The sequence below is a fragment of the Mercenaria mercenaria genome, unplaced genomic scaffold (assembly GCF_021730395.1).
Source record: "Mercenaria mercenaria strain notata unplaced genomic scaffold, MADL_Memer_1 contig_4327, whole genome shotgun sequence".
Classification (NCBI taxonomy): Eukaryota; Metazoa; Mollusca; class Bivalvia; order Venerida; family Veneridae; genus Mercenaria; species Mercenaria mercenaria.
The window spans coordinates 1-70,144 of NW_026462548.1; the positions used below are offsets into that span (position 1 = coordinate 1).

The 70,144-nt window shown below is 33.4% G+C and overlaps 2 protein-coding genes across 2 annotated transcripts; one reads left to right on the forward strand and one right to left on the reverse strand.

Moving 5' to 3' along the window:
• The first annotated feature begins 3,656 nt into the window (after positions 1–3,656).
• On the forward strand, positions 3,657–36,057 carry LOC128553790 (tyrosine-protein kinase Src64B-like). Its single transcript, XM_053534972.1, has 10 exons — positions 3,657–3,675; positions 5,101–5,212; positions 6,283–6,387; positions 6,911–7,002; positions 7,527–7,685; positions 8,921–9,085; positions 9,504–9,760; positions 12,409–12,562; positions 12,730–13,016; positions 36,040–36,057. Exons 1-10 carry the CDS (start codon positions 3,657–3,659, stop codon positions 36,055–36,057), a joined length of 1,368 nt encoding a protein of 455 aa, XP_053390947.1.
• A 25,011-nt stretch (positions 36,058–61,068) lies between these two features.
• On the reverse strand, positions 61,069–62,297 carry LOC128553791 (heat shock 70 kDa protein 12B-like). The gene is made up of 2 exons (XM_053534973.1): positions 62,207–62,297; positions 61,069–61,793 (listed from the first exon to the last, which is right to left on the reverse strand). The coding sequence occupies exons 1-2, from the start codon at positions 62,295–62,297 to the stop codon at positions 61,069–61,071; spliced, it is 816 nt and encodes a 271-aa protein (XP_053390948.1).
• Positions 62,298–70,144: the final 7,847 nt, after the last annotated feature.

Here is a 70,144-nt window from a genome sequence, read left to right on the forward strand (position 1 = left end):
GATCCTAGGCCCAAGCGTTCTCAAGTTATCATCCGGAAACCGTTTAACTGTTCCGAGTCACTGTGACCTTGACCTTTGGCCTACAGAACTCAAAGTTGAAGCTGACCTGCATTTCATGATGCTACACCTGTGTACCAAAATTTATGATCCTAGGCCCAAGCGTTCTCAAGTTATCATCCGTAAACCGTTTAACTGTTCAGGGTCACTGTGACCTTGACCTTTGACTTACTGACCCCAAATTCGAACTTGATCTGTACTTTCTGATGTTAGAACATCTGTGTACCAAAAATTATTTAAAACGATCAAGCCTTTCATAAGTTATCATCCGGAAACCATGCAAAACCTACGGACCAACCGACCGACCGACCAACCGCCAAGCTCACTCCTATATACCACCCCCCCCCCACCCCCACCACCACCAAACTTCGTTTTGTGGGGGTATAAATATAGTAAATGACTTGCTTTTTTTACACTGATGTCTGATCTTATAAATAATGTTAGCCTTTTATATTTTCTGGTCCTTTGGGATTATGGAGTCCATTGAACATATGTGTAATAGAGTTCCGCTTAAGCCGGCGCTAGGGGGCGTGAGAGGTGTTGCATATTTCATTACCTTTCATGAACATACTCAATAATTTCGACTGACATTTACGCCATTTTCTATACCAATGTCATCTTCAAAAATGAAGATTTTGATTTATAAAAAGACACTATAGCTAATATTAAAAATTTGCATCCAAAACAACTACAACAATTCATTGTTCCTTTAGATATTTTAAAAAAACAAACGGTTAGGATAGGTTTCTTGGTGGCACAACATGAGTTTTAAGCCTTATTTTAAAAATAATGGAAAGGTGATACAAAGAAAAGAAACCATCAACGAAACTATGTACAGATATTTATAAAGGAATGAACAGCGAATAACCATCAGTGACACATATAATGTTATTTATTTTATACCTTACTACAGATAGTAACCAAAAAGGCCGTAAAAACGGTCATTACGGCTGCCTCACGCGCCATAATAATAACGGTCCCAGGTAACCGGACCGTCAGCGTGTTCTGACGTTGACGTCATATAGCAACGTCATTATGGCAGTTGAAAGGGGGCTAACGATTTTCAGATCGACTGTCAAATAATGATGGCACTGTTGATGAAAAAACAATACAAATGATGCTTAGTCCCTAAGATTGTTGGAAAAAATATGTGAACTGAAAATACCAAGATAAATATGAAGCGAATGTGTATAATTAAAAGGTCAATGGCTTCTAGCGATAATGGAACACCTAGTTTCAAAATGGCCATCGGGTTAAAGCCCTCGGGCAATTATGACACTAGGTGTGCCATTATAGCAAGAAGGCACAGACAAGTCATATATTAATATTTCAGCTAGAACTCTTACATGAAATAAATCTTTATTTCACAACAAAAAGTGAAAATAGTTCCAGAAAACCTGAGAAATTCCGGAAGGTTTTCTGCGGTAAAAAATATATGTATGCATCCATAAAACAACCTCATTGAACACGTATTTATATTTAATCATGATTTCTTTTGACAGAATATATTGAAAGTATTGATGGCTCTGTTTTGAGTGACTTGCACGAATCTCTTTCTGATAAACACCTTGAAAGCGGCACTGAGGAATGCACACTTACAGATACAATGGGTAACTACTCGTTCGTTTTAACCCTTACCCTGCTAAATTTCTATAATGAACTTGTCCATCTTTCAATTTGGACAGTACCGTTAACTGTTAAAAGGGATGCTTACCAAAAAGTTACTGACTGAATGGCGAATAGTGCAGACCATGATCAGACTGCACGGAAATCAGCTGTTCTTTAAAGAAATATTTCAAAATTTTAAAACTTACATAGATCTTATTTAATATTATACCCTATAAAACATATACACTTTATGAAAGGGTTAAATAATAAAGAAAATTATGATGCATTTTATGGTAAACTGTTATTCGCTGTTTAAATGGTTTGCTTTAATGTGGTGAAACAGAACACGGAATCAATGAGGTAAAATTCAATAACATTTTGACCTATTGCAATTGACAAATGTACCAGTGAAAAAGCATCCGCTATATATACAATAAGATATTAAAGATATTAAATGCAGTTGTTTGTGCGTTACTGTTCAGTCCTTATATTTACATTTATACAGTAACCTAAGTTGCTACAAAAGTTAGTGGATTGTTTCCAAAATTTTAATGGAATCAAAATGAATGTCAGGATATTGATGCTTCAGTTTTTAATGAGAAAAGTCAAAAAGACCCGCCCACGTGAAATTATAATTCGCCTGTCGATAAAAATACAGCTCCTGAAATTTATATAAAATAATCTTAATCCAGAAATAAATCATATTAGACGTGTGAATTCACTTTAGACCTTTAGCGTCAGATGATTTAGTTTATGCTGAAAGTTCGTTTTCTTTTTGAAATTTCCGTGTTCAGTTTTCAAAGATTTATCCAAACGACGCTATGTTTTGTTTATGTTTCGTTTTGCCGATAGTCCTGTGTTATTTCACGAATGTTGTTTATACGTTAGCGGGTAAGCGAATGTGAATAGTCAACATTTTCCATTCAAGTTTTACACTTTTAGTACACCTGAAGAAATGTAACATACTTATTTTGAATCTGACAACAGAATTTTTATGCTTTCAGATATGTTAATTTTCGTTAATCAAAAAGAATGATAAAGCATTTAGTACCTTGTTCTGCAACATGTGAGCCGTGCCATGGGAAAACCAACATAGTGGCTTTGCGACCAGCATGGATCCAGACCAGCCTGCGCATCCGCGCAGTCTGGTCAGGATCCATGTTGTTCGCTAACAGTTTCTCTAATTGCAGTAGGCTTTAAAAGTGAACAGCATGGATCCTGACCAGACTGCGCGGATGCGCAGGCTGGTCTGGATCCATGCTGGTCGCAAAGCCACTATGTTGGTTTTCTTATGGCAGGGCTCATGTACGGATCATTTTGATTTTAAAAAAGATGTGTTCATTTCATAGTTTCAGTAAATGATAACGCTGAAAGCACCTTGGGTAGTGTAATTGACACACATCATACTGCTAGTGATGAAGGTCTTGAAGAAGGTATTAAATTGAGTTCCGGTATTTTGAAATACTGCTCCGTTTTTAGTTAGAAGCTGTAATTTAACATGAATTGTTTTATCTAGGGAAACCTATTTAATACATACATTTATAATGCAAAGCTCGAGGGAATAATTAGATTTGTTTAAATCAATATCAACGAAAAAACTGTTTTAAAGTCACAGGAATAGCCAAGGATTATCCAGCACGATAAATGGTATTATGCTCATTGTGGTTTTCATTGTTATAACACGTCATAATAATGCGCAAGAATCGTCCCCTGTTAATCCATAACTTGGTTTTTGGTCACAAAGTGCATAAACGCACATTACTGTTTTTATCATGTAACATGAAAAATATACATTTTTGACAGGCATTATCAGCAAATAAATATTAACTCTTTCATATGAAAATATGATGCATATATTTAAATCTTATGATTGTTGTGTCAGTATTCTGGTTCTAGGGTTAAAATATCTAGCGTGAAACTTATTACGCAAATGCACTCATTTAGAAGACAGTTTATAACCTGTCAATATCTAAGGCATTGATGCATTCAAGATGGTTGACATACTTTGTGGTGTGTCTGGACATCTTCTTTTCATCTGTTTTCTTTACTGTTACTTGAAAGAAAGAAATAGAAAGAAAATACTTCAAAGTATTACTTTTCAAACACAAAAATGTAATTGTAATAATAAGGAAGTTCGTATTATTTTATTTCTCTTAGATTGAAAATATAAAACAAATCATAGAAAGAAAGAATTGTTTTTCATGAAAATTAAACAGCATATAAAACATTTATACTTTTCTACAAAACCATTGTCAATTTATTCATATATTTATTGAAATCCGGAAACGGATTACATGAAGGGACCACACTTCTGGACAGTTCAACGCCTTTAAAAAACTCACCATTTTTAAAAAGCTGTTACATGTCTCCGTTTTGATGCATTTGCAATAATGCCCCAGTGCTTAAACTTTACATAACAGCTTAAACATCGTTTGACAATTGTTTACTTTTATTTCTTTACAAATGACATTCTTTTTAATGGGGGTACAACTCTTTTAGATTTTAGAATATTTTAAGTATCCAATTCTACAGGACAGAACGTTTAAAATGTATTGGACAGATATTATTTTTAAAGATGTTGTTTGTTTTCTGAAAAAAAAAATGTGGTTTTGTGATATACTGCTAAACCTTAATTGTCTTATTGCTCTTTAAAAATGTTACTATAGATAATTCGGACACAGACCACCTGCTTGAAATGGGACAGGAAGAATATGTACCGAAAGAAGATTTGTTATATTTCAATTTTGTTTGGATTTTATTGTGAAATCTTTTCATTCTCGTTGGCTGGAATTTTGTTGATTATATAATTTGAAGCATGGAACTGGCAATTTACTTCTTTATTAAGATGTAATTTGCAAATTCTTACCCGAAACAAATGTCTCTCCACTAATATTAATGATTCTACTTTAATATGTTTGAAATTTCATACATTTGTATTGCCTCTGTTCTGCTCCTTTTTTTTTTAATTCAGATACATTTCAAGAGTTTCTAATGCATCAGTAACTGACACTTTATAAATTCATGTTCGTTTTATACCTCAACGGAGTAGACTTTTTAAGATTCCTTTACCTCAGTTTCTTTCTTTTTTTCTTATTTGTTTTGTATGTTGGTGATGTTACAGGCACTTTGATATATTTGCTTTATTTCAATATACTAGTACAAATGTATGTATGATTTGATGGCTCCGTACGCCGTCCTTCACGTTGTCATTTTTACGTGTTGTCACGTTTGCGATTGGTGGCTATAGTTGCGCTTAGTGTACTCAATAACTCCGCTGTATCTCCTTTATATGTTACATTTTATAGATGTCCGTCCCGATCACAGTTTCTTTAAAACTCATTTTTATGTGTTCACTGTAATGTAAAACTATTGAAACTGTATGATGTATGTTTTATCTAAATTTAACGCGTGAGAAGTAAATTTATTTAATTACAGGTGTATTTGAATTTGTGACAGTGAAAGCTTTGTTTGAGTTTGACGCCGTTTTTGAGAACGAATTAAGCTTTAAACAAGGTGACAAGTTAGATATTGACAAGGACTTGTTCGGGTACGTAGCTTCCTTCATATGTATATTACCCTTGCTTCTATCCATTGAATGGGGTTTCTGCCATTTCTTGGGGAAACTGAAACTTTGTAACTATTGAAACTATCAGAAGAGTAGAAAGTTAATACTTGAAAGTATACCTGAATGTATCCTACCTTCAAAGTAAAGGGCAGTATCAAGGTGTACAATAAATTTTCCTTTATCAGGTCAGTGACGAAATTACATTTTGTTGAACTTCTATGCTTACCTTTTTCAAAACGACGCTATCTCGATTTTGAAAATCAACTACAAAAGACATAATTATTTATGCAATATTTTTCATAAATTAGTTTTTAATCAGGTATATCAGACCGTTAGATATGTGTTTGCAATTACTACAAATATTCTTTTTATCGGAAGTGCTCACTGAAGCGGGCATTGCATCATCCAAAGAGTTTCTGCAGAAGTTTTGCATTCTGCATTTGACTCAAGGAATATATCGACTAGAACATTCAAATAGTCGAGGTAACGGTTGTCTGTTCTCTGAATCAAATGCCGGTATGGTCTGTATAAATTTGACCAAGACATAAAGTTTTCTTGTTCGGATGAAAAGTCATATGGCAGTACGTTATGTTTAACAGTACGTAGAAGTCACGTACAAAACAAAAGGTTAGGCTTAGTTTGTCTTTTATTTTATAATATTTAGGGATTGTAAGAGCTGTTAAAATTACCTTATATTTGTAAGGGTATAAGTTGAAAAGTTGATATAGATTAGCTACGTATAACTTTTTAAGCTTGTTTAAGATGGGTACATGCCTAGGTTATGGGTAAATTAAATTTAAAAACGTATGATAAATAAAACTCTAGGTTATTGACATTATAAATTTAGATTAATTAGGCAGGTCTACGAAAAATAAAAGGTCTCAACTGAGGCCTTGACATTTACATTTTCCGAGTCGTACAGTAGCCTAATATTTTAAGTAGAAGTAGAAGTTTCTTAAACTAAATCAATATCAATTAAAACATCATTAATTATACTTTTGATATTTGACAGTCTTATTTTATTACTGAAGGCACATATATTACTTTTATAGTCAAGCTTCGTTTTGGTGGTATGCTTCTCATCAAGATTGTAGAAAGAAAGGCTACATTCCAAGTAGTTTTGTTTTGAAAGACAAGAATTCGTTGGAAGCCCAAGAGTGAGTGCGTTTGATTTGCTTCTTTTCACGTATTCATAACTAAAATCCTTTGCAAAGCTCAGAGTTAAACATAAATATTACTTTAAAAAAGAAACATTTTTTAACAAATCATACTTCACATTGATATGAGCGAGCCAATTTTGTTAGATATTACAGCCTATGCTGTAAGCTCACTGATGTCCAGATCTATATATTTTTTATTTAAACTTTGATTCTAAATATAGATCGACTTTTGACTCTACAGAATATTTGTCCAGGTATAATAATTTTCTTCAGGATCGATCCTTTTTCAACCTTAAAGAGTCTTGAAACATATATCCTGTATATTTGCTTACGCATTGAATGATCGAATCATTTATGTACAATCATTTACAAAATGCTATTCCATTCAGTGTAACATGATAAACCCCTTTAGTTTCGGTAGCCTGTTTCGATATGTGCTTAAAGTAATTAACCTAACAGGGTGTTTCAGATCGTAGTGTAAGCTTTGAATCAAATATTGACTTTTACGCTATATTTATAGTTGGTGGTTCAATGGAAATGAAACTGATGCTGAAACCCTATTGCGCCATTCTAGCTTCCAGTCAGGGACATTTCTTGTCAGGCAAGCTATAGGTAAATTTTAAAGATTTAAATGCCCATCTATCATTTAAATGCATATTGATAAAACTCTAAAGAAATGTACTCCACTTGGCTAAATATATAAAGTAACTGTCATTTGATAATACACCGTTTAATAGAAATACTTCTAGGTTTTTAGCTGCAGTACATATTCGTAATATTTGCATATATATATATACATTTATTGTGAGTTATGTAGTTCTTTGAACAGTATTGTTTATACAGACATGTTACTTTTATTCTTGCATATTTGTACCTACGTGGGTACCAATATGCACTTAAAACTGACCAGTAATTTAGTATATATATTTATTAGAATTAACGGTCGGTGTTTTGCAGGCTGATATAACTTCCGGATCTGCTATGTAGTCATAACAACAGAAAAAATAACTGTAGGGTATTTTTATTATTTTCTTCGCAAACAAAGGTTTTATTGAGCTTTATATAAAGATATTTGTTTGATTTTGCAAGCAGCAATATAAAAGGCATAATGTTTTTTTTTTCTTTTAACTTTTAAGGGGAAGATTCCTATATGTTATCTGTAAAAGATATTGACAGGGAAACAGATACACCCTTTATAAGCCATTATAAAATAAGACATTGGAAAGACAGAGGCTATTACATTTGCGAAAACCGATGTTTTGACAACATTCCTAATCTCATCTCGCAGTACAGTTGTAAGTGCATGTTATTGTGTAATTTCATAATATATGTTTGTCAATCATTTTGTTTTTAAAGGTGCAGAGCCCCAGGGAGAAATGTAAAAAGATTCAGTTTACAAACAAACCATAACATTTTAAAATATTTTCTTTTTTTCGTGTATTGATAAATACACGACTCAAAATAGATCAACAAGAGACATTTTATAACAAACCATACTTGTCATCATATAACTCAAAGTGACGCAAAATAACATACATAAAGCAACACACACATCGCCCTATAACGAAAGGGCCAGTAGCTAGGAAATGATGTAATGGGTGAAAACAGTTAATGGCATGCCAGCCTCAAACTTACACATACCTTGTACATGGGCGTGATTGTCAAGACAGTATGAAGAAAACGTCTCCCAACTTCTTTCACATCTTGCATTAATAACATAATATCCGATTGCAGAAACCACAGAAGTTAGGTCAGCCTAATGTGTAAGCGTACCAATGAAAACATTTCGACGGTCCGATTCAGATATGTCGCACATTTCATTACTTCTTTTAACCCTTAGCCTGCTGCAGGCGAATTTAACAGCCTTTGCAAACAGCTTGGAACCAGATCAGACGCCGATTAAATCGGCGTCTGATCAGGTTCCAAGCTGTTTGCTACTCTGACAATATTTCTTCCAATTTTGGAGCAAATTGAATGAACTTTACAATTTTAGCAGACGACATTTCCAGCAGACGACAATTTATCTAGCATGCTAAAGGTTAAACAGAGCGAATAAAAACCGGGTTACTAGTCCAATGTTATCCTCTTGCAGATTTTAATATCACTGTAGCACACCTTAAATGCCATGTAGCGGCCGTAAATGTTTGTCTGTATTTCAGGTTTGTTAAATATTCAGTCTTTATGACTTTAAGACTGAGTCTTAAGAGATCGTGGGTCCATTCAATTCATAGATTTCCGCTTAATCGATCCTAGAGGGTATGTGAGATGTTGCACAACGCGTTACGTCTCACAAACAGGTTCAATCAAACCCAGTCTGCTTTAAATATGCTCGATTCGTGATTTACACTTTCAACGGAACTTCTTTACTTTTTTATGAAACATTTGTTTTAACAGATACCGATCATGTATCTTATCCAACGGAAAGTTTATTGAAATTTCTACATCAGTTTCAAAAGTGGTTCCTTAGGTTAAGAAGAATCTTTTTGTACTCAACCATGCTATCGCTACTTTCCTCTTTCTTTACATGTAGGTGAGACTAATGGTATATGTTGTAAGCTGGAAAAGCCATGTCCGAAAGACCCACCAAAATTGCCAATTAGATTATATGAGTGGCTTAAGTGGCTTGAAGTAACGAGAAGTTCGGTGAAAATTGGCGATAAAGTTCCAGTATATTCCTTTGGAGACAAATGTTATGGTATTTTTGTCCGTATCATCTCTAATATAAGTGTACAAACTTCAGTATTTTCTCTTGTAATAAAGTGTTATGTGTAAAGCTGCATTGTCATACTAATCACAAACAATGTAACTTGTTGATTTAGAAAGGTGTTAATCAGTACCATTTCAATTTTCAAAAGATGTTTTTCAGAACCTTTTAAATATAATTGGAATTTGAATTATTTTCAAGCGAAAATGTTGTTCTATTTGTTAAATCACAATATTGTTTCCAGATTAAAAAAGACATGATGTTTTGTTTCAATAAGTTTTAGAAATGTTCTCTAAAATAATCCGCAATCCCAGTTAGCGTTTTCAAGATTATTCTTTAGTACTGAGTCATTGATATACTACCATCTACTACTTGTAAAGTATCTTTAAAAATGTTTTCCATTTTACAGGTACATTTCTAAATGATCGTATCGCTATTAAGACATTGGGAGATAAAACGAAACCAGTGGACGATTTGCTTGGCGAAGCCTGTCTTTTGAAAGACTTAAGACATAAAAGGCTTGTTCAGTTATTGGCACTTTGTACAGACAAATTGCCATTCTGGATGATAACTGAGGATGTGACAAACTGTGATTTACTTGCCTGTTTGCGTGAAGATATGGGAAGAAGTCTTCAACTGAATGTTCTTGTTCATATCGCTAGTCAGGTACTAATTTTGTCAGTTGATTTATGTTAATTCCGTTCTTAGAATTCCATAGGCTTTTTAGCCGTTAAGTACCGTTTTGTATTTAGACAGTGCTAGGTAACATGCATGTTTACATATGTGTACATTGCAGCATGCTTGAAAATGGTGTACATTTGAATAATTAGACGAGGCGTTTCTGAAATCCTTCAGCATACACAAATGGATACTGAAAGGGAAAAGAATTCAAACTACTTAATGTTTCAAAGCAATTTAATATTGGTGCAATATAGTTTGTTACGTTTCATTATTCTACACCTGTCTTTCTCTTCAAGTTAGCAATCTGTGTTTGTACCATAATACTGTTTACTGTTCTTCGCGATTCGATTTAATATATTACGTATAGGAAAGCGCCACCATTCGGATAGTCCATACTGTTTCTTACGGTATTGTTGTTTGTTTTTTTTTTATCTGTAAAACATATTTGCAACAATGTCCGCGGCATTAAATTGACAAATATATAAGTTTTCTTTCATTCAATCATTTTTTGCTTGAGACAACCGTATGCATTTTTAGCAGTTTGTCATTTGTAAATACATTTACAATATATGTTGCAATGTAATTAAAATAATGACTTTTATGACATCAACATAATTAAAAGAGTGAAAGTTAGTCATATTAAACACAGGAGATCATCTATCGTAAAATGAGCTGTAAATGAGCAACATCTTTACCAATAATTTAACTGTCAAGTACGGTCTCGAATTATTTCGTACTGCTGGAATTTAAAATATTCTCCAAAAAGTGCCCCCATATGAAAAGAAAATAAAAATTTGAAAAATTCAGAATCGCTGAATTGCACCGGAACATTAATACAAATGCACCCAAACAAATGGTTTCCGTCCTTCCGTCCTTACGTCTGTCCGTAACATTTTTGTGTCTGCTCCATATCTCCTAAACCCCTTGAAGGATTTTCATGAAACTTAGGTCAAATGATCACCTCATCAAGACGATGTGCAGAAATTATGAGTCAGCCTTGTCGACTCAAGGTCAAGGTCACAACTCAAGGTCAAATGTTTTAGCCTCCCATTTCGTGTCCGCTCTATATCTCCTAAACCCCTTGAAGGAATTTTATAAAACTTGGGTCAAATGATCACCTTATCAAGACAATGTGCAGAACTCATGAGTTAGCCATGTTGGTTTAAGGTCAAGGTCACAACTCGGGGTCAAAGGTTTGAGCCTTCCATTTTGTGTCCGCTCTGTATCTCCTAATCCCATTGAAGGATTCATATGAAACCTGGGTCAAATGATCACCTATCCAAGACAATGTATAGAACTCATGAGTCAGCCAAGCCGGCTCAAGGTCAAGGTCACAACTCAAGGTCAAAGGTTTTAGCCTCCCAAACAAATGGTTTCCGTCCTTCCGTCCTTACGTCTGTCCGTGACATTTTTGTGTCTGCTCCATATCTCCTAAACCCCTTGAAGGATTTTCATGAAACTTAGGTCAAATGATCACCTCATCAAGACGATGTGCAAAAATTATGAGTCAGCCTTGTCGACTCAAGGTCAAGGTCACAACTCAAGGTCAAATGTTTTAGCCTCCCATTTCGTGTCCGCTCTATATTTCCTAAACCCCTTAAAGAAATTTTATAAAACTCAAATGATCACCTCATCAAGACAATGTACAGAACTTATGAGTCAGCCATGCCAGCTCAAGGTCAAGGTCACAACTTAGGGTCAAAGGTTTGAGCCTTCCATTTTGAGTCCACTCTGTATCTCCTAAACCCCTTGAAGGATTTTTATCAAACATGGGTCAAATGATCACCTCATCAAGAACTTATGAGTTAGCCATGTCAACTCAAGGTCAAGGTTACAACTCAAGGTCAAAGGTTTGAGCTCTGTATAATCCTAAACCCTTTAGAGGGTTTTCATGAAACTTGGGTCAATGATAACCATATCAAGACAATGTGCAGAATTCACGAGTCAGCCATGTCAGTTCAAGGTCAAGGTCACAGCTCAAGGTCAAAGGTTCACCCTTTCACTATCCATAACAGTGGCGGGGGATTTAGCTGTCTTGAAAATATGTTTTGCCAGTGGTGGGTTTGCAACCGAAGATCCAAGGCGGTATCCTGCTGTATTCCCTCTTCATCTTTACGTTTATGTCTTTCTCTTACTTGTATTCCTTTACTATAATAGCATTCAATTGTGTTCATATATGCATCCGGTGTATACGTGTACAGATTAACACTCGAATTTCCATACGGAGTGTTGCATCGGCAGTTGTGTTCTTCGAATATAACTTGTACCGTTTGGACTTTTGTCCTTGTCTTTTTGCACGTGCATGTTTGGACAAAAAATATCTCACTCATACATTATTTCGTAGTTTAGTATTTAATTATCTGATTCATTTATGTGCGCTATATTAAAAGACAGTCTAGCTCTTTTCAAGAAAATAATTTCAGGAACGATGTCACTATTGTTTTTATATGAGTGTCAATAACAAACGGCGACGTGTGGAGTTCCTACTCTTTCTGCTTCATTCTGACATCTTTGTTGTAAGATGTTATTCAAATGAATAATTTGGGAAAGTATTGTGAGCATGTTTGTAGAAAGTACACCACTTAAAGTTTTGTTCTATGAAAATTAAGTTAATATGTACAATATAATTGCAGATATCAGATGCTATGGACTACTTAACAAAACAGAAAGTTGTACACAGGAATTTGAGAGCATGTAATATTCTCACTGGAGCTGGTAACAAAATCAAAGTTTCTGGATTAGAACTAGCTAAGAGGATGTATGGCGATAACTGTATATATGCTTCCGGTGAGTGAAACTTACTTTTGCTTTTCAATACTGCATTATAAAATGATTCTAAAACGAAAAGTTTTGATAGTGACGACATATATTTGCAAGATTACATGTTTGCGTTTAAACAATTAAAGTATATTGATACCGCGCTTTACATGTGATTTCTTAAATTTTCTTTGCAGACGGACAGATTCCGGTGAAATGGACACCCCCAGAAGCTGTTATATATAACAAATTTAGCGCGAAGTCTGACGTTTGGTCATACGGAATACTGTTATATGAAATCATAACATTTGGAATGTCTCCATATTCAGGTACGTATTACCAGATTATTATAAAGTATAGGTCCAGATATAAATTCACTAGAGTGCGGGAGGTTGTGGGTTCGACCCCTGGCCGCGTCAGACGCAAAAATGGTAGTAATAACTTCCTCGCTTGGCTCTCAGCATTGACGATAGTGCTAGGACTGGTCAGTCCAGTGTCAGTATAATGTGACTGGGTTCGGGCGCCTAGTCATGAGTTTACGGCGTAATATTCCAATGTGTCAGCACTATAAAGTTAGACATTGTTCTCACTGCTATAAGTTGACACCGTCGTTTATATGAGAGAAAAATAGTTGAATAAGACGCTAAACCCGAGCGCGCGCGCACACATGCACGCACACATGGATTCGCTAATAACTGTTCGACGAAACATTCAGTTTTGCATGCCAGAAAATGTGGACGGGGTGTATCTTTCGTATATGCTATTTGCAACAAGTCAGGTCGAGTTCAAATAAATCGATTACATTCACTGTCATTTGACTATCAATTGATATGCAGTTTAGCTTCCTATATTTTTGTGCCAGACATGCAGCGGTTGAATAAAATAGTGTCATTGTAGGAGGCCTGAAGTTTCATCATGATATGCCTTCATATTTAGATGCTGCAAGATTCACGTGCGTTCTTCAGTGAAGTTGAAGGAATCAGCATGTTTCCGGACCTACTCATATCCGTGGTTACAAAAAAGATATTACTAGTGATAAATGTGGCAGTGTATAAGGCGTTGGTGTAATTTTTATCTTTGTTACCATCACCTTGCCGTTTTGCAGTGCTCTGAGCTTATATAGATCTCTTATAACTGTCTGTTTCAAACCAATTTACTCAACAACACTTTAAAAACTGAATCTGATATTTTGATGTTACAATTATAAATATAAATCTGTATAGCTTTTTGTTTTCTTTCTATATTGTTAGATGAGTAGTATAGGGGCTGGTTTGTGTGTAAACAAACGGGCGCCATCTTGGATGACCTAGTTACTATTTATAGTAACTCATTTACATATAAGAAATGAACTCAGTACGCATGCGCAGCGGCTATTTTGAATTCTATTTTAAGAATGACTTCACAATGTTATTAATAGAAACGTTATAAATCTATTTTAAGACTTCATACTGAAGAGGACTTTATGTTTTATATATAGAAAATGTCTCCCGGAAGTATACAGAGCTGACTTATATACCTATCTAGGGCGTGATCGCGCACATTGAGGGTCAGGTGCTCAGCCCTAGACGGGGAGATAACATTAAAACAAAAACTATACATTAATAATGTAAAAAAAAACAATCAAAAAAATTTATTATGACTAAAGAAAAATACTTGTAGGAAACAAAAAACTTAAATAAAAATTTAAAAGAAAAATATGTATCACAATTTAAATTTAAAAACATTAACTTTTTTTAAGATAGCTATTTGTTTTTTAAATTTAAAACCGAAAATAAATATTAATTTTTGTCAGAGTTTCCCCCTTGGGCGCCACTGATAAAATGACCCCCAAATCTAAGCGAAAGTAGTATTAATTATTTGGAGCTTTAAATTGGCCCCCCCACCCTTTGCCCTTTTTTAAAAAATTCAACCCGCCAATTTAAATTTTAAAAAAAAACCCAAAAACCAGCCAAGGGGGGCCAAATAATCTCGCACAAATAATTATAAATAGCCAGCCTTTAAAAAACAGAGTTTCCATCTTAGAAACTAACTGGGGGTATTTGTCCCCATGAAAAAACTTAAAAATTTATATAAAAAAAATTTTCATTTTAAAACATAAGAAACAATTTTCAAAAAGGCCCTTATGAAAAAAACAAACGATTAGATTTTTAAATTTTATTCATTCATAAAGCAAAAATTTTGGTCCAGCAAAAAGAGTTTACCGCAACAAAGTGCAATCGAAGCTAATTTTTCTTTACAAATGCCCGGACAAAAAACAAATAAGCGTATTTTGGATATACAAGGAAATAAGGGGAATTAAACTAGGGAAAAAAAACCGGAAAAAAAATTTTCAACACTGAAAAACATTCTTCCGCTTTCTTCATTATTACCAATCTTTAAATTTTGAGAACTTTTGGTGGACCTTTCCAGTTCAAATGAGGGAATTTCACCAGAAGTTTACTTCAATGAAGACAAAGTGTTAAACATTGAAAATTTGGACAAGCAAATATCCCTGGGAAATTCTTTTAGACGAAAAATTTACTAATGAGAAATGTTCCCGTTACAGGGGGTTATCGTTCTCCCAGTGAGAATTTAAACGCTCTTGTTTTTAGTTACTAAAAAGCTAACCCTGTAGGTTTTGCCCTTTGGCCCAAGGCTTACGCTGGCAATAATGAATTGATTCTCTCAGTGAGAAATGATTAACACAGTATTAAATGTCACCCCGCTTAAAAAACTCTCCTTTGTAACATGACAAAGCTATCAACCACACAGATTGTCTTCACGGACAACTTCACAATTTCAAAAGATTTTTTTATCTTTAATATTCCAAAGTTTTTGTTTAATTTAACCAAAAACGCTTCGCAAAGGGGAAACCCTTTATTTAAATATCGATTTTACACACTTTTATAACAAGCGTTCATAGCCAATCGGTTGAGGAACAAAAATTTTTTTATTACCGCCGCGGCCAGGTTTTCGCCCGGGACCAGGATTTTTTTTCTTTTGTTTTTTTGGAAAAGGGGGGGTTTTTTTTAAAAAATTTTAAATACATTAATAAAAAGAATCAAAAACAAAAATTGTTTAAAAAAAAGGGAAAATTTTTATGATAGATAAATCCTCAATATTTTTAAAACAAAAAATGGAGATTATTTAAGAGCTCAATGTGCATCCCCCTCAAAAAAAAAAAATAAAAAAAAAAAAAAAAACATAATTTTTTTTAAACGTTTGGGGGTGCAATTGTTTTTCAAAAGAAATATACCTTTTTTAAACCCCAAGAAGGTCTACTTTTGCCAGGGGGGCTTCCGCTATGGGGGCCCGGAAACGCTTTAGAAAATGGAAAAACCCAAAAAATAACAGATCAGCATGTAAAACCCATAATCTGTTATAGTTCAGAAGTAAGTAAAAAAAAAGCGATAAGCAAATTTTTTCCGACAAAAAAACATAAATCAAAAACTTTGGGGAAAAGATTGCAAAACTTTTAATTTGTAAAACCCCAAAAATAAAACAAAAAACAAATGGCTGGGACAAAAACAAAAGTCAAAAAAAGGGAAAAAGGGGGAAAAACCTGCCCCCGAAAAAAAATTGGAGTGATGAATTAGCAAAAGAATTACACAAACCAAATTTAAAAAAAAATTTCCTAAACAAGAGTGATTTTCATGAAAATTATGAAAGGGTCTCCCCGATTTAGTTGTATGAGTTTTTCAAAAAAAAAAAAAGAGAAAAATACTTGTTAACCTATTGAAATTCAAAAATATGTTTGGGGTTTCCATTAAAGAAAAAACCGGGAGAATTTTTACTGAAGCATTGAAAAAAAAATTTTAAAAGGGTAAAATTTCGGGGACAAAATCCCCGAAGACTGCAAGGATTCCAAAAATTTTATGGGGTTTGAAGGAAAAGAATTTTTTAAAATAAAAATTTTGAATCATTTTTGAATAAAAAAAATTTAAAACATGTACCAACATTTAAAAAGGTAAGGCGTAGAAACGAAAGTTTTAATAAAATTTTTAAAAAAGAAAAGGGGAAATATTTTTACAGCAAATAATACTTAACCTATTTGAAATTTACGGAAAATGGTTGATAAATAAAAAAAAAAACTTTCTAGAAAAAAATAACACCAAACCGAACCCAGAAAAAAATTTAAAAAAAGGGACTGTTTTTTTAACTTATATGGAATTTTAAAGGGTACCAAAGAGTAAAGAAAAATTTTAAAAAATTGGTGATCGATTTTTAAGCAAACTTAAAAGACATTTGAAAAAGGATAAACCAAACTGGACAGAGGAAATACTTGTAATTTAAAAAAATTAATAATAAAAATCCAAAACAACTCTTTTAAAGTTTTAAAATAAGAAATGTTAAAGGCTCTTTTACGAACAAGAACTTTTACCACACAAAAAAGTTTTAAATAGAAAAGTTATTAGACGAGACTAAAGAAAAAACAACTTTAGTAAAAGGAAAGGTTACAATGAAAAATTAATTTTTGGGTTCCTTATGAATTTGGGAAAAATTTAAAATTGAAAACTTATATAAAGATAAAAAAAATTTAATTTGTAAAAGGGAATAAAACAATAGTCAATTAATTATTCCCCAAAACAAACTAGTGTTTCTTACAAAAAATTTAAAAATTTTTGGGGAGAGTAAGTACGGGTTTTAAAATATTACAACAAATACTTAGTTGTTCAGCTGCATTAGACTTTCCAGCTTTCCTATATTGAGCACTGTTGGGGTTGTTCCATCATAATTTCCAATTTTTTAAAAAACAAAACTTAACGACAAAGCATTTTAAAATTGCAACACCACAAAATAAAACAATAAAAACAAAAGCACGGATTGCGGCTTAGCTGTTTTATAAACCCAAAAGAACCTGAAAAGAAAAGAAAAAAAGTTATTCAAAATATTTTTACAATAGTTTGAAAAGCAGAAAGAAAAAAACTTATTTAAGGCCCTTTGAAAAATATGAAAAAATTAAAAATTAACGGGTATAAAAAAAAAGAAGAAGAGTTTTATTAACTTTAAATTTTAAATTAAAAAATTTTTCTAAAGATTTTATATAATGAGAAAAATATATCATTGAAGGAAAAGCATCAGGAAAAAAACGTTTCTAGGTATTTTAAAAATATAATCCTAATTTTTAAAATAATTTCCAAACCAAATTTATGAAAGGCAAAATTTATGAACCCAAGCGGAAATTCATATAATTTTTTAACTTTCGCCAAAAACCCCTTAAATTCATTTCCTTTTCAATTAGCGCTTTAACAGCCACAAAAAAATGTTTAAAACTGCTAAAAAATTTTGGGTTTTTTTTTTTGGTTTTTTTTTTTTTCTTGACTTGTTATTTTAAAAAACAAAAACGTTTTTACAAAACAATATACACAACGGTTTAAAAAGACCCCGAGTGGGGCATATACAATCTTTTTTTAAATTTAAAGTATTTAAAAAACATGGAAAAAACCCCAATTTATGCTTTTATTTTTGTTAAAAAAGACCTAAAAATGTTTCAAAGACTTCAAAAAGAAACAAAAAGAAGAAAACAGATGTTTTAGATTTTAGAAAAATACACAAATTACACGAAAATGGTTTTAAAAAGAATGTCTCAAGAAGGATTAAAATTTAACATGATAACAAAAAAAAAAATAAATTTAAAATCTTTTTCAAAAATATAGAAATATTCCTATTTTTAAATGTTCTTTAATGTTTTTAGAGATTTTTTCTATAAGTAAAAATTATATAGATGGTTAAAGAAAGGTAATGAATGATTATACAAAATTTAAAGCACTTTAGGAGAAAAAATAATCCAGACAATAAATTTATAAAAAAATTTTTTTAAAAGAAGAAATTTTATTTAAAATTAAACAAAAATTTTGCGATGAATATAAAAATAGTTAGAAAATTACAAAAAGGGGTTTATAGATCCTTATTATTTGAAAGGGAATTTTTTTGAAAGGGAATGTGGTTGTCTATTTAAATGAAGAAGAAAATACTGAAAGGTATGGATTTCCCCGGCCAAATAATATTCGAAAAAACCCCCAAAAAATTTTTTGCAAACAGTTTTTATACTGAAAGAAAAAACTATAAAAGCACTTACAAAGCACCAAAGACCTCGAAATTTTTCTGGGGGTTTAAAAACAAGGGGTTTCAAAAAAAAAAACCAAGTTAAAAGTGGGAAAATCAAAAACCAGCGGGGAAAAAAATATAAATTTAAATATTTTAAAATTTTTCTTTAAAATTTTTTTATTTTATTATTTTTTTAATCCTTTTTTTCTTTTGTGATTTTTTTTTTTTTAAAAATAAAATAAAAAGGAAAACCCCAGAGATCCACAAAACAAAATTATAAAAAATTTGAAATTAAAATTTAAAAAAAAAGATCCAAAGAATCAATTTTATTTAACTTAAAAAAGACTAATTTGGTATTCTTAAAAACCCAGCTTAAAACTTTAAAAAAAATAAAAAAATAAACGTGTTTTAAAAAAAACTTTGTAAAAGGGGCAAAAAATGATAAATATAAATGCTTTTTTTAAACAAAGGGTTTAGAAAATTTTTAACACAAAAGAAAAAAAAAACACTTTACTTTAAACTTGGGTGAAAAAAAAAGAATTTTAAATTTCGAAGGGGGGGCTGGCGAATAGGTCATTTTTCCCCTATTAAAAAAAAATATACACCACTGGCGCTTCAAGTTATTTAAATTACCAAAACCATTACAAAATTCAAAGAAAGGGTTTAAAAAATATAAAAAAATGAGATAACGAATGTTTTAAAAGGTTATTTACTTTTAAATTTTCCCGTTGAAAAAATCCTAAAAAATTTTAAAATATAAAAAAATATAAACGATCTTTAAATTTTAAAAGGGAAAAAAGTTTTCCTGTTTCATTAAATCAAAAACCTAAAATAAATTTTTTAAAAAAATACATTTTTAAAAATTTTGGGTTTTAAGAACCCACGGGAATTTATCCATTGTACAATCAAAAACAATACGAAGAAAAACTTTTATAGTTATTAATTAATAAAACGAAAAACACAAAGACAACATTTGTTTTGGGTAAAAGATTTAAAGATTAATGAATAACAAAACAAAAAAAAATACAAACAAGAAAAACATTTTTTAGCTTTCCTGCAAACTTTACCCAAGAAAGAAATTAAAAAAAAACAAGTTAAAATTGTTTAGCAAAAAATGGGGTTTTAGGGGGTTAAAAAACCCCCCAAAAGGAGAAAGTAGAAATTTTAAAAATAAAAAAATTAAAGATTTGGTTTTGTGTTTTTAGAATAATAAAAAAAAATTATAAAAAATGAATTTAAATTTGAAGAATTAAAAAAATAGTTTTTGGTTATGGTGTTTTTTTTTGGTTTTTAGAAAAATTAAAAAAAAAAAAAAAAAAATATCAACAGGAATCCCCCCCGCCCCGGCCCCCAAAACGAAACCCCCACCCCCCCGACGGGGGCCCCACACAACCACACAAGCCAACCAAAAGGACAAAAACGAACAACACCACACACAAAGCCAACACGGGAACGAAAAACAAACAAAGGAACACAGGGGGCCCCGCCTTGGAACGGTCAGGGAAAAAAACACCATGGGGAGTTTTAAACCGGTTTTATGGTGCACCTAACCTCCTTCCCCCCCCACCTTTCCAAAGACAGGGGACATGAAATAAAGTAATCCCTTCAGGTGAATCCTTACAACGAATGGAAACAAAAAGGCATGGCATGAAAACCAAAAAGCTGTGTAAAATTATAAAAAAAAACCTTAAAACCAAAAAATTTATTACTAAAAGCCTTTCGAAGACAGACAAAAAGGGAGAAACACCCTTAAGGGGCCCGATGAAACAGCCAAAACAAAATAAAAAAAGTTCATCTGGTAGGAAAAAAAACTCTTACATAGGTCCTCCCCCTCTTCCGCAGCCAATAAAGAGGGAAGCGTGGGGTTCCAACTGTAAACGGGTTGAACAAAAACAGCGGTTGTCTCAAACCAAACCCCAAGGTTTACAGAGGCCCCAAACGCGGTTTAAAAATTTAAGAAAAAAACCCGGGAAAAAGGGGAATTGAAAAGAAATATTTAAAACCCTTTTAACAAAGAATTAAAAAGTCTAAAAAAGAAAAATTGGTTTTTAAAAAGCAAATCTTGCCAACTGGGGAAAAAAGAAATAAGAAAATTAAAAAACCATGAGGGGGAAAAAAAAAAAGTTTTCCAAAGGGACCAAAGGCCCGGGGATCACGTCTTAACGGAAAATTCAGGGGAAGTGCTCTTTCGGGGTGCAATATAATTTTAGTTAAACAAAAATTTCCCTGTTATTTTTAAATTTAAAGGGTATTTTCCCCACTTTATTATCAACAAATGGGGAAAATTTCAAAAAAGAAATTAACGTCTTTCCAAACAAGGGAAAAAATACATGGCTTTTTTGATTTCCAACTTAGTTTTCATTGCTCATTTCAATTTAGCGCAGTAAAAGGAAAAATTTATCAAAAAAAAACCCCAGAATTTAAAATATCTTCTGAAGAATTTCCAAAAAAAAATTAATTATTAAAAAAAAAAGGTTTTACCATAGATTACAGGTTTTCATTCAAATAATTCAAAAAACTAATTACCATCAAAAGAAGAATTTTTATTCGTTTTTAAATGAAACAATTTTTCTGATAAGAATACGAACAGCAAAAAATCGGAAAAAAATTAAAATAAAAACAAGGGGAATACCATGATCTTACCTAAAAACTACTACTGCTTCTAGCAGAGTATTGAAAATTTTAAAGGTTTTTTTATAAATTTTTAAAAATTTAGACCCGCCTTTTAATTTTAGTAGCCCGGGGTTAGCCGGGGATAAATGCTTAAAAATGACCGGAATAAGTTAGTTTAATAACTGATTCGATTTTAAATTTTTTATTGAAAAGGGGCAGAGGTGGAATTAGCATATTCGAACAGATAAAAAAAGCAAAAATAAAATAAAAAAGATTACAATCCAAAAGAAAAAAGTAAAACATTATGTACCTTGACCCAATAACCTTTAGGGTTTGGGGCCATGTCGCGACCTTTGCCCCGGGAACAAAAAAGGGGTACCGAAAACAATATAAAAATTAATTAAAAAGGGTAAAAAATTTTATAACTGAATGTGTTTTGTATCCAAAAAAAACATTCTGTTCACAGCGATTACCCTTAGCTCCAGAAAAAATAAAATACCAGATGAATTTTTATCTAATACGTAAAATATTAAAAAAAATTTTTTGGAAATTTGGAAATGGATTTTTAAAAAACTATTTCCCGACTTTGAAGAAAAAGAAAATAGTAGCTTTATAGAAATCTAAAAATTATACAAAACTGGGTTTTAAAAGTAACCAAAAATACATAGAGTTTTAATTTTTGAGAAAGTCCCTGGTTAAAAGAATATATTGATTTTAATATACGAAAAATCTGAAAAAAAAATTCATTTGAAAAGGATTTTTTTAAGTTGATGAAAAACTCTGTATTCGGTAAACGATGGAGTTTTACGCAAGGGGGTTAATATTAAGCTCCCCTGATGAAAATATTTTATTGAAGTTATAGAAAAACCCTTTCTTTTTGTTAGTTAACGATTTTAAAACAAAATTTTTATTTTGGTTTCATAGAATAAAAGAATTTTTTATTAAATGAGCTTGACTCGGAAGGCATTCGATTTATCAAAATTTTAATGTAGATTTCCATTAAAATTTAATTTAAAGAAAAGTAGGGTTCAGCAAAAGTTATTTTTTACGACACAGACTCATTGGTTAGAAAAAAAACAAAGATGCGTAAAAGCTTTTATAAAGATAAAGAAATTTGATAATAGGGTACGAAAGAATTTAAAAATTTTTAAATTTGGGAAATAAAAAAGTAATAGGAAAATTTAAAGAAAAACGGTCGGCATTCCAGTATTGAGTTTTTTATTACAAGTAAAATGATTATTTTTTATTAGGAATTCTGGAGCAAAAGCTCAATTAATATTAAAAATGAAAAGGGAATTTAAAAAAAGAGTTTTTTGTTAAGAAGACAATTTTTTTTCAAAAGTTAAAAAGATACTTTTTTCAACTCCCCAAAAAGGGATGCATAAATTTAAATTTATAAGATCAAAAAAAACTAATGTTTCATTAGTTAAAAAAAAACATATTTCGTGTTCGATGATAAAAGATTTTCCTCGGGAGGGGGTTTTACTCCCCAGGTTTAAAACAAAAAAATTTTAAAGATTTTCCTTTCCCACTTTAAAAAGAACAATTCTATTTTTAGGACATTTTTTACGAGTAATTTTCGCATTTTAAAAAAACAATTTTCTTTTTTTTAAATCTTTTACGATGTAATTTTTTTTTGGGTATCACTTCCTAATTTTTAGCCCCGGGTTTAGAGAAACAAAAGTTTTTTTTTATGATTGTTTTAGGGAAACATAAGTTTCTATTTAAAAAATGAACCAAAATTTGTTAATTGAATTTTTTTAACTTTAAACCAGAAATAAAAAATAATATTTTCATGTTAAATTTTAGCATAAAATGAAAAAGACTTTTTTTCTTTATTTTTACATCGAATTTTGAAAATTATTTTTTTTGTTTTTAGTTGTTTTTTATTTTCTCCTTATCAATTTTTTGCATCAAAAGAAAAATTAAAAAATAAAATTAAAAATTTAATTCTTACATTATTACCATTTTGAACAAAACCCGGGGACAGCATTTATAGTTTTCCACTGAAATAACCCATACAGATTTTCATATAACTTTTAAAAACAAGGAGGTTTCTTATTATTTGTCTTTTTTTTTTACTTACTTTTTCGTTTATATTATTGAATATTCCCTTATTAATTAAATTTTTAATTTAAGTTTTTAATTAAAAATTTTATTTTCTTTTATTTTTAAATCCCCCCAATATGTAGAATTTGACGCTACCGGCAAAAGATAAAATCCTACACCTTCACGTGGGGTTCAAAATCACAAAGGATAATTCAAAAATTGTATTTTTTTTGTAAATAACCCCGATAACCAAGTCTTTATCGACACCCAAGCCCCGCACCGTAAAAGTTATAATTAATATCCAGACTCGGGGTTATCATAATATTTTTTTCATTGTATTGAATTAAGTATTCTTTTAAACCCGGGGTGTCAAAATTTTTTTATAATCATCTCTACTTTTGTATTCAAAAAAAACACTTATTTTTTATTTTTTTTCCAGTTCGATTTATTTTCTGCAATTTTTTTCATGTTAAGAATTACTTCAGCAAAAATCCAACCGTTTTGTTGTAGCAACTTTAGAACAACAAATTCAAAAAATTTTTTGTTTCTAGCAAATTGTTTTCTTTTTAAGAAAAATTTTTATTTTTGAAATTTCTTGGGGCATTAGAAAAATTTGTTGGTTTTAGTAGAAATATTGGGGTTTTAGCAAAATGATTCCCTTTGTTTAGTTGAATTTCAACACAGAGCCAATCTTTTAAAATTTTTTAATTTTTAATAATAAACCTTTGAAATTTTTTAATATTTCTGTAAGTGTAAAATTCCGGACTTTAAATTATGAGGTGTCAACAGTACAAAACAAACCCGGGAGTTTTTTTCTTAAATTTTTTAGTTGATCATAATTATTTTAATTCTTCTCCGTTAACTTTTTTTTCAACACAAGGTCCAGTTCATTTTATGTTCTTAAACTTTAGCTTTAAAATTCATTAATACTTTTGTAATTTTTTTGAAAATTTTACTTAATTGCTTTTTTAAAAATTATGACGGTTGTCAACATAAAACCAAATTCGAATTTGTTTTTTTAAAGTCATTTTTTAAAATTTAAAGCTCTTTTTCAAGTTTTTTTAAATGTAGTGTCATGCACGCCTCTTGCGAAGCTCCCCTTTTCCAATTAGATTAAAATTTCTGAAAATTATTTTAAAAAGTACATAAATCTTGGGTTTTTTTGTAACCAGTATTTTTTTATTTATTTCTTTTCGATTTCTAAGATACTTTTTTGTAAATTTTTCTGGGTTCAAAATCTTGTTTTTAGTCTCATTTTTAATCAAAATCTTTTAATTTTTAATTTGGGAAAAAAATTTTTAAAATTTTGACTCAAATACTTCTTTTATGTTTTCGTCTGTCAAATAATTTCTCTTCAAGTTCTTTAAAGAATCAACCATAGCTTTCATTTTTTTTTAATTTTATTTTGTAAGAACTATTAAAAAAAAGAATTATTTTAAAATTTTTTGTTAATCCTTTAATATTTTTTACTTCTGTTTTAATGTCTGTTTTATTTTTAAATTTTCAAGAAAACACTTAAAACATTGAACTTTTTAAACATAAACGTCTCGAAACTCATCGTTGGGTTATCGGATTTCTGGGTTTATAAGGTTATTACCTCCCATATCTAACCCTTTTTCTTTGTGTTATCAAGTTCCTTTTTTTCGTAAAGATACGATTCCCGATTTTTTTTTAAAGTTTTTTAAATTTGTTTTTTAGTAGCAAAATAAATTATCAATACAAATTTAACTTTATTAACGTCGGGTTGATTAAAATTTGAAACATCTTTAAAAAAAACTCCCTCTATAAAAAGAAAAGTTTTTTTAAAAAAACCCCTTTGGTTTGTCAAAATAAAAACTTTTTTTGATTTTTTCATGGTAAAAAGAGTTAGGGTTAATATTTTGTTTACAAACATATCTTTCTCTTTATCGACTTTCAAATAAAAATAAGGAAAGTTAATCCAAAATTTTTTGGTGTTTTTAAAAAAGACGACTTAAAAAAATAACACAACATTTTTTGACGTCCTTGAATGAATTATTTTGTTATTTCATTTTGAACCTTTTTATTTCACAAAAAAAAATCAAAAAATTTTTCATTTTTTGTTTTTCGATTCAGTTTCTCACAGGTTTCCAATTTGGTTGGAATCGGCCGAAATTCAAAAAATTTTTTTTGGATCATTTTTTTTTTTTGTTTTGGTAAGTGGTTTTTTAAATCCTGTACAAAAAATTTTCTGGGTTTTTGAGCATACAAGTAAATTTTCAAAAATAAGATTTTTTTCGAAGTATATGCAAGGAAAGAAAGTAAAAAAAGAAAAATTATAAAGTCATTTAAAAAATTACCGGGAATTAAGGAGAAATTTTAGCGTACTAGGTATGAAATGAAAGACATACAAACTACCAGGTTTTATCACAGTTATTTCAAGAAAAACTATACCTCCCTCTAAACATGCTGAAAATCTTAAAAAAAATGGCAGTTTAAAGTAAATAAATAAAAAAAGAACAAGCTTTAAACCAAACTTCCTATACATCAAAAATTTGGGAGATGAACCTGCGGATGGGTTCCTCAAATAATTTAAAAGTTAAAGTTTAAAGGAAGAAAAAGATGGGAAAAAAAAAACCCAGTACCGAAACTTTTTAAATCAAAAATTTACGGCAGTTAATTAAATATCGATAAAGAGTATTATCAAATGGGAATTACCCAATTAACAGAGTTAGCAATAAACAAAGAAAAAGGTTGGATAGAAAAAAAAAAGGGGTTACAAAAAAAATTAAAGAGGTGTACTTAAAAAATAAAAAAACAAAAAAAAAAACCAGATGAAAAAAATTGAATTTTCAGATGCAAAACCATGGTTTAATGGATGTTTCGGATTTAAAATTTTAGACAAAAAAAATTAAAAAAAAAAACAAAAAACGCTTATCAAAAATGATTAAAGACTCAGAGAATTTGAAAGGGAAAAATATCATAATTCTAAAAAGTTTCACCAAAAACTTTATGGTAATTTAATTATTAACTTAAATAAACTTTATGGTCAAAAAAAATTAATGCCACGGATCGAAAAACCGAAAAGAAGAAATTAACGCAAGGTAGATATATTTGTTTGATTTAATAATAAAAAATAAAAAAATAAAAAACATTCAATTCATTCTAGAAAAATATTAAAGAATTAACAGAAAAATGGGGAAACCTATCAAAAAGATCTATAAAATTTAAAAAAAAGAAATTTAGGGGAAGGGTTTAGGGATTGTCCGTGCAACCAAAGAATTGGTTAAGACTTGGAGAAATTTTTGGTTCGATTGATCTGGAAATAAAATAAAGAACAAAAAAATAAGGATTAGGGTAGTGATCAATTTATAAAAAAAAATTCACTTTACCAGAAAACCCTAAATTATAAAAAAATTATTTTCTTAAATAATAAATGGAACAAAAAATAGAAATTAAGTTCTGAAACATTAAAGATGATAAAAAAAAATACTCCGAGTAAAAACAATCAGTTTTGGGTCGTTCTTAATTTTAATAAAAATAAAACATTTGTCGGTTTGGATTAAAAAACAATTTTGAAATTCTTTGGGATAAATTAGTAGAAATTATAAAAAAAAAACGTTAATAATGGTAAAGGAAATTAAAAAATTATATTACAAATGTTTTACAGTTTTCATGATATAATAATACATAAGGGGAAAATTTAAAAAAATGATGATTTTGAAAATTTTATAAATCAACATTTTCCAAAAGGTTGGAATTTGATTTAATTGTTTTAAGATTTTGATTTTAATTAAAGATAATTTTATGTTTGGGGTTTTAAAAAGTCAAAATTTTTAACATGCTTGGATTTGAAAAAAAGCATTGAAATATGAAGGGGGAAATCAACACCAAATATAACAACCGTGGATACAAAAATTTTAAATTTATTTGGTCTTATTGATAAATTCGCTTTGTTAGTAATTTTAGTGTATTAAAATATGATTTAAAACGCAGATTTAACAAGAGCTTTTCCTTTTCAAAGAACCCCAAAGATTGGGTATTCGAAATTTTAAAAAAAATTAAAATTCAAAAGAATATATATACAGATATATTTTGGGAGAATAATTAATTTTAACGAGGTTAAACAAGTTTTTCATTAAATTAAAAGAAAATTTAAATTAAAAAATTTTTTTTTAAAATAATTACAAAAAGTTTATGATAAAATAAAGAATAATTTTTTTATTTGTGCCACACGGGAAAAGAAATCAACACGGGAACCCCAGGGCTCCCAGATTCCATCCCTTTGGGACAGGGACTTTGACACTTTAACGAAAATTGTTTTAAGTGGAGTTGCATCTTCAATTTTACACTGGAAAAAAAAGCTCTGGAAACAGCAGGAAAAAAGCCGCGCTAGAAAATGGAACAAAAAAAAGGTTGGAATGGAAATTGGAAAAATTTTCTCTAATAAAATTTTAAAATTTAAAAAAAACCTGCTCCGCAGTTGGTAATTTAATTGCCAAAATTCAAGAAAAGAATAACAGTAAAAAAAAAAGAAGGAGGGTATTAGATGAAATAAATAAAAAATGTAGGATCGGGGACGCGTAAAAGTTAACAGATTAATTTTTAAAAAAAAAAAAAAAAAATTTTAATAATACTGTTTTGAACAAAACAAAATTGTGAAAGATAGAACAAACTCCTATTTAATAATACACTTTAAAAATCGTTGGGGAAAAAAATTAAGCAACAAAAAAAAAGGATTCAATTACAATTAATGAAAAAAGCCATATTTTTATTGGTTTAATAGTTTTTTTTTTGAAGTAAGTTTTAAAGTTTAAAAAGCCTGCTGATGGGCTAATTAGCGACGGAGATCAAATTGCTTTAATTAAAAATGAGCTTCTTAATTGATCATTAGTTTTAAAAAAAATGGGAAAATTTTATAGATGTAAAATTTATACAAAGAAAAATGAAAAAAATTTTTGTTGAATTATCTAATATTATGCAGAATAACGGGGAAAAAAGAATTTTTTCTTTTTTGAAACGCGTTTGCCGAAAGCAGGGAAGACCAAGCTGGGTATAATAAAGGTTTTTCTTCTGAAAGTTATAATCCCGGGGGGGAATGAGGAAATGTAAAAATTTCCCTTAAAATTTTTTCATTTTTTCAGGGGGTTTGAAACAATATTTTCTCCAAGTCAAAACAAATAACACGCACTGACAGATGAGATGAATTAATTTAGAGCAAAACTGCTGATGCAGGTAGTAAAAGTAACAAAAAAATTCCAAGGTTTTCCCCGTTTAATTTTCAATGAATTTTGGGTTTAATCTAATGCGAAAGATTACAAAAGCAAGAAAGGTCATACCTTTTGGGAAATGGTGACCAACAACTGAACACACAACGAACAAATTTTTGAAAAACATGGTGTAACAAAGTCACAACATGAATTTTTTTTTTTACAAAAGACCTGCAAAAGTAATGCACAAAGACGAATCCGCATTTTTTAGATACATTTAAAACTAAAGCACAATACGATTGTACATTGGAAACTGCGTCTTGAAGCTGGAAGGTGTTTTTTTATCCGAAACAAATAACAATATATCAAGAATATATGATGAGTAAATTTAAATTTTTATTATAAAAAAAAATAAACACGGAAGCGTTTAAATAGATCAAACTTAATAATTTTTTTGGGTTTGTTCATTTTTTAAATTTTGGGAAAAAAAAAGGGAAATAATAAACAGAAATCCAAACCATTACATTAACAGTAATTAAATGTTTTGGGGCCCCAAATGTCCTTTTTTGCAATGGGATTTATGAAGAAACAGTTTAAAAAAAAACTATTGGAAATGAAATTTTTATTTTAAAAAAAAAAAAAATTAAAAAAAAATAAAAATTTAAAAAAATATAAAGTTAAAAAAGTCATCAAATTTTATTGAATAAAAGGTTAACCCAACAGATGGGAAAAGAAAAAAATTACACAGGCTTATAATAATAAGATTCCATATCTTTAGATTAAAAAAAACAATTACGTGGAAAATTCCCCCTTTCTTTTAACAAAAACACAAATTAAACAAATTAAAAGTCATTAGAAAAATAAGGGTTTTGAAATTTCAATTTTCAAAAAACAAAAGCCCTCAAGGTCAAAAAGGGGTTTTTTGAGCTTTTCTGTTTTTTAGGGAAAAAAAGTTCTTCCAAAGGCAGCAAAAAACCCCAAAAAAATTGGCCCTTAGGCACCCGGGGCCCCTCGGGTTTTTGCCATACCGGGTTATTTTAAATTTTCTTGGGAAGGTTGATTTCGGTAGCAAGATAAGAGAAATATGATATCACCATTCTTAAACCCCAAACAAAAAAAAACAACAGTAGATCTGGGGATTAAATTTAAAACAAAAAAAGGACAAAATGGGGGGTTTTTTTTGGATCTGGCTGCTAGTCTAAATACCTTTGATTAAAATCTTTTTTAGTGGGAAAGGATTACAGATTTATTCCAACGGGGGTCGTACAACGAATTCCCCATAGAAAAAAAAAAAAAAATTTATAAACAAAAACCAATTCTAACTTTGAAATTTTGGAACGGGGTTAAAAAAAAATTAAAATTAAAAAAAATTTTAGGGGCGTATTTTTAAATAGAAATAATTTTTCCAAAATCAAAGTTGAAAAAAGAAATGGGAATTTAAATTTGGGCGACTCTGTTGGGCCTGGAACACATTTTGGGGTTTTTACTTAAATACTTTTACTTTTTATAAAACCAAGGTTTTTTGAAAAATACTTTGTACTTGATCATTTGGACTTTCCCCCACCGAAGGAGGATTGAATATATACCCCGGGGTTAATATAACCCAAAATCAATACAAGACAAAACAAGTACCTTGTGGTTTTTTTGTTTATTTTTCATTAAAATTTTCAAGATGGTAAAATTTATGACTTATTGTATAGAATACTAAAAGTTACAATCAAAAAGTAAATGAAAAACAAAAAAAATTATTTTTAATTTAAAAAGGACATTTTTTTCCCTTTTTTTTTTTTGTTAATTAATGTGTTTTAATTTGAGTGGGCCTTGGTTTTCATTTTTAAACCCCCTTCAACCTTTCGTCCATCAAAGATAGAAACGTGTTTTTTCTTAAAGATTTTCAGGGTACAAAACCCCCGATTAGTAATTTAAAATAGAAACCTTTTCTCTTAAAGGCTGCTATAAAGTAATTTTTTGTGCGACATTATTTGGCCCCACCGGGTGGTTTTTGGGTTTTTTTAAATTTGAATTCCCCTGTTGAATTTTTTAAAAGAGGGCAAAGGGTCGGTGGGGCCAAATAATGCTCCACAAACAATTACATACTATCGAAAATTCCAAATCAATGCTCGACCTATTTTTTCAATGACTATAAGCTAATTTTAAAAAGGCATGATGCATCAAAAGTGTCAGACAAATGTCTAGCGTGTGTTGATTTAAGGCCGGATAGAGACAAAAGAATAAACATGTCCCCAAAGTTAATCCTTTAAAGTCGCCAAAATGCTGGTGTGTTTTTATTTTTAAAAGCGGATTGTTAAAATAGCCATTTAACTGTCAAAGTTAATCCCTTTAAAGTCGCCACAAGGGCTAGCGTTTTTGATTTAAAACGGAGCAAACAATGCCTATTTATTGTCCAAATTAACCGTGTAATTTTATACAGGAAAGGGGGGAGACATCAGGTCTGGGGCACATAGGACCGAGGTGCCCCTTTTATACCATCAATATCAATTTAAAGAAAATTTTTATATTTTTAAAAAAAATTGCCAAAATTTCAAGACCATCTAGATTTTAGAACCAAAAGGACTTTTGAAGGTGCTAAAAACATCAAAAATAAAGTTTCTGGGGCCGTTTAAATTTTGGGGATCTGACTTTTTGAAAAGCCAAGGGGGACACTTTAAACCCTAATCTAGGGGGAACCGGAAATGAAGTCATTAAATTTTAAAGTCATCGTACATGGGACTGGTACCCCTTAAAAATCCTTTCGAGTAGGCTCGCAAAATAGTATATTGGGTCTACTCAAAACCCTTTTCCAAATTAAGGTTTTAAAAAAAAATCTTTTATCCGAAAAAAACCCGGGGCTCCCCCCTTTAGTATTAAGAAACCTAGGATGTTGGGGGATCTTTCCCCAAAGGGCCAACGAGAAAAATAAGTTGGTACCTTAAACCGGAAAAGAAATCAATCAGCTAAATTCAATTTCGCGCGTTCCCAGATCGAACCCGAAAATAGGTACGTAGCAAAAAAACCGTCAAGAAGATTTGGGAAAATTTTAAAATTTGATAAACGTTTTCCAAAAGGGGCCGAAAAAATGAGCCGAAAACGCTCAAACGTTAAAAAACCCTGCTAACTCCTTCATAAATTTAAAAATAAAGCTAGGATGTAGGGTATCTAAAACCCAAGGGTTTTGATAAGTTAAAAAGGGAATAAAATTAAAACCCCAAGTGAAACCATCATGGAAAAAGAACACTTTAACCCTTTTTTATTATAAAAAAACCCTTTGAAAAAAATTTTAATAATGAATAATTTCTATTGTATGGGTTTTATCAATCATTAAAATAAAGGGCATTAAACGATAGAGAATAATTGTATTCTATTTGAAAAAGAAATTAAAGATAAATATTTCCCACTCTTCGATATCTCGCCTAAAAATGAACCAACACTGGTGCACCTTTATACCAAAAATCTGTTTTTGGGTTTTACAAGACCAACAAAAATTTCAACCTTTTTAAAAGTACGACATTTAAATATTAATATTTTTTTGAAATGAAATCCTTTAAAGGAAAAAATTTAAAGGGAGTGGAATGTTGACTCTAATACTTTTAAAACTGTAAAACGGATTTTAATTCTTCAATTTTTTGACTTTTTAGAAAAAAACTAAGAAACGGATTTTTTGTTTTAAAAATTTCGTAGTCTTTTGGATGCTGTCAAAAATACAGATCGGCTAAAAGCCCCTTATACCATTCTAAAAATCGTCAAGATTTTCAGTGAACAGAAAAAACAGTTTAAAATTGAAAAATCATTTTTTCCCATTTCGTGAGTGTCCATTCTATTTTACAAATTTTGATTTAATGCATGGATAGAATTTTAAAAAAAACTTCTTTACTCCCCCCTTTCATTGATTTCAACCGTTATCGAGTTAGAGTAAAGCGATTTTTTAAACCTTTCTTTAAAATTCCAATAAACTCTTGAAACAGTAGCATTTTAAAGATCTCGCCATAGGTTCAGAAAATGTATAGAATTTATCTTTTTTTTTGATCCCTTCTCAAAATATTTACGTTTTTTTTAAAAATTTTAAGTGACGTCATTCAAAATTTTTTGGGCGGTAAGTTCAAATTTCGCAACCAAAAGTTTTAAAAATTAATTTCTTCTCTATTGTGGGCCATTTTAAGTCTTGGGGGTCAGACCAAAACGTTTGAAAGAACTAACGATGGCAGGCATCCCAAAAAGAGAAAATCCTCATGCGTTAAAATTTGATTTTCTCTTTTTACTCAACCCAATAACCCGTTTGATATCCTACAAAGGTTTGATATACACTTCACGTTTGTACTTAAAGAAATGTGGGGCACTCACGGAAAAAGCGCCAAAGTGCTTACCCCAACCTACACTTTGATATCCAAAATGGCATGAAATTTACAGGAAAATTAATAAATAGAGCCCAAGCAACGTTCTGATTTCAGTAATAGCTTTTTAAGCAATGCCTGATTGGCTATGATATACGCATTTTTGATTGGCCTCAGGGGTCCACGCACAATATATAAAGTCGAAAGCAAAAGTAAATTTAAACCATGACGAAAGGGGTTCGACTACTGTTTTACCAACAAATCCTCCTCCCCATCTCCTCCTTCAACTACCTCCTCCCCCCCCACCCCCTCCTACCCCCCTCCTCCACCCTGCCCTCCTCCATCCCCTCCTCCCTGCTCCCCCCCCACTCCTCCTCCTGCCCCCTCCCTCCCCCTCCTCCTCCTCTCCCCCTCCTCCTCATTCACTCCTCCTCCTCCTCCTCCTGCACCCCCCCTCTTCCTTCCCTCTGCCCCAAGAAAGCGAAAAGGCAACAGAACAGAAAAAGCATGTCTTTTTGATAAAAAAATTTTTTAAACGGTTTCACAAAAAGCAACAGTTCCGTTTTCCTCAGTCTTTCTCTAGGATTTACAACTGCGGAACATCCGTTATGTACGGGGGAAAGACGAAGCCACTACATTTTTTAAACCGCCATTACAAACCTGGGCATCTCAACAGACCTGGGGGGAATTAAAAATTAATTGTAATAATTGCAAAAAAATTACATTTTAAGTAATTAATGAATTTTTAATTGGGTTTATCAATTTTAAATTTAAATTTTAATTTATTAATTACAGAGCAGTTTTTGGGGTGTTTGACAATTTTCATTTTAATTTCTTTCCAAAAACATGGACAGCTAATCCCTTTTTTGGGCAAATGTATCATACATATAGTTTTTTACCCGTGACATTTTTACTTAACATGTAATTGCTTTTCATTGTGGAAAAATAACAATAAAATATTAGGAGGTGTTTTTTCCTTGGACAAATTTCCCTTTTTTTTTTAAAATTGTTTTTTAGAAAACCAAATGGTAATCTTTTATGATTTTTCCTTGTTTAGGAAAAAAAAGATAAATTTTGATTTTTTTATTTATATTTTTATTTTGATTTTTATCGGACAAAAATTGAAAGTTTTAGCATTTAGTTTAAACATTTTTTTCTGTGATAAAATTCTTGTATTAAATGATACAAACAACATAACATTTGACACCACAGTTCTAACAAGATAAAAATATAATTATTATTGTAGACATTATGAGTATTCTACAGTTTTAGTGACATAGTTATTCTAGGAGATTATTTTCAATGTGGTCCTTTGGATAACATGTAGTTTCAAGGACAAAAACTTAAAGTATATGTTATAAATGTAAATGATTAAATACTGAACTATACTAGTTAAATTTGAAACATATTGCAGAACCATGATCCTATAAACTTCAGAGAAATTCAGACCTCAGAGAAATACCTGACTTTACATGCATCTTCTCTAACAGAATTCTGCTTGACAATGTATTAACTATTAATTAGGGCTGACTTTTAGCTCCTTTTGCAATAATATTAAAGACTGAGTTATGTTCTCCCGCAAACACAGATTTTATTTTGAACTTAAATTCAGTTTTGAGATAACTAAAATGAGTTTACAGGTTAATTATCATGTATATGTAGTACTAATTAAAGGACTTTGCTGCAGTTTTCATGTAAGAAGCACCACATTTGGTATTGTAATTGAATGTAATTAATTACAATTTGCAATGTAATTGTAATTTAATTAATTACATTGCTAAATTTCATGTAATGGTAATTGTAATTTAATTGGACATTTCTCAGTGTAATTGTAATTTAATTAATTACATTTTAAAGTAATTGACCCCAGGTCTGCATCTCAAGAGAGACGACGTTTCAACATCCATTTTCTATGGTCGTTTCAGGACCAAGTGGTGGTGTAAAAACTGAATGGACAAGAAAACTGTTATCATCAAATCTTGTAAGACCTCAGCCTCAGCGTATCATATGGTGTTTTGGACAATGGCAACCATTGTATGATGAACTTCAGCGTGAAATCCCCGGGGTCGAATTTGTACACGGTATTCCAGACTACTTGAATGATTCCCAATATATAAATGTTAATCAAAGGAACCTGCTGGTATTTGACGACTTGATGACTGAAGCTAAATGCGATCAAAGAATTGCTGATCTCTTTACCAAGGGCAGTCACCACAGGAACATATCTGTCGTATATCTCACCCAAAATTTTTTCCCACAAGGTAAAGCTTGTAGGGATATCGCTTTGAATACGCAGTATCTGGTGCTATTTAATAATCCTATTGACAGACAACAAGTGGCTACATTGGCAAGAAGAGTTACCCTTCGTCTAGTAACATCTTTATGAAACGGTTTGAACGAGCGACATCAAGACCGCACGGTTATTTGGTAATAGACTTAAAATCGAGCACCCCCAGAACAACACCGTTTACGTGATGGTGATGATAATTACATACACAATGATCATTTGGCAAAAGTTGACGATTTCTGCTTGTGGAACACGAGTTCCTAATAAATGCCAACGATCACTATCGTACCTGTTTTCGTCTTCATTAGAATCAGGAAAACATATAGAGGTTTCCCTTTCGGGCTCGTGAGAGTCGGTAGCATTCATATTCTTACGTACAAATTGGAATAATACAATCGAGAAGACAGCTTCTTCCTACATATTTTTATTCATGATATAAGACAATACCAAAGTTATACAATTCTCTGAATCATCATAGACAAAAATTGAAACAGTGTAGACAAAACTTAAAATTTAGATAACAAAAACAGTAAAACAGGTGACAGAATTTGAAATGTAAATGACAGAAATTTAATTTTAACGTATAATAACATCAATACATTGTATCTAATTTAATATCTGTATGGTTCAGTGTCAAAATTTGCAATTTTTCTACGTTTTGTATACACCTCTTGATATTTTTTGTTTTCTTCTCAATTGACTATTTTCCTTTTTCTCTTATCTCTACAAATTTTATGCGGATTAGTCACTGTAATGCTTGGGAAACCTTTTGGATCGGTAACAATGTGTTTTACACTTTCAAAATTGATCAACTGACTATTTTTATAATTCAAAGTAAAACCCCTTACCTTACACGTCTCTTTGTTTTTACTGGTTTTGTAAGCGTAATTTTTAGGGCCACCAGACACAAACTCAATGTACTCCTCACCATAATACAATACCCTTCTATTAAGCTTTTCGAGCACACTGTAAAGTTTAAGTCTGGCCCAACAAGTTGTAAAATAGCTAAATAGATGTTTGTTTTATTATCTTCAGGTTGACAGTCTTGTTTGAATTGCCATTCTACTTGTAACATGTCATTGGAAAGGATATGAAAATTGAGTGGTTGTTTCATAGGATCGGAAAACAATTGGAAAAACAGGTTTGCCTGCGTTTCGTGAAAGAACTCTGTCTGACGCATATTGAGACGTTGACCAAACTTACCCCAAAAGCTATTGAGACATAGTTTAGCCAGAGCTCTCAAACCCGGATTCTTCCTAATATTTGACCGATCCAATGAAACACCCTATTTCTCCATATATTGAGTTATGTAATTCTTCATGTCTTGTTCATTTTGTATCCAGTCAGGGATGCTTAAACTTTAAAAATGTGTTTATGTAACTGGCAAACAGTCCCCCTTCACTGGTTTTAGGATCATATTGAGTGGTTTCCTCCCAGTTGTATACTTCATATATTTTCATAATGGTATAACCTAATCTTAAAGCGGTCTGAATCTCTGGAGTACACCACGTGCCAGTTAACGCCCTTTCATCATCCGGGCAATCACAGGGGTTTTTCAGTATCTGCGCAGGTCCTACATGAAGGGAATTTCAGCTTGCCATTTGACCTGTAAGGAAGGACGGGATGGTATAGACCTCTTGGTTGTACTAATTTTACTTAGGCATTACCAAAGTACTCCTTTAAGTCATTAAAATCTTTCGTTATTATGACGGGATGACCTACAGTATACTGGCAATACTTGTTGACCCAAGGATACAAACTAGTGAAATCAACATATTTGATTTGCTCACTTCCATCAACTTTGTAGTAGAGTGTACTGGCATTGGTGCGGCCCCCGAAGAAACTTTCCCTAGGATCTAATCTGTCTGTTAAATCTAAATTATCAGTGAAACGCTTCATCTCAGAATTTTGATTCTTTTGTTTTCTGAATTCGTGGTCCCAAATACAAACGTATTTCATTCCTAACTGTTCTATGTAGGCTTTCTTTTTTAACGTCAATGCGAATAGTTCGTCTAAAAATTGATTAGTAAGTGGATGACACGTATTTTCGCGATTATCAGGGAAACAATCACGGCATCCGTGGTAGATGCACCCCATATACTCATACGCTGTGTTTGTTTCTTTGCAATACCCATCTTATTTATATCGTGTACCTGGTAAAGATTTTCCGCCAATATTTAATGCGTGTTGAATTTTGATATTTTAAGTATGTGCCAACCATTCTAACCATTCGATAGATACCTTACTATATTGATCATTATAACCACTAGGAGGGACTGGTCTATGAGATATTTTAAAAGGAAATTGCCGTCGTAGCCTTTCATATTGTGGGCAATAACTTTAAGATATTGATGTTGATCAGAAAACAACCATTCGCCAAAGTTTTCCGCGGTATCCATTCCTTAAAACGTGACTTCTCTTAACCCACAAGTTCCGGGGCATGGTCCTTCATCTTCGTTAGCAGACAAGTCTGAGTTGTCACATTCGTCGCAACGGGTACCGCATTTTTTACACTTAGACTCGGGCGTTAATTCTTTATCAATGCATTCTGGACACACCGTATGGGCCACTACAAATTTGGGACGATGCGTGGTTTTACCGCACCATGACGTTTTACAATTTTGACATTTGGAGCAAGATTTACACACCTGTTGCGATTGGCAGTCTTTACAATCATTTTTCCTATTAGGTACATATCCATTTTCACACACTGATGTTTCATCCTGGCTACACTCAAAATCAAAAAATATAAACTTTGGTAAGTGATCTTCTTTTGCTGGGGTAGCTCTTAAATAACACAAATGTCCCTCCAATACACATTCATTACATGAACTACACATATACTCTCCGCACTGGTGTTCTTCTTTCTTGCGTTGATCTAATCTTAAAACTTTATAGCATATGGGGCACTTCCACCATTTGTCGCACTGTGAGGTTCCGCTGGGTTTTCCTTTACTTTTTCCTTTCTTATGTACTGGTATTTGTTGATGTTTTTGATAGCACTCTTCTGATCTACAGTCCATATTACAATCTCCGCAAGTCACTCCATTTTCGGTTTTGGGGCATTGGTCTCTTTTACAGATAATGCAATGTATTTCGCACTGGTGTCTTTCTTTGATGTTGTAATGTTTGAGGCATTTTTCGCAAAAATATCTGGAACTGAAGAAACCCGTTATACTGGTGATGGCATGAAAGTGATTGTCATCCACTAAGTGTATGTAAATGCATGGACGCTCGTCAGAACTGGGACTTGTAATGAATTTGTTGCCCAGCATGGCGCTAACTACTATCACTCATACTCCCAGGACTTCTTCAAACGCCGTGATATCTTCTAAACTCTCTGGTCTGTCCAAAGGTACTTGAGCAAATTGACTGATCGCAGCCGCTAATTGTTGTTGTTGTTTTAGATTCTTTCTTGTGAGGTCCTTATAATAACTTTCTGGTTTTGATTTTCTAGTATGAGCTGTAGATTACTCTACTTACTATTATTTCTTTCCATTCTTCTTGCGTACATCTTTTTAATTTGGCCCAGCTGACTCCAATCGCTCTGGCCATACACATCTGGTCATCATTCTCTATGGTGACTATAGATTTTTTCAGCTGTAACGAATTGTTTTTCCCTTTGAGTTTAGTGATTCTTCGTCTCGGTCCACCGCTTCCTTTTGGTAAATCAATAGATCCTACTGAAATGTCAAAACTTTCGTCGATGGACAAGTCTTTGTTGCTATTCAGCACTTTCTCAATAGTCCTCATCACTTTATCGGCATTCAGTTCGTCCCAGGGCTGAAGTGGAACGACAATGGGGTCATGCAGTCCTTGGTGATGTATAACAACACGCCCTAAATCGTTCCCCGCTAAATCGCCCCGGGCTTCCTCTAACACTTCGTCAAACATTTGATGGAGACCTTGCCTCACATCTTCTAGTCTTTCTCCTCTATACTGTTCATTGATCTTGACTTGATACGTACGATCGACTGCAGCACTTTTCGCATACGTTCTCTCCTTTTTCTTTCGCATGGTATACTGGAGCCTCCGTGGCGCATCAGGCTGGTGTGATGGACCCGACTGGGGCTCTTCTCCAGTCCCTATCTGGACCCCTGGTGATGTAGGGTTCCAATCCCCATCGTTCATACACGTGTTGGCTATCTCGTTCAATTTCTTCGTCAAAAAGTAAAGCATTCACGCACTGTTCTATCTCTTCTTGTTCTCTTACGTATTCCAGGGCCAACTCCATATCGTTTGTGTTCTGGTCAGTAGGCTCTCCAAAATGTTGAAGTATGTTATTCAACTCTTCGTCAACAAAGTCATTACCATATTGTGGGTTCCTCAGTTGAAACAAACGGAACCGCACCCCCGGGGAATCCTGTATCCCCAACGTCGCTGCAAAATTCATCAGCTCATCTGCGTCGGTAAAAGTATTCACGATAGTATCAAAGTTTTCCATGTTACCGGTATGAATTCTAAAGTTAGAATGATTTAACTGACTCGAGCGCGTTCTTATATACTCGCCACAAAGCCTTGCTTTCAAAACGAGGCTTGTATTTTGAGTAAGAACGTCATTTATCTCAATTCTGATTGGTCAATTAAAAATAATAATACTGGTTTAAACTAGTCAAACCTGAACCGTCAAAGAATGGACTAGTTGAAAAAGTACAATTCCCTTTGTTAGAGGAATAAATCTTTACGTCAGTACTTCTATTGATAAAATCAATATCCATTATACTGCGTCCGGCTTTAAATCAACATAAGCCAGACACTAGGGCGACTTCTAAGGGATTAACTTTGATAGTTGAATAGGCTATTGTTAACGCATCCGCTCTAAAATAAATACACGCCAGTCATTGTGGCGACTTTAAAGGGATTAACTTTGACATGTTTACTTTTTTATTGTCCGTCTATCCTGCCTTAAATCAACACACGCTAGACATTGTGACCATGATCACGTTTGACCTTATCTAAATATAGCATATGAAGTCATTGTAAAAAAAAGGTCCGAGCATGCGCATTTAGGAATAATACGCTTATGATTGGAGTCATTTTATCAGTGGACGCCAAGGAGGAAACATCGTCGACAAAAATGTAATACTTTATTTTTAGTTAACGTTATAAATCTAACGTAGCTATCTTAAATAAAGCTTAATGTTTTTAATTAAAAATGTGATACATATTTTGCTTTAAATTATCATTAATAAGTTCTTTGTTTACCATACAATGTATTTATTCATTTAGATCATAGATAAATTTATATGATTATTAATTAAACAATATTAATGTATAGTTTTTGTTTTCAAGTTATCTCCCCGTCTAGGGCTGAGCACCTGACCCTCAATGTGCGCGATCACGCCCTAGATAGGTATATAAGTCTGCTCTGTATACTTCCGGGAGACATTTTCTATTCATAAAACATAAAGTCCTCTTCTGTATGAAGTTTTAAAATAGATTTATAACGATCGTTTCTATTAATAACATTGTGAAGTCATTCTTAAAATAGAATTCAAAATGGCCGCTGCGCATGCATACTGAGTTCATTTCTTATATGTAAATGAGTTACTATAAATAGTAACTAGGTCATCCAAGATGGCGTCCGTTTGTTTACACACAAACCGGCCCCTATACTACTGATATGCATTCATTTGTAATATTCTGAAAAACTATTTTAAGACAAAAAAAAAGAACATTTTAAGCTTCGCTACGAGGAAATTCAAATACGAAATTAACCGGAATAGCAATGTCTTTCTTTAAATCTATGTTGGTAATACAATTTCACACATCATTCTAATTTACGATACATATCTTTCTTTTTTTAATAAAATTAACTGTTTTATACAACACATCTGAAGAACTTGATAAAAGAAATTACATTTTTATATCAGACGTCATGTTTTTAGCTTCTTTCGTTAAACTTTATGAAAAAGTTTAAGTAAGATTTACTTTGTAACATTTGTATCCTCTCATAATGTTTTTATATATACTTTGCAGGTATGAGCAATTCGGTTGCATTACGTCGTGTGTGTGAAGGGTACCGAATGCCAAAACCAGAGACTAAATCAATTGAGTGTCCGGATCCGTATTATGAAATGATGCTGAAATGTTGGGAGAAAAATGAGCAACGACGACCCAGATTTTCTTTCCTTCACGATTTCTTTGAACATTACTACGTATATACAGAGGAAATGGAAACCGAGTTGTAACTTAAATGCTGGAAAGCTCCCCTATACTACAGTTATTTGAGCTGCGCCATGAGAAAACCAACATAATGGCATTGCGACCAGCATGGATCCAGAACAGCCTGCGCATCCGCGCAGTCTGGTCAGGATCCATGCTGTTCGCTAACGGTTTCTCTAATTGCAATAGGGTTTGAAAGCGAACAGCATGGATCCTGACAAGACTGCGCGGATGCGCAGGCTGGTCTGGATCCATGCTGGTCGCAAAGCAACTATGTTGGTTTTCTCATGGCGCGGCTCTTTAGTTCTCTTAAGTGCATGTCAAATTGTGTTTTTAATACATTGTACAATGGAATATTAAACCATTAAAGTTCCTCGTTCACAATTTTAGGAGACATGGTCTCTCTCTTAAAGAATTGATAAAGATAGTGGGTACTGTGAAAGGAAAATGACCCTATTGAAATACGATTTTTGAAAGGTGTCCTAATAAGATAAAAATATTGTGCAGTAGGCAGGAAAGCCGTTCGTTATAATAGTCTACATCTTTCTTTACTAAACGACTTATTTTCACTAACTCTATAATGTTTCAGTGTAAAATATACATTGTATGCCAAATTTTTTGGAAACAGACATTTAGAGAAAGTATACCTGCAATGAACAAACAGCTACAAAGAATAATAATTGTATCGAACAATTAAATAAAACAAACGGATTTAAGTAACGTGATGTATCATCAAATGCAGTTATTGTGCGCCTGCATATCTGGAAAACATAAATTCTTTATCATAACAATATAAAAATAAATTCCGAAAAGGGGTTCACAGTTTGTTCCCGTGGGACTTCAAAGTATTTATCTGAAAACTGCATTTCCAAACCTCACATGCATATTATTCAACGAAAAGGAAATAGCCTCACAGGTCCACATAGTATAGTCTTCTTTTTACAATGCAACCACAAAAAAAGTTTATCGAAATTACAAGTGAAACTTGCAAAAGTCTTAGAATTAGGACATTCATTAAATCATGTGGTAATATCCTCGATGTGAATAATGATGTTAGACAACACTTCAAGGTCGGATCAAATCCATTTAGCAATAACAGATAAAATACCTCACCCAGCCGAGCTAAATTTTCGCCAGTTTTAATTACTAAATTGATAAAATAATCAAAATAACTGTATTTTTGATATTAAGATGTAATCAAACAATTGTTTTACGATTCATAATGTTATATATTTTCATGAGAAAATATGATATTTGAAATCAGTTTAGATTATAAACGTGCGTACAAAGTGTCATACATTTAAATATCGTGCTGTTTCTCAATCAATCGAGCCAATTAATGTTTCTTTCAGAAGGTTTTGAGATACCATTAGTTTCCTTTTACTGTAGATGTCAGAGTAAGCTGATTTGTATACTTTTGACTTTTACTCAATAAAGTTATTTAAAAAATGTAACATTCGTAAGTGTCGCCACTTTAAGTTTTCACCTTGGAGAACAAAAATCAAGAAAAAAATAGTTTTGCCCGGCCGCTGGATCGGAAATTTTGAGAGTAATTAAAATGTTGTTTTGTGTATTTTATTGAACATCTATTAACTATATACAAAACCGTTTATTTATTTATTTGTAGTAAGTGTACATACGAAGGCTGCGTTGGAAATTTTCAAAGTTAATCAACATCCGTTTTTATGCTTTCTTGAGTTTCAACATTTGTAATAGATTTCTTAATTTTTAACTTATCATATAAATTATTCTTTTTAAAAGAAATATACAATTATGCTAGGCCGCAAGGCCGCTGGATCGGAAATTTTCAGAATAGTTAAAAATGTTGTTTTGTGTATTTTATTGAACATATATTAACTACATACATGACTGTTTGTTAATCTCTTTGTAGTAAATGTACTCTCATAGGCAGCATTGCAAATAAGCAAAATTCTTTTTTATGCTTTATTGAGTTTTTCACGTTTGTATTCATAGTTTTCGTTATATCTATGTTATCATACATATCATTCTTCTACAAGAAATAAACAAGTATGCCATGCCACCAGCCGCTGGGCCACTAGGCCGCTAACTTCAGGCTGCTAGGTCACTGACTTCAGATCGCTAGACCCTTAACTTCAGGCCGCTAGGCCGCCAACTTCAACTTTCAAGTACGACAAAAACGTAAAAACTATATTGTATTTTCTCCATGCTTTCTTAAAACAGTTGAACATTTTACAAATAAATATGAAATTAACAGCATTAAGGCGATTATCTAAACTACAGAATGCATAAGCGGAACAATTTATAGAGTCCCATAATGTTCGTGCATCGCAGATCATCTGTAATTGGTTTTCCTTTTCATTTTGGTCGTATGATAAATATAGTGATAAATTATTTTTTGGGGGCAGTGCCCCCAGATTTAACAAACCGTCTTTCAATTTTCTTGTCGAGCTTATGACCAACCTGACAACACAAAGGAAACAAGTTCCAAAGTATTTACCAAACATAACTTTAATATTGCATTTTGCAATTATATTTTTGATCCAGATATGATTAAATAGATCTACACATTTTATATTTATAACAGTGTCTGAAAAAAAACAAAACTGCATTGTAAATATAAATTATAATAGATCGACTTAAGCGTAAGAATAATAAAGACGCTTGATTTTATCACGTGATCGATTCTGAAACCGACACTTGTTTTAATCATGTGACCTATTCTGAAATCCAATTACTAGTTTCAATACGCTCAAAAAATGTGTTCTTGATTCTGCGTGAAAATAGCAACTACTAAGGAATTGCAACGCCACTGATAAGCCGATGGATTATTGATTTTTTCATTGCCGTGCCTCGACACCGTTGTGGATGTGCATTATGGAGAAACTTTATCAGTTAGCGGCGATCAGTACCGTTTATCAGTAGGCGAATCTATAAATATGCGGCAACATCCTATAGATCCCGATTCGCATTCTATTAAAATGTCTTTTCCGTGCAGGCGTTATTTCTAAAATATTAATTCAGAAAATACAGTGCTGAAATGAAATACTTTTCGCATGTCTAAGAAAATATTTTCAAGAGATATATTATTTATAAAAATTAATACTATATAAAAAATAATAATAATAAAAAATAAAATTAAAAACGATGTTTTACTTGAAATAGAATAGGTAGAAAAAATCATTTCTTATTCGTCAGTTTGAATTTATGACTTATTTGGTTCGGGGGGAATTAATTTGACAGTTTGATCTTTTATAATTATCATATTTATCTAATCTAAGAATCGGCAGTAGATTTTTTCTATCATTATTTGAATTTGTAAAATCAGCTATGAACAGATTACTTCTGTTTCACACCAACTATTAATTAAGAACATTTTAAAGCTTAAAGGCATATTTATGCACTTGGTCGAACCGTCCTTATTCGTGATTGTATATTATATATAATTATATATTTTGATCTCGAAATCAGCTGTAAATCGTTAATCAAAATGTCTTGTCCACATAAATTGCATAAGAATGAATTGAATTTGAAATAGTTATTAAACTTTAATACGCAATTGCACAGTGCATATCCGTATCGGCGGACTCTGCAAAATATGCTTTATCGGCGGTTTCTTGCGTCGTCACCGGCGATTCTTTGCTAGAAACAGGCTGGTAGTTATAAAAAGTCAGATATACACAAAATATACACAGTATACTAAATTAATTAAACTATAATGTTTCCAGATAGCCATTAGCATAGAGCCTCTCTGTGCGTAATGTAGAGAGCCTGCCTGTGCATAACAAAAAAAAACGAAAAAAAAAACTAGTATGCAGAGAGACCGCCTGTGCCCCGACAAAACCGAAAGTAATGGGTTTTGAAAAAATCCATTTACATTTCGGCCTATTTGTCATTATTATTTGGAAGAATATTGATAAATGAATACAAATAGTGCCCTTGATATGTATGATATCAAAGCAAAAACTTGTTAAAGACTGTGGAAAAAGTCGGGCTAGTGTTCCATGTCAGTACACCATCAACTTTCATCGAGTTACGAGCAAAATCGCTGATAATTAAAAAGTAAACTCTATAAAACAGAGAAAAGACAATCTAATGTTCCGTGCTCTACTTATTTTTGAGCAGCATACCTATGATCATGGATGGCAGCTCGATTTTTAGCCTCCCATACCAACATGGGCACTGTTTATAGCAAAACCGCCGATTTCGCAGAGTCCGTCCATATGGATATGCACTGTGAATTGGAGAGAGCATCTTGAACATACATGTCATCTAGGGAAGTTGTATCCAAGGAGATGTTGTCAAATGTTATGACATCAGAATCTTGCGGGCATGCGGTAATTTCAATAGCAACCACCACACCATCGCAAATCAGGGGAGATATTTTTTTTACTTTTTCCAGAAATCCGACCTCACAATAGGGTCAAAAGAAACGAGCTTATTCTGGAAAAGTACGGCATTTCTCAAACAGAACCTGTGCCCGATTCTTTAGTCTAAAGATCAGAACATTATGTATATGACGTGTTTAACATATAATGTTCGGGAAATCCTTGAAAAAAAGATCGATGAAAACATTCATTCTCAGATTTTTATATCAAAAACGCCATATACGCTGATCAAACTGGAATTTATCTAAATTATCGTTTACCGTAAAGAGTGCGCTAAATACTGTTATAATTGCGCGTACATATACGTATTTTATCATTTTTCAGACTGAGTAATTTTTGCTGTGCTATCCGCCATTCCGCAGGTGCCCGTTATACTTTGGCCTCGTTTTCTAGGCAATTATCCCTGCAGATGTACATTTATGTTACCAGTTTAATGTATTTCATCTATCTCAGGGTGCAGATGGTTTCTGTTGGTGATATTTGAAGGCAGAACCACCAGAAATCTTGTTTATTTTTTTTTTCCACGGGCGTTTCGTATCCTAATTTATTCGAACCTAACTGTATACACCATTTCGGTAGGTTTATTGATATGACGAATCACGGTTTTCATAGTGTTTAATATATTTCATATATTACGATTTTGATAGTTTGAAATACAGGTGTATATTAAATAACCTAAAATTTAAACAGACAATGTTATTTAGATCAGCAAACATAACAAACAATATGAATAATAATAATTATCATCATATGTCATGTATGTTTTTAAGAAAACAGTTACTGAATTTTAGCAATAGTTGGAATGAAAAAAGGTACGTAGATCTATGAAAATATTTTTACAGGTGTTTGTGTGTTAAATTATGACGACTTCTTATTAAAATGATGCTTATTTGTAACAAATATCATTCCTGACTTTTTTAATTGATAAGTATTGTACACATTAGAAAAAATAGCCTAGTATTTTTTCAATATCAGTTCAAGGAAATCCTGTTCCTTTAAACTTCCACATAGTGGAATATTTCGATTTTTTTTTTCCAAACTTACATTAAGTGTTACAAAATTTGCCTGTTTTTGTTAGATTGTCAAGAACACATGATGTCAGGACATAGAGTGCAAACAGAAGTATTGAAAAAATTGAAATACATTGTATAGCTTTATCTTTTTAATTTTATCAAATCTTGCAATGAAAATTTTTTTTGGTCGATGAACAACTGCTATTGAACTAGACTAGATTTTTTTATCTTTACCCTTTGAACAAAATATAGAAGTGTGTTGAACACAAAGTTAATAGATTTTATTGTTGTGCACTGTAAAGGTTGGGACCACTCCATTTCTTGCCACACACAAGTGCATTACATAATGCCTGCATGTACTTCCCTGACATGAATTGGTCAAGTCTCGAAACTGCAAAGCACTGCCCCCATCAGTCCTCTCAGTACTTTGATTACATGTAGTCAGACGAATGCCATAGCAATTCAATTAGTAGCAACTTGTTTCGATTGATTTCTGATACTGCTCCTGTAGTAAGAGAGTTCCTCTACTGAATCAGAACGACCGGCAAATCAGTCAGTAGAATGTAATTCAATATTCAATGCCTAAACAGAGACACTTTTGATTCCATACCTCATTTTTTTTTTATTTTAAATGAGATGTTAACCCAAAATTTGTAGTCCTGTTTGGCGCCATATAACCTATACTGCGTTGGTGTGCCGTAAAACCCAAATAAATAAATAAATAAATAAATAAATAAATAAATTGAGACACGAACTTGGAAAATGAGGAAAACCTGATGGTAAAAACATAGTATGTGATTTTTCCTACTTGGCTTCTTATAGTATTCCATAAGCCAAACATATAACTTGTTCATTAACTTGTCAATTTAAGGTCTGAAAACGCATTTGAACTGCATTTGACCTGCAAGCAGCATACACTGTTTTACCACAAACACAGTCATTAGTTTTGAGTACTTTAAGAGAAGAAAAGATTACTTACCAAAGACAAACTTATGTCCTAATTAGACACGATATATAACTCACCGTCTGGAATCTGGAACTGAGCTACTTTGGTGCAAAATCAATATATAGCAGACTGTTGAAACAGAAAGACAGACCCCCGCTTAGCTCAGTAGGTAGAGCGTTGGTCTATGGATCGCGGGGTCGTGAGTTCCATCCTCGGGCAGGACGTTTGTTCTCCGTGACGATTTGATAAACGACATTGTGTCTGAAATCATTCGTCCTCCGCCTCTGATTCATGTGGGGAAGTTGGCAGTTACTTATTGAGTACAGGTTTGTGCTGATACAGAATCCAGGAACACTGGTTAGGTTAACTGCCCGCCGTTACATGATTGAAATACTGTTGAAAAACGGCGTTAAATCCAACACAAAAAAAAAAAAGAAAAAAAAAAGAAAGACAGAAAATACCAACTGTTCATATAAAGGTTAAAATGTTTATACTTGTGCATTTATAAAAGGGACTAACCCACACATTTAAGGCTTAAGATAATTTATCTCAAAAATCCATAAAAAGTTAGTACTCTGAAAGAGACTAGTGGTACAAACCTACTTGCAAAAAATGTTTGCAAGATATTCTTATACATTACCATATAAAAGGTAGTAAACCGTTGCAACGCTTTTGAAATAATACAGACACTTTTTACTAATATCTGACTTTTATTAGTCCCCTACTGGTTGAAAACCAGTTTCGGGGACTATAGGAATGCGCGTTTCCGTCCGTCCGTCATTCCGTCATTCTGTCCGTCTTTCCGTCCGTCCGTCCGTCCGTCCTTCCGTCCGTCCGCAATTTCGTGTCCGGTCCATAACTCTGTCATCCGTAAAGGAATTTTAATATTTCTCGGCACAAATGTTCCCCATGATGAGACGACGTGTCATGCGCAAAATGAGCTTTTTTCCTGTCCGGTCCGTAACTTTGTCATCCATGAAGGGATTTTAATATTACTTGGCGCAAATGCACCTCATAATAAGACAATGTGACATGCACAACTTTCAGACTCCTAGCTCAAAGGTCAATGTCACAATTGGCAGTCAAATGTTAACATGGCACGAACAGGGTCTGTTTCGTGTCCGGTCCATAACTCTGCCATCCATGAAGGTATTTTAATATTACTTGGCACAAATGTTCCCCATGATGAGATGACCTGTCATGCGCTAAACACTGACCCCTAGCTCAAAGGTCAAGGTCACAATTGGAGGTCAAAGGTCAATAGGGCTTTTTTTCCTGTCCAGTCCAGAACTCTGACATCCATCAAGGGATTTTAATATTACTTGGCATAAATATTCCCCATGATGAAAGGACGTGTCATGCGCAACACCCAGAACCCAAGCTTAAAGGTCAAGGTCACACTTGGAGATCAAAGGTTAATAGAACATTTTTCCTGTCCGGTGTATAACTTTGTCATGCAAAACAGGATTTGAGTATTACTTGGCACAAATGTTCACCACTATGAGAGGGAGTGTCATGAACAAGAACCTGGTCCCTAGGTCGAAGGTCAAGGTCACACACAGATGCCAAAGGTCAGATACAAGATTGACTTTGTCTGGAACTTCTTCATGCATGGAGGGATTTTAATGTAACTTGGCATAAATGTTCACTATCATAAGACGGATTGTTGTGCGCAAGAACCAGGTCCCTAGGTCTAAGGTCAAGGTCATGCTTAGAGGTCAAATGCCAAATTCAAGAATGACTTTGTCCGGAGCATTTCTTCTTTATGCATGGAGGGATTTTGATGTAACTTGGCACAAATTTCACCACCCTGAGGCACTCTTGTTTTTTTAGAATGATGTCCCTTTGTTATTACTATAAATAGCTTATATTGTAAATTACTTATTACAGGCCGTAGGAAAAAATCGAGACCAGTTTTCTGTGGTACAACATGCATGTTACATCCAATTTTTAGGTGTATTTTGACCTATCTCTACCTAGTAAAGAGTTTTGTGTGGACTTATATGGATTTTTTTTACTATAAATAACGTTACCGTTTTGATAATCGGCCAAAAATGCTATATGAAAACAACTATAGGGATTCATATATACAAATTTTAATCCAAGTCATTTGTTTATAACATACTGTATATATAGTACAATATTGTTTATACATCATTGACAGATGTCAGTTCATTATGCTATACTGCAGTAGTGAAAATTAGGTGCCTTCCAGTAGGGGACTTAGTATTGCATGGCAATACTTCATTCACTTGTTTTCACTAGCTTTATTATTTTGGTGGAAATGAACATGTACAAAAATTTCACCCAAGCTGTGGGTGCGTAGCTACACTACAGTATCATCGAACGCAAATATTGGACAAACAGGCAGATTCTGAAAGGACAAGTTACTTAAGTTATAATGATAATAAATTAATTCAAATTTTTAAAAAAATCTGTCTAATAATTTTGACATGTCTGGAATTTCAAACTTACAGTCGACAGACCTTTTTACATTACAGTCAAAATGAGGTTATACACAAGAAAATGGGAGGTCTAGTATTCTAGTAGCGAGTGTACACATTTTATTTCTGCTAGTAGCTCGGATCCGTTAAGATTCACGTACACACCTAGTTTATTGTCAAGGTCATATCGAAAGCTTCTCGCCTGTTTTACTCTTTATAAAATGGAGAATGTTCACAGATATGCCACAAACAGCTTTGGCCATCTAGAGTATAATCCCTTACCTCATTTTGAAGAATTGTCATAAAATTATCTCTTATTTCTGCTAACAAAATGTCAAATTACACCCATAATTCTACTGAAACAGAAACTAGCCTTACTTTAGAACTCTGTGGTCAGATCAGGTAAAAAGGTTCCTTTAGTATAATCGGGCCTTTGATTATATTCATGTAACATTTATAAGGTGATTCTTGACAATATTTCACTTTTCAATTTAAACACAGGCAGATTCGGAGACATAAACCAGCAACATTCGGTACAAAAATAGAAAAAAAGTGGAAACTTCACAGGTCGTTCAACACGACAAAAACGAAAATGTTGCAGACTCGGTTTGACTGAGCCTGTTCATGGACGGTAGTGGAAATGCATGCTACCGTCCACGCCCTCTAGCCCCGGGTTGAGCAGAACTCAACATTTACACATGCTAAAAGTACAAAAAGCAATTTAGAGACATCCGCAGATGTATTCAAACGGCAGTGAACATGAAGTCCATTTACGAAAACCCATCATCACTGCCAACGAGTGCCTGTGGTATTTACAATAAAATTTGTGAGAAAATCCTTTAGACTTCAATGCTGTTACAAGTTTATGTCGAAAACAATCTCAGGAAACAGTATTCAAAAAATCGATCTCGCATGTACGTTTGTTAAACTCATTATTGACTTACATTCTTTTTAAGGTTTAGGAGTATACCACCAAAACACAGAAATTTTTGATCAACGAACAACATCGTTACCACTCTTTTAACTGACCATTACATGTTCTGCCGTACTGTCCCGCCGTACTTAAAATATTCTGAAAAAGTTGTCCCCCTTTGAAAATGAATGCCATTTGTAAAGAAATAAAAATAAACAATTGCTGAAAACTGTGTTCCACCTAGTTATGTGAAATTTCAACACTCGCACGCTATTGCAAATGCATCAAAACAAACTTGTGTAACAGTTCTTTGAAAATGGTGAGTTTTTAAAGGTATTTGACTGTCCGGAAGATGTACCCCTTTAGGCAGTCCTTTTCCGGAATTCAATGTTTATATCAGTATACTGACACATGTTTTGTAGTTTTTGTAATGATAGTGTATATATTACTCTACAAAACAAGTGTCAGTATACTGATTTAAGGTTTAGGAGTATATCACCAAAACACAGAAATATTTTATAAACGAACAACATCGTTACCAACTTTTTACCTGACCATTACATGTTCTGCCGTACTGTCCCGTACTGACAATATTCTGAAAAAGTTGTTCCCCTTTGAAAATGAATGCCATTTGTAAAGAAATAAAAGTAAACAATCGCTGAAAACTGTGTTCCACCTAGTTATGTGAAATTTCAACACTCGCACGCTATTACAAATGCATTAGAACAAACATGTGTAACAGTTCCTTGAAAATGGTGAGTTTTTAAAAGCGCTTGACTGTCTGGAAGTGGGGCCTGTTTAAACAGTTCTTTTTTCGGAATTCAATGCTTATATCAGTATACTGACACTTGTTTTGTAGAGTAATATAAGCACGGCGGGGAATCACGTGATGTAAACAGTTGGGTAACACGGACAAAATGGCGTCCAGAAGCACCGATATTTCCACAAAAACAAGGTATTCTAGTGATTATTAATTTTTGTTTTTGTCGGCATGTATCCTATCATATGCGGCCTTACCTCTGATTTATTTTGATACCCGTTCTAAGGCTGATATCCTTGTACTTTGCGAGAACATTCATTGAATTTGACGAAAAATACCCAAAACAAGAATGATGGACTCCACGTACAGCTGGTATATTATAAATATCACCGTAAAAAGGCGTGCTTTGTATATAAATCGAACACTGTTTGTCCCCGAAGTGATATTCTTCAATTTTCGAGAAAAAATGGCAAGCTATGCGGCTGCTAAAACGAATTTTTCGCAAATGATGGTCGTCACGTACGTTTGACGGTTTTCACGTACACTCTAAATTTGGATGGTTTTCACGTACACATTTTCACAAGTCTGATACGTTTCTGTTGATTATGTTAAGCGGATGCTAGGCGTGTTTTGTATTTGTCTAATTCGTATGTAGATCTATTTTCTTTTTTAAAAAGTCTCAGGAGAAAGTTCAAGCGTTAGAAGTATGCCTACATTACAGAACTCCAACTCCAAAGCACTAGATTGTACATCTCTGATTATATTTAATATTTATTTGTAAACTATTACTTTTTACCTTAAAGCAGAATAGATCAGATATAGTTGCTACAACAACTTGTGCATGAACGGATAATACACATAGACAGTCTAGTCTTATCTTGCTTCAGAAATACCACTTTCTTGAACGAGATGGGCAGTTTACACTTGCCAATCTTACTTATCAATTTTATCTCTGATTCTTTATAGTACTCAAACGTATCTTAAATAAATACCTTGTTTAAATAAAGGTACTATTTGTGCAAACGTCTAACAAAATGCTAGGCAAGATTTAAAGACAGCCATGATTTAGACAATGTAGTATACGACATTTTGTGATAAACCTTTTTCAACTCCTTTTCAGAAAATGGTAAGGGCAAAATCGCATCTGACCCTCCAGGTAGCGAAGAACAAATTTAGAAAGAAAATAATCAGTGCGAATGTTTCTAGTGCCACTACGATTTCTGGAAAGAGAAAATTGGCGAAAACACCAGCCAAGTCACCATTTCGACAACCATTTAGATCATCTCTGTACAGATCGAGCATCACCTGTTTATAAAAAAGTGAAAAGTACTTCTTCAAAATGTTTATTTGACAATGGTCCTGGACCAAACGTGAGTAATTTCAGTTACACCAAATCTTCAGGTGGAGGTGATAAGTCAAGTTATACAGCCAGGCTCACTTGGTGTCCGATGGGAGCGAGCCAGAAGAAATGAATCAAAGATGCTGCCTTCCGATAAGATGGGAATTTAAACCTACGAACTTAACATTAACCATGAACACTTATAGCAAACAGATTGCACAATGTGCCATGTTTTTACATGCAACCATTTTCTATACCCGCTCAATCTGGAATATAACGAACAGACTTTTGATATAGCACCCAACTGAACATTTTATGAGTCACAAGTGTTATGAGTCAAGTGTTTTAATATGTCTATCGGGTATACAAGCGCTCTGATTAAGAGCGCTCCGCATCCTACGTACTACATTGTAAATTCTATGTTGAGTTCACTATTTTCTTTAACGATGTCGTTATTTTCTACTAATGAGTTAGAATAAACACAGTCCTTAATACTAAGTGCTCATAAGTGTTTTCTTTAAACAACCAGTTGTGTTTTTAGCAAAATTCTTTCAGCATCTGAAACTATATAAAACTCCATTGACATGAACATATGTGTTACCTACCTACGAAACCTTTGTTATCTATACCCGATATAAATACATGTACCTGACGAAAATATAAGTTTTTCATTCATTTACAATCCGTGTTTCAGCTTCCTTCAGCCTAAGCTCAACTTGCCCAGCTTAGCTTAACCCTGCGCAAAACATATAGACTCTTTCTTAGTAGCATGATCGAATCAGCGATACACTTTTGCAACAGCTTAACATGGGTAGTGACTACATATGTGTGAAGAAGCAAGTTCTCCAATTGATGACCGACAATGGATGATTCTAATTTGGCTAGACATTTAATACACAAATCATTTCCAACGTTATTCATTTATTTTATTTTTATAACATAACATAATCATAAACGATTGATATTTAGACCTAAAATTTGTTTGTTTCCAGTATTCTAACCTACTTTGAATTTTTGCATCGACAGTGAACGTTATGACTTTGAAAATCTTATAAAACTTTTTAACAAAAAGTTGCAAAATGCCTTTTTATGCTTTAAACACGGCCAGTGATGTTAGAAGTCAACTAACTGATGCTTAAGGGGCGTAACACCATATTTGTATTAATTTTGACACAAAAATAATTTCCGAAACGTACCACTTACAAAAACAGGAAAAATTCCGCCTACCTATCCTATATTTACAGCATGATACCGGAAACAAATAAAATTTTAGGCCGTATGATTTTAAGAAATGATTATAAATGAAATTATGGTTGAGATCAATAAATCATTCTGTCTTATTCTAACAAAACAGTGGTGATGTGGAGGTTACAGCAAATCTTAAGAAACGGTACCATTTGTATCCACAACAATTGATATAAGAGCTGCCACTTGTGACAGAACGAAAGGCACAATATTGTATGTTTACAAGTTTAAAATTGTTTCTACTTCGTTTAGCAGAGTTGGATAGATATCAAAAACACTATATAAAAGCTTAGAGATTACACCTGCCTTTGACTTGAACATAACTTGAAAGCGATTTCTAACTCGTGTGACACACGGGAATTAAGTAATCTTTCAGTGATGTCTAAATGAATACAGAAGGTAAGAGCTAGAGCTGCTTTTGAGAAAAAGCGCATGTCCTCAACAAGTGCTTCATCATTTTGATTGGCATTCATAATTTTTACGTGCCAGGCCCGATTTCGGGTAGTTATCGAATTTTGCCGAGGACTTTTGTTCAAGTTTGGTGAAGATCGGGTTAGAACTGTTTTACTTAGAGCGCGGACAAGATTTGTGACAGACATGCATCTAGACCTGTATCACTGGTATCAGTATTTTCGGTAATTCAAGGGCCGTAATTCCAAAGTGCCCGGGCTGGTTTAGCTAGTTATCGAATTTGGTCGAGGACTTATTATCAAAAACATTTTGTCCTAGTTTGGCGAAGATCGGACGAGAACTGTTTTGCTTAAAGCGCGAACAGAATTTTTGACAGACAGACACACGGATACAAACACAGACAGGAGTAAATTAATAAGTCACCAAAGACATAATTAAGGCTGAGGTAGAAATATGTAACGCTTCTCTGTAATCACCACTGCCAGTACAATTTTATCACAGGTAATTTGTTTAAAATCACAGATAATCACAAAAATAAAAATAACATATAAAATAAAAAGATACAAAAATGCACCTGGCTAAACTATGTTTGGGTTCGATATTGCTGTATGCAGGATTGTCATACAGATACTGATATTATATTAAAGAAAATGATCATAAAGGTAAAAAGTAAGTACCTGACTTTCTTGAAGATTCATATCAAAGTTCTCAACAACTTTTCATATACAAGAAATTACACATATTTTTCAAATCAAGAACATTTTCTTGGGTAACCAAATATTTACCAAATTTCAAAATACAAAAATAGTACTGACAGCCGATACAGCAACATCGACAAAAACATCACATGGAAATTAATTGTAAAAATGTAATGTAAATGTAAAGGCAATTTAACACGATTTTGAGTATTTTTTTTTACTTTCCGCAGGGACAGACACTTACACTGGATATTCAAAACTATATGAAACTAAAACTATTTTCCCTCGCTTTAAAACTACATAGTATTGCAGGTATTTATATATAATAATACTAATCTGCCATATAGGAAAGACCCATTTTCAGATGATGTTTCGAACCAAGGACACACACAAAGATGTGAGCGAATTCAGTAACTCGACAGCGTTTCTTTACGCTATAATATAACACAACATAGGTAAAATCAACTAGAGCTATCACTAAAGATGATGAATGTACCCCCCGCATGCACTGACACAGTACATTGCAATTTGACACATACAGGATTGCATAATAATGTGGACTGTATGTATATAGACTGTATGTATACAGTATAGAAACAAAAAACAAAGTCCCATAACTATGCAGAATATTTATCTAAAAGAATGTAGCATGCACCATGCACAACTAGGGCTGGTACTGATCACTTGTGTGAAGTTTCATTAAATTGTGTGCAAGGGTTTGGTACATTAGGCACGTACAAGTTAACCTAACATGTCCCATGCACAACTACTGTTGTTACTGATCACTTGTGTGAAGTTTCATTAAATTGTGTCAAGGGGATGAGGAGAGATGGTGCGCACAAGATTGTGTCTATGTATATAGTATACTAACAAAAACCCAAGTCCCATAACTCTGCATTTTTTTTCTAAAAGAACCTAACATGCCCCATGCACAACTACTGTTGGTACTGATCACTTGTGTGAAGTTTCATTAAATTCTGTCAAGGGGATAAGGAGAGATGGTGCGCACACGATTGCGTCTACGGACAGACGGACAGACAGACAGACGGACATACAGACAGACAGACAACCTGAAACCAGTCTACCCCCCTTACAACTTTGTTGTCGGGGGTACAAAAAGAATTTAAATTATTTAAATGTAGAAACAGATTTAAACACTAGATCATAATTCCAAGTAAATACAATCTTTATTCACTTGGCGTTACAAGTTTTCAAGTTACAAGTTTGTAGCAATGTGGTCCTTGTACCGTTGCTGGCTCCTGGTTTCAAATCAACATTCCAGACAGGTATACTCCGGTTTTCTATGAACGTTTGAGTGTCTTCTTACATTGAAGTTTGTTGAAAATACTGCCCCACAGACAGAACACTGGTGTTCCTTCTTCTCTTGGTGAGCACTACACCTGTAATGTATGGAATTTCCAGTTGTAATGTAATTTTTTTGTGAAGAACCTATTAGATCTACTGGCCTTGATTTGAATTTTTTGATTGACCTTTGCGTCAAGGAATCACTAGGTACATAAAAGTCATCACTTGTCTCAAAAATTGTCAGTGTGTCTAGCCCTTGTATCAAAATATTTATTTAAACGTAATATGATATCGGTAACTTTAAATATAAAAATCTTAAAATTACCTGTGGCGCGTCATATTGGCTCTGCTGTAAAAACAATTTCCCACAGCACATGTAAGGAGCCCTTTCATCGTGCCTTCTGACATGATCATTAAGGCCGGATCGGCTTTTGAACTCTTTCCCACATGTCTGGCAAAGCTGCTCTTTATTGCTGTAATAAAATGAGAAACTGTTGTAAACTTAGGGTGCGCAAAATTATGTATTCAAACAGAACTTTTGGAAAGTGGAAAATGTGTACGTGAAAACCATCCACATTTAGAGTGTACGTGAAAACCGTCAAACGTACGTGACGACCATCATTTGCGAAAAATTCGTTTTAGCCGCCGCATAGCTTGACATTTTTTCTCGAAAATTGAAGAATATCACTTCGGGGACAAACAGTGTTCGAATTATATACAAAGCACGCCTTTTTACGGTGATATTTATAATATACCAGCTGTACGTGGAGTCCATCATTCTTGTTTTGGGTATTTTTCGTCAAATTCAATGAATGTTCTCGCAAAGTACAAGGATCTCAGCCTTAGAATGGGTATCAAAATAAATCGGAGGTAAGGCCGCATATGATAGGATACATGCCGACAAAAACAAAAATTATTAATCACTAGAATACCTTGTTTTTGTGGAAATATCGGTGCTTCTGGACGCCATTTTGTCCGTGTTACCCAACTGTTTACATCACGTGATTCCCCGCCGTGATAAGTAATATACACGCTATCATTACAAAAACAACACAACAAGTGTCAGTATACTAAAATAAACATTGAATTCCGAAAAAAAGACTTCCTAAATGGGACCCACTTCCGGGCAGTCAAACGCCTTTAAAAACTCACCATTTTCAAAGAACTGTTACACATGTTAGTTTTGATTCATTTGCAATCGCATGCGAGTGTTGAAATTTTACATAATTAAGTGGAACACAGTTTTCAGCAATTGTTTATTTTTATTTCTTTACAAATGGCATTCATTTTCAAAGGGGGACAACTTTTTCAGAATATTTTCAGTACGGGACAGTACGGCAGAACATGTAATGGTTAAGTAAAATATTGGTAACGATGTTATTCGTTTATAAAATATTTCTGTGTTTTGGTGATATACTCCTAAACCTTAAACATTGAATTCCGGAAAAGGACTGCCTAAAGGGTCCCCACTTCCGGACAGTCAAACGCCTTTAAAAACTCACCATTTTCAAGGAACTGTTACACATGTTCGTTTTGATGCATTTGAAATAGTGTGCGAGTGTTGAAATTTCACATAACTAGGTGGAACACAGTTTTCAGCAATTGTTTATTTTTATTTTTTTACAAATGACATTCATTTTCAAAGGGGGACAACTTTTTCAGAATATCTTAAGTACGGGACAGTACGGCAGAACATGTAATGGTCAGTTAAAAGATTGGTAACGATGTTGTTCGTTGATCAAAAATTTCTGTGTTTTGGTGGTATACTCCTAAACCTTAAATGTACGTGTTATAAAAAAATCTTTTGTTAAGGCGTTATTATGTCGCAGACACTATTCAACAGTTTTCGGTACCGGACAGTCACTGACAGTATACTGGACAGACTGTAATATAGCGCATCTCGTCAAGGTTTTCCATTACGTCAGTTTATCCATATTCTAACGATGTATCGACTTCTTAGCTCATCAGAGCCAAAGGCTCAGGGTGAGCTATTCTGATCACTCACTGTCCGGCGTCCGTCGTCCGTAAACGTTTACTTTAAACGACATCTCCTCATAAACCGCTTGACCAATTTCATCCAAACTTCACAGGAATGTTCCTTGGGTGAAGCTCTACCAAACTGTTCAAAGAACTGAATTCCATGCAGAACTCTGGTTGCCATGGCAACCGAAAGGAAAAACTTTAAAAATCTTCTTTTCAAAAACCAGAAGCCCTAGAGCTTAGATATTTTGTGTGAAGCAATGCCTAGAGGACCTCTACCAAGTTGGTTGAAATCATGACCCCGGGGTCAAAATTGACCCCGCCCCAGGGATCACTTGATTTTACATAGGAAAATCTTAATAAATCTTCTTCTCAAAAACCAGAAGCCCTAGAAGTTAGATATTTGACATGTAGCATTGCCTTGTGGACCTCTACTAAAGTTGTTCAAATCATGACCTCATGTATGTCAAAACTGACCCCGCCCCAGGGTCACTTTATTTTACATAGATTTCTATAGGAAAATCTTCAAATGTTTTTAAAAAAATAAACCAGAAGGCCTAGAGCTTAGATATTTGACATGTAGCATTGCCTAGTAGACCTCTATAAAATTTGTTCAAATCATGACCCCGGGGTCAAAATTGACCCCGCCCCAGGGGTCACTTGATTTTACATACGAAAATCTTCAAAAATTTTCTAAAAATAAACCAGAAGGCCTAGAGCTTAGATATTTCACATGTAGCATTGCCTAGTGGACCTCTACAAAATGTGTTCAAACATGACTCACGGGGTCAAATTGACCCCGCCCCATGCGGTTACTTGATTGTACATAGAAAAATCTTAATTTTTTTCTAAAAATAAACCAGAAGGTCTAGAGCTTAGATATTTGACATGTAGCATTGCCTAGTAGATCTCTACTAAATCTGTTCAAATCATGCCCCGGGGGTCAAAATTGACCCCGCCCCAGGGGTCACTTGATTTTACATAGGAAAATCTTCAAAAAATTTCTAAAAATAAACCAGAAGGCCTAGAGCTTAGATATTTCACATGTAGCATTGCCTAGTGGACCTCTACAAAATTTGTTCAAACATGACCCCGGGGTCAAATTGACCCCGCCCCATGGGGTTACTTGTTTGTACATAGAAAAATCTTAAAATTTTTCTAAAAATAAACCAGAAGGCATAGAGCTTAGATATTTGACATGTAGTATTACCAAGTGAATCTCTACAAAATTTGTTCACATCATGTCCCCCTGGTTCGAAATTGACCCCGCCCCAGGGGTCATTTAATTTTACATAGGAAAATCTTCAAAATTTTTCTAAAAATAAACCAGAAAGCCTAGATCTTAGATATTTGACATGCAGCATTGCCTAGTAGACTTCTACAAAATTTGTTCAAATCATGACCCCCGGGGTCAAATTGACCCCGCCCCATGGGTTACTTTTTATACATAGAAAAATCTTCAAAATTTTCTAAAAATAAACCAGAAGGCCTAGAGCTACATGTAGCATTGCCTAGTGGACCTCTACAAAATCTGTTCAAATCAAGACCCCCGGGGTGAAATTGGCCCCGCCCCAGGGGTTACTTGATTGTACATCAGAAAATCTTCCAAAAAATTTCTATTTCTCCCCCGCTCCCCCCCCCCACCCCCCCAGGGTCAAATTGACCCAGGCCCAGGGTTTACTTGATTGTACATAGGGAAATCTTCATAAATTTGCTAAAAATAAACCAGAAGGCCTAGATCTTAGATATTTGATATGTAACATTGCCTAGTAAACTTCTACAAACTTTATTCAAATCAAGACCCCCGGGGGGAAATTGGCCCCGCCCCGGGGGTTACTTGATTGTACATCAGAAAATCTTCCAAAAAATTTCTAAAAATCATCAGTTTGACATTTGATACATGTAGCTCATATTACTCAGGTGAGCGATCCAGGGTCATCGTGACCCTCTTGTCAAAATATTTGGTATTACTTGCCGAAGGCCGAGTACCTATATATCCGAATATAACTAATCGGAATACGAGCTTCCTAAGCGTAGAAATGCTTCAGGTAGCGTAGAAGAATAATAATTTTATTGTCCATATAATGATAAACATACACATTTGAAAAATTTGCCTATCACAACTTCTTCCACTGACTGAATGAGGCGTTTTTAAATTTTTCCATTATACCACAACAGTAGTACATGGTTCTTTTAATATTTAAGTATATGTCTTGTAAGGCACCTTTGGACGCGTTTACAAGTGAAAAGTGTGCTTTCTAATAATAATAATAATAATAAAAATAATGATAAAAACATTTCTCACATATTGGTTCGTTTAGCAATCAATGTTATATTTACTTATCTTAAAATAAAATAGAATAAAACAAACCAATAAAGTTGATAAAAATATCTCACTTGCTTCCTGTTCATATTTTAAATTTTCGTATTTTATCATTTTATAAAACAAAACAAAATGCAGTTTTATAGTGTGAGGCATTATGTGAGGAAGTCCACTATTCCATGTGTTATCTTTCCAGTAGCTACTTCCATGCATTCAATGTCTATTTCAGAACCGCCGAATATCATTTTTACTGTTACTTCTCTATCAATACCACGTCCGGAAACAGGAACTGTCACCGTGCCAATCTTCTGACATCCAGCATCGTCTGTGTATTTCGGCTGTAAATTCAAGGTGGCATAAATGTTGAGTGCCACATTTTTCTGCTCACTATCTACCGGTAAGTAAGATTCTTTCGTTTGTGCTTGTCCGACAACTAGCGTTTGACCAGCATGTACGTGCACAGAAAAGATATCTTTACAAAGCAATTCACCTTCAATTGTTATTTTCTTTGCTACTGGGTGTTGATTAGGATCGAAATAATCATACACACTGACACCATATGTGTATTTGCTCACTCTTTCTGAAATGGTCGATGTATCATGGCCAAAGATCACCGCACCTTTTAGGACAACCAAACCAGCTTCATTAGGGACGATAACTCCTAGACTGGGAAAATTGTTTCTTATGGCTTCTTGTAACATTAGTGACTCAGAAAATCCACCAACCATGAGAACTGCAGCAACTCCTTGGTTTACTGGTTCTTGCAGCAAATTTTTGATGTGGCTGACGATGTTTCTGATTGGAGTCTCGAAGAAGAGTTTAGCTACACGTGCTTCTACTCGTAGTTTCACCCCTACTAGTTTAACCTGTAAAAATATAACTGTGATAAAATACAAAATACAGTAACACTACCACTCAGGCTCACCTAAAATACACAATTGTTTTATCACTTGTTTTAAACTAGGCTAAATCGTAACGTTTAATTAGTAAAGGCAATTTCGAATGTGTTATTACATATATGACTGTTAAGCAAATATCCCTTTTCCCGCAACGTTTTCACTGACATTTGTATGTTTATATGACTATTTACACTAGACAGACAGCGACTACATTTTGATTAACGTGAAGTAGCCCAACATGTCGTTGCATTCTATATATAAAATTTGGTAAAATGAGTTCTATACTAGTATGATGCGCCAGTTAACAATTTTGTTAAGGGCATTTGCGGACTGTGTTGAGAGACGATACATTTTGCATTTTCCTGCTTTAGTTTGAATCATTAGGTCTACTTACGGGTAATCGTTCGTAAGTTATTTTCATAGGAATGTTTCTGAGACAATCTTGTTTTTTCAACACAGAACAGTGTTGTATTATTACTGCTCATCCTTAAAAAAATGACGAACTTATATTTCATTCAACTGTTTTGCATCATTAATCACGGGGATCCATTAAGCATTGTTTTTAGAAAATGACCAATCACTAACACAATAAGAAATGGTAAATTCGACCTTTTGGTACAGTAAGTAAAATCTTGATTGGTGGAAACCAGAAAATGTAACAATACGAGCATTCCAACTACTGAAACTTCAACATTATGCATACTAGCTGAACCAAACTACTGATTTTGTGCTATGATAATATTTTATATAAAATTATTCACGTTTTTCATCGTCTGCTAACTATTTTGTCTCCAGTTCCCGGTAGTTATTTTACCGCGTTTTCTGCTTGCAATTCACGATTTTCTCATGTTTTCAGTGCACAATATAAGTGATTGTTAATTGATATTCTTCACTCGAGGTTGAATATGTGACAGCATAACAAGTATTTTGATTATTTGTTTATTAGCTCCCACCCACCCTTACAGACATTTCAGGTTTCTTAATAGTTATTGCTGATGGCTTGTAGCTGTAAATTAACGAATATCAAAGGCAGGTTTGACTTTTTGACTGTGATTTAAACAAGAGTAATCATTTAGTTCTAGAGAGATTCCTCAAGCCAGACATTACGTCTCCTTTATGTTCTGATAGAAAATAAGGTTCTAAGTTACGTACATTATATTTCAAGGGTCTTTAGACATGAACAGTTCCTTGATAATTATTACTGTTGAGTATTCATGTATTACTAGAACTTTAAAGGCAGATATACATTTAACATTATATGAGAACATTTGAATTCTTCAAGCCAGACTCGGTATCTACATATAGAAAAGTAACATTCACAAGTACGCATTTAATTCTTTATCAATATATTTTATGCTGTTTTTTCCCATGCAATGTTATTCTTTCGTTATCAAATGGAAATTGCCGTTATCCTCTTTTGAGCTAGTTTTCATTTGATTTTTGATTTTACCTTGAAAGAATGTTATGTTTTACACACTGCACATTTTTTCTTACTTTGTGGTTATTCAACGAAGCTGAGAGACCAGAATTGCCATCTTATATGCTGTTTAACTATTCTAGATAAGATGAGTTCAAGTTATTACATTTGGTTCATTCGGGACCTAACAGAAAGCACATTTTTACAGTTTAGATTTTCATGTACATCTGACTGTATGTTTGCCTTAACTTTTGATAGTATGTTTTCAGGCTGAGTGGTGTACAAAGATAAAGATAACCACATTTACCCCGCTTCTACTGGTCGATCATCAACACATCGCACAACATCGTACCGTCTGACATTTGCAAGACAAATATATTCGTATTTTTTGTACATTGGAATGCTGTCAAATACTAAGACCTGTATCCTATATTTTTTTGTTTGTTGTTTTTGTAGTTAGGAACATGAAATTAGTGTATAAATGATTTACTCACGACATAGAGTGAGTAATATCCTTTATCGGTTTCATGTTTATTGTTGTTTGGATTTAAGATCACATCTACACATTGCAGTTCACATGTCGACTTTCCAGGTTTTGTTGCGGATAAAGATATCAGGAGCCCCTAAAAGCATTAACTAAGGCACTGGGGCACGCAGATAGAACCACCGGCCTTCTGTAAACCAGCTGGATGGCTTCCTCACATGAAAGAATAAGCCTTTCAAAATGCAAAACCTACACTTTCCAACTTACATGCGATACGGGTCTTGAATCATGCTGCATCAGTTTTATCTTTTCTGATGGCCTTTTTTTTGTACAATACGAATTGAAATGTATGTGACGTACAAAATAGACTGGAATAATGCAGATGCGCTGTAACACGTAGGTAATTACATGAAATTTTCTTTATGGGCTAATTGCATTAGTCAGAAGCTAAAAGTGTTCGGCCACGTTTTTTAACTGATCGAAATAAATGCACGTTAATCCTGTCATCCGGTTTCCTAGCTTGAGAAAAAGTTACTTTATTTCAAGACACACAAGGCAGTCTGAAAGACAGCTAAATCCCCCGCCACTGCTATGGATAGTGAAAGGGTAAACCTTTGACCTTTAGCTGTGACCTTGACCTTGAACTGGCATGGCTGACCCATGAATTCTGCACAACGTCTTGATGGGGTAATCATTTGACCCAAGTTTCATAAAAATCCTTCAAGGGGTTTAGGAGATACAGAGCTCAAACCTTTGACCTTGAGTTGTGATCTTGACCTTGAGTTGACATGGCTGACTCTTGAGTTCTTGATGAGGTGATCATTTGACCCAAGTTTGATGAAAATCCTTCAAGGGGTTTAGGAGACACAAAGTGGACACAAAATGGAAGGCTCAAACCTTTGACCCTAAGTTATGATCTTGACCTTGAGCTGGCATGGCTGACTCATAAGTTTTGCACATCATTTTGATGAGGTGATCATTTGACCCAAGTTTCATAAAATTCCTTCAAGGGGTTTAAGAGATACAGAGCAGACACAAAATGGAAGGCTCAGACCTTTGACCTTGAGTTGTGACCTTGACCTTGAGCCAGCATGACTGACTCATGAGTTCTGCACATCGCCTTGATGCGGTGATAATTTGACCCAAGTTTCAAATGAATCCTTCAAGGGAATTAGGAGATACAGAGCAGACACAAAATGGAAGGCTCAAGCATTTGACCTTGAGCTGTGACCTCGATATTGAGCCAACATGGCTGACTCATGAGTTCTGCACATTGCCTTGATAAGGTGATCATTTGACCCAAGTTTGATGAAAATCCTTCAAGGGGTTTAGGAGATATAGAGCGGACACAAAATGGAAGGCTCAAACCTTTGACCCTAAGTTGTGACCCTGACCTTGAGCCGGCATGGCTGACTAATGGGTTCTGCACATCGTCTTGATGAGGTGATCATTTGACCCAAGTTTTATAAAATTCCTTCAAGGGGTTTAGGAGATATAGAGCGGACACCAAATGGAAGGCTCAAACTTTGATCTTGCGTTTTGACCTTGACCTTGAGCGGACAAGGCTGACTCATGGGTTCTGTACATAATTTTGATGAGGTGATCATTTGACCCAAGTTTTATAAAACTCCTTCAAGGGGTTTAAGAGATACAGAGTGGATACAAAATGGAAGGCTCAGACCTTTGACCTTGAGTTGTGACCTTGACCTTGAGCCAGCATGGCTGACTCATGAGTTCTGCACATCGCCTTGATGAGGTGGTCATTTGACCCAAGTTTCAAATGAATCCTTCAAGGGAATTAGGAGATACAGAGCAGACACAAAATGGAAGGCTCAAACCTTTGACCTTGAGTTGTGACCTTGACCTTGAGCCAGCATGGCTGACTCATAAGTTCTACACATTGCCTTGATAAGGTGGTCATTTGACCCAAGTTTAATGAAAATCCTTCAAGGGGTTTAGGAGATATAGAGCGGACACAAAATGGAAGGCTCAAACCTTTGACCCTAAGTTGTGACCTTGACTTTGAGCCAGCATGGCTGACTAATAAGTTCTGCACATTGTCTTGATGAGGTGATCATTTGAACCAAGTTTTATAAAATTCCTTCGAGGGGTTTAGGAGATATAGAGCGGACACCAAATGGAAGGCTCAAACCCTTGACCTTGAGTTGTGACCTTGACCTTAAGCGGACAAGGTTGACTCATAGGTTCTGCACATCGTCTTGATGAGGTGATCATTTGACCAAAGTTTCATGAAAATCCTTCAAGGGGTTTAGGAGATATGGAGCGGACACGAAAGTGTTACTGACAGACGGACGGAAGGATGGAAGGACAGAAGGACGGACGGAAGGACGGACGGAGACCATTCCTATAATCCCCCACCACTTGTGGCGGGGGATTAAAAATATATATAACTGTTTGGAGCAAAGAGAAGTCATTGAACGTCTGTTAATTGTCCATTTATGTGTTCATAATGACAGGTAATAAATTGATTTGCCAAATCTGTAATCGAAAAAATAAAAAGGAGGAGTCTTATCCTTATCTCATATCTTTTATCAAAATACCATAAGATATTTTGACTTAGAGAACAGCACTTAATCAAGTTACTTCGACTTTTACATCAGTATAGTCGCGAGATTTGTACCTGTCGTACCCACTTACATTACATTACATGGAACGTGGCATTGCAAGCACTCAACAAGTCATTTAAAGGTACTTTGGTTCAATGCTACGCCGTTGTTTCGAGATAAGCAATGTGGACGGCGGACATAAGTGACTTAAATGTGCGATTGTTGCTGAATTGAGTGTTACTGCTCAATTGTTGTTATTCGGTGATCATTAAACTGAATGAAATGAACATTTTACAAAATGTGCTAAGATAAAAACAATGCTAAGACAAATCAAATAATGGCAAAATTGTTCATGACGTTTATAATTATATTCATTTTATTGGGAAGCGCGAAGCCTTCCCAAAGTCGCCATACTACGTTTACCGACATTGGTGAAATTTTACTTACAAATGCCGTTACTACCTTTCTCCGTACATACGCTATAAAAGTAGTTCAGTACTTCTATAAAATTCAAGGGTCTGAGAGTGAACAGATCGATACCATTTATTTAGCGAATGCAATAGATGTGAACACTTAAGATTTGTAAATAAAAAATATGGCACCTCTCTGTTATCCTTTCAGATAGCATTTGAATATTTTACATAACGAAGCTAAATCAATTCGCCCCCTAAGAATGAAATATCCGTATGAATGAAACTTTTTCTTCTTTGATAAGGCAAAACTCAATGACAGAATACACAAAATATGTAAAATGCAGAGATAAAGCTAATAAATCGTGCGAAATGTAAGACGCATTTTACAAAAATATACATGGAATTAAAATTTAATCGAAACACTTAGATAACGTTTATGTTGTTTAAACGGAAACGGTATTCCAGCGACCACTCTGTTACAGCTTATGACCTCGGTCTATAAATAGCTCATTTAAACAAACAATGGTTCCGAGCAGTTTCATTCATAACAAATGTCGATATGAATTATACTGCGCATTATTGATTATATGTTTAATAAAAGTATTACTTTTACTAGGTATGATTTTTGCATGTAATTCAATAAATAATGAGAACAAAATATGATTAATGTTAAGGGGAAGCTTAATTTCAAAACTAAATTCTCCCAGATCAGTTGCTACAGGTTCTAGGGGAGGTAAGTACTATGTGGAATTGCCATTGTTCTGCGAGAAGAAACAAATGACCGCATTCTACGGTTTGTGTACCGAAATAGCTTACATGTTATATTTTGCTACATAAATAATGTTTACATTTACAATAGCAACCAGTACTTTTTTTTTGGTCATTTTTTGTAATATACAGGTTCGTTTTAGAAACATTCTCACAAATGTTGAATGTATTATTGTATTATTGTATATACTGAATATAACTATCATATAACATTGTTTCGCACTAGGTTGCATTTTTTAACAACTATTATCGTGTCCTTTTTTAGCTCCACTATTCGGAGAAAAGTGGGGCTATACTACTCGCCCCGGCGTCGGCGTGACCCTTCTTGGTTAAAGTTTTTCGGCAACCTTTGTTTTTCTGTCATATCTTTGTTACTATTGCTTATATCTTACTGTAACTTCAAATAAACATTGTCCAGTATACAAACAATGTATGTGAAGGGGCTGAGCCCATTATACCCAAATTCAAGGTCACCAAGCTGTTATACTTGGATTATTTTTAAGGTTAAAGTTTTTCGGCAACCTTTGTTTTTCTGTCATATCTTTGTTAATATTGCTTATATCGTACTGTAACTTCAAATAAACATTGTCCAGTATGCAAACAAAGTATGTGTAGGGGCTGAGCCCATTATACCCAAGGTCAAGGTCACAAAGGTGTTATAGTTAGGTTATTTTTAAGGTTAAAGTTTTTCGGCAACCTTTGTTTTTCTGTCATATCTTTGTTACTATTGCTTATATCTTACTGTTACTTTACATAAACATTGTACAGTATGCAAACAAAGTATGTACTGGAACTGGGCCCATTTTATCCAAGGTCAAGGTCACCAAGGTCTTATACTTTTCGGCAACCTTTGTTTTTCTTTGTTACTTTTGCTTATACTTTACTGGAAGTACCCATAAACATTGTCCAGCATACAAACATAGTATATGCAGGGGCTGGATCCATTATACCTAAGGTCAAGGTCACCAAGGAATTATACTTGGAATTATTTTCATGTTAAATTTTTTCGAAAGCTTTGTTGATAGACATATCTTTGGTACTTTAAAAGATAATGACTTGAAATTAAACATATTTGTTTATAATCATCTGCATTTGTTGTTACATACCCCATAACTCTAATTGTATTTTTGACAGAATTATGCCCCTTTTGTACTTAAACTTTTTTTTGCAATCTTCGCTTTCTGGATATTACTTTAACGCAATATAAGATAAAGACTTGAAACTTAAAATGTATCTTTATCACCATCATCTGCATGTGTGGTAACAATCCCCATAAATCTGGTTTGTATTTTTGACCAAATTATGCCCCTTTTATACTTTTTTTTTAACAAACTTCGTTTTCTGGACATAACTTTGGTACTATATAAGATAATGACTTTAACTCAAAACATATCTTTACCATCATCATCTGCATTTGTTTTAACAATCCTAATAACTCTAACTTGTCTATTTGATGGAATTATGCCCCTTGGTGTATCTTCCTTTTATAGTAGAGGTTTCTTATTCAGACATATATTCATTTTACTGTCAAATCCTCGAATAGTGGAGCGCGCTGTCAGACAGCTCTTGTTAATTTCGTATAATTTATGTTATTTCCTCAAGCTCAAATTGAGTCAAATTTCAAAGTGAAAACCACTGCGCAAAACAACCGCAGAATTATACCAAATTTTTTTATAAAAGAAATCTCAAAGTATTGCATAACAATTATAAAACACAACATAAATCTCTGTATTCTTCTTTTTATTGTAGTACTTTTATTGTAGTCCTCATGTATATAATGAGTGTATTTGTCTCATGTTTTTTTGTATATGTGTACGAACTGAGAGTTAAATGAAATAAACTTAAAACTTGAAATCTGCCTTTTTTTCTGGGAGCCTCAAGTAAAATAATTCAATCTGACAGAAATTAAGCTCCAACACTGAAAAAACAAGAGGACCATGATGGTCCTGAATCGCTCACCTCTTCCCACATGACCCAGTTTTGAGTATGACGTCGTTTTTTTCTATTATTTGACATAGTGACCTAGTTTTTGAGCTCATGTGACCCAGTTTTGAACATGACCTAGATATTATCAAGATAAAAATTCTGACCAATTTTCATGAAGATCCATTGAAATATATGGTCTCTAGAGAGGTCAAAAGATTTTAATAATTTTAGACCTACTGACCTAGTTTTTGACCGCAGTTGACCCAGTTTCAAACTTGACCTAGATATCATCAAGATGAACATTCAGACCAACTTTCATACAGATCCCATGAAAAGTATGGCCTCTAGAGAGGTCACAAGGTTTTTTTATTATTTGACCTACTGACCTAGTTTTTTATGGCACGTGACCCAGTTTCAAACTTGACCTAGATATCATCAAGGTGAACAATCTGACCAATTCTTATGGAGACCCATTCACAAGTATGGTCTCTAGAGAGGTCACAGGGTTTCTCTATTTTTAGACCTAATGACCTAGTTTTTGACCGCACATGACCCTGTTTCGAACTTGACCTAGATATCATCAAGATGAACATTCAGACCAATTTTCATACAGATCCCATGAAAAATATGGCCTTTAGAGAGGTCACAAGGTTTTTCTATTATTTGACCTACTGACCTAGTTTTTGAAGGCACGTGACCCACTTTCAAACTTGACCTAGATATCATCAAGATGAACATTCAGACCAATTTTCATACA

Excerpts from the sequence above, each read along its gene's own strand:
- LOC128553790 (XM_053534972.1), top strand. Across the intron at positions 5,213-6,282 it reads ATTGACAAGGACTTGTTCGG|TCAAGCTTCGTTTTGGTGGT; the intron begins GTACGTAGCTTC and ends TTACTTTTATAG. Across the intron at positions 9,086-9,503 it reads CTTTGGAGACAAATGTTATG|GTACATTTCTAAATGATCGT; the intron begins GTATTTTTGTCC and ends TCCATTTTACAG.
- LOC128553791 (XM_053534973.1), bottom strand. The coding sequence starts at position 62,297 with ATGAGCAGTAATAATACAACACTGTTCTGTGTTGAAAAAACAAGATTG. Across the intron at positions 61,794-62,206 it reads TAACTTACGAACGATTACCC|TTATATTTTTACAGGTTAAA; the intron begins GTAAGTAGACCT and ends ATTTTATCACAG.